General features: G+C 64.1%; 3 protein-coding genes across 9 annotated transcripts; 2 read left to right on the top strand and 1 right to left on the bottom strand.

The window, feature by feature from the left end:
- The first annotated feature begins 34,112 nt into the window (after window positions 1–34,112).
- Window positions 34,113–35,628, top strand: PSMG3 (proteasome assembly chaperone 3). The gene is made up of 2 exons (XM_047089291.1): window positions 34,113–34,564; window positions 35,123–35,628. Exons 1-2 carry the CDS (start codon window positions 34,349–34,351, stop codon window positions 35,273–35,275), a joined length of 369 nt encoding a protein of 122 aa, XP_046945247.1. The 5' UTR covers window positions 34,113–34,348; the 3' UTR covers window positions 35,276–35,628.
- Window positions 35,629–44,022: 8,394 nt separating this feature from the next.
- Window positions 44,023–50,516, top strand: TMEM184A (transmembrane protein 184A). Its single transcript, XM_047089329.1, has 8 exons — window positions 44,023–44,222; window positions 46,311–46,476; window positions 46,863–46,953; window positions 47,072–47,147; window positions 47,228–47,319; window positions 48,117–48,286; window positions 48,824–49,018; window positions 49,662–50,516. Exons 1-8 carry the CDS (start codon window positions 44,106–44,108, stop codon window positions 49,895–49,897), a joined length of 1,143 nt encoding a protein of 380 aa, XP_046945285.1. The 5' UTR covers window positions 44,023–44,105; the 3' UTR covers window positions 49,898–50,516.
- A 2,519-nt stretch (window positions 50,517–53,035) lies between these two features.
- Window positions 53,036–65,518, bottom strand: MAFK (MAF bZIP transcription factor K). 7 transcript variants are annotated; one of them, XM_047089189.1, is made up of 4 exons: window positions 59,580–61,731; window positions 59,036–59,179; window positions 57,364–57,443; window positions 53,036–55,579 (listed from the first exon to the last, which is right to left on the bottom strand). In XM_047089189.1, the coding sequence occupies exons 2-4, from the start codon at window positions 59,157–59,159 to the stop codon at window positions 55,145–55,147; spliced, it is 639 nt and encodes a 212-aa protein (XP_046945145.1). In that variant the 5' UTR covers window positions 59,160–59,179; window positions 59,580–61,731; the 3' UTR covers window positions 53,036–55,144. The 7 variants fall into 7 exon arrangements, with proteins under 7 accessions (XP_046945145.1, XP_046945148.1, XP_046945146.1 ...); XM_047089192.1 differs by lacking the exons at window positions 59,036–59,179; window positions 59,580–61,731 and adding an exon at window positions 65,339–65,518; XM_047089190.1 differs by lacking the exons at window positions 59,036–59,179; window positions 59,580–61,731 and adding an exon at window positions 62,968–65,275.
- Window positions 65,519–67,872: the final 2,354 nt, after the last annotated feature.

The raw sequence follows: 67,872 nt of genomic DNA, 5'->3' as shown, positions 1-67,872 counted from the left end.
GGATGCCTGGGTGGCTCAGTCGGTTAAGCGTCCGACTTTGGCTCAGGTCATGATCTCGCAGTTTGTGGGTTCGAGCCCCATGTCAGGCTCTGTGCTAACAGCTCAGAGCCTGGAGCCTGCTTCGGATTCAGTGCCCCTCCCCAACTGCTCGGTCTCTCTCTCTCTCTCTCTGGGTAAATGGACACATAATAGTGGCATATCCATTCAACGGAATAACACTCAGCAACAAAAAGGAATAAGCTATCAATATGCACGACATCATGAATGAATCTCAAGATTCAAAGATGCTAAGTAGAACTATCTGTGTTCCAAGTGACATGACCTTGTACATAGAAAATCCTAAGGAATCCATATACACAGAATGCACGTTAGAGCCAATAAACAAGTTCAGGAAAGTTGCAGGACACAGGATCAACACACAAAAATCAGCTGTATGTCTATACACTAACCACGAGCAGTCTGAAAAGGAAATTAAGAAAACAATTCCAAATTAAAAAATCAAGAATAAAACACCTAAGAATGAACTGAACCAAGGTGGTACAGACAGGCGCACTGAAATCCACAAAGCATTGCTCCAGGGAAGTAAAGGAGTCCTGAGCAGGTAGAGATACAGCCACGTGCACGGGTCGGAGAACTTGCTAATATTAAGAACTTGCTAATATCAATCAACACTCCAATTGCCTTTTTGCAGAAACGGACGGCAAATCCTCAGATTCGTACGGAATTGTGAAGGGACCCTAAATAGCCAAAACAGTCTTGAAAAAGAACAAAGTTAGGGGGACTCGACTCATACCTGTCAGTCTCAAAACTTACTCCAAAGCTACAGTCATCAAACAGTGTGGCACTGATCTAAAGAGACACAATGATCAGCGAGACTCTGGGAAAAACCCATATGTCTGCGGCCAACCGATCTTCTAGAAGCCAGCCAGGACTACTCCGTGGGGAATAAATAGTCTCTTCTACAAAAGGCACAAGGACAACGGAAGTCAAGTTGGATCCCTACCTCACACCATATAAAAAATTAACTCAAAATAAACTTATAAAAGCTAAATAGAACAGCTAAAACTTTAAAGCTCTCAGAAGAAGAGACAGAGGCAAATTTTTATGACCTCGGGCTTGACAACGCTTTCTTCCATCCGACACCAAAACGGCAAGCAACAAAAGGAAAAATACATACGCTGGCCCTCGTCACACTGTAAAAACTTTTGCGCATCAGAGGACCCCAACCAGGACAGCAAAAAGACAACCCACAGCCTGGGAGAAAATAGTTGCAAAACATGTGTCCGGTAAGGGTCTAGCACCCAGAACATACAGAGAACTCTCCCAGCTCAAGAACAAAAAGACAGCTTGATTTTGACCTTGACAACACGATGCTGAATGTAAGAAGCCACAAGTGGAAGGCTACGTAATGGTAAGAGCCCATTTACATGAAATATAAATTTGCCTAAAATCCTGAAAAGACTTCAAAGGCTACACCGTACAGGATCCCCCTTACACGACGTCTTAGGAAAGGCAGAACTGTTAACACGCGGGACGTGTCCATGACTACAGGGCCTGGAGGGACAGCAGGAGGGACCTTGGCTGCGTTTGTCAAACTCAGAGGAATGGACACTAAAAGGGTGAACTCTACAGTCTTTAAAAAAGCCTTTTGAGGACAAGGTCATGAGGGTGAGGTCTGAATCCCAGGACCCCTGAGGAGCGGGAAAGGGATGACGATTCTCTACACGCTGCACGAGAGCTCAGACACCTGGGGGGTCGCAGGCAGGAGGGGCCCTTGCAGGTGGCCACCCATCTACACTGCGGGGGCTCATTGAGCATCACCGAGGCCCAGACTAGTTTCTAAAAGTGGCCCCAGCATGACTTCTGGTCTCACGTGGTCTTCTAGATGAGTGTCCTTCCCCCCGAGAAGTGTGTCCACGCTGGTCCTGCGGAATCTGCTGGCACAGTGCAGGGACACAGCCCACGGACCCCCACCCCTACCCCGGCTAGGGGCAGGCAAAGACGCGCCCCCGTGGGCAAGCGGTAGAAAGGGACCCCGGCAGGGAAAAGAGACACGGAAAGTGGAGGCCAGCTGTCCAGGGACAGCTCTCAGGGAAGGTGATGGAGGGTGACGGCTTCAGGGGGCGTGAGGCCGGGGACCGGCCACAGCAGGGGCTCCAGGTGCAGGCAGCAGGGGGCAGCCCTGAGCCGGGAGCAGGGCCAGGGGCAGCAGACCCTGAGGGCTGAGCACGAGGCACCTGCAGTGTTTGAGCAGGACCTGAAAGGAGCCAGGGTCCCCAGGGCCTCGTGTTTCTGTTTCCTAAAAAAAACTAGAAATGGGGCGCCTGGGGGCTCAGTCAGTTCAGCGTCCGACTTCGGCTCAGGTCACGGTCTCGAGGTTTGTGGGTTCGAGCCCCACGTCGGGCTCTGTGCTGACGGCTCGGAGCCTGGAGCCTGCTTCGGATTCCGTGTCGCCCTCTCTCCCTGCCCCTCCCCCTCTCACGCTCTGTCTCTCTGTCTCTCTCTCTCAAAAATAAACAGTAAAAAAAAAAAAAGAAAAGAAAAAAATTTTTTTAAAGCTAGAAATGTGATTTTAATGTATAATGTCTCCCATTTTTAATCTTGGCAGTTAATTCTAATTTAAAAACAAAAGCATGCTCTTCAAACAAAGGGCACGTCTGGGCACCGTTTGGGACCTCTGGTGACCTCAGCAGCCTCCCCCCACCCGAGCCCGCATCAAATCCTCTCAAGGTCAGAAGGAGACGCCTAATGCCCAGGGGCTCAGCAGGCTGGCCTCTCACCTAATCTCCGGGGAGGCTGCGAGGGACGCGCCAGGCCCACGCCGAGCCCAGGGCAGGCCACACACGGGGCCCTTCTGTGCTCGGCGCCCTGCTGGCCCCCGGGGAGGGGCTGCTGTTCACCTCTCCCCACCCAGGCTCAACACCCCCAACACACACACACAAGCCTCCCCGGGATCCCATTATCCGTTATCCCCCTGCCCGCCCCACCCCCAGCCCTGGGCCAAGGCTCTCGGGCTTCAGATCCACTCGCAGGCCCAGGAGAGAGCAGGTGGGGAGACAGGCTGGGCAGGGACCCCCCCCTTCCCAGGCGCCACATGCTGGACCGGCCTGAAGCCTATCTACCCTTCCTTCCCGCCTCGGAGGGGACTGGTCTTTCCTGGAGATTTAAGCCCAAGCTCTGGACAAAACGAGAAGACCCAGGAGAAGCAAAAGATGGACGCCGTGCAGAGCCACCTCTGGCCCCCGAGCTGAGGACAATTTCTGATTCCCTGTGACCCTGCTGCCGGGAGGCCCCGAGACACCCCTTCCCCCGGAGGGCGGGAACGCGGCCTCGGTCCGCCCGAGCCCCTCGCTTCTCCTTACAGATTTGGGTCTGAGTTCTCAAATGTGCGCGTGTGAGTGGCTGGCTCTCCGTGCCACCTGCCAGGGGACATCGTGCTGCTGGCCCTTGGGCGTGGTCCCCAGTCCTCAAAGGCCCCCCAAGGCCTCCTCGTGCCTGTGGCCACATGGCCTCCAGTGGCTCTCTCTGCTCCTTCTCCTCCACTTTGCAGGCTGGGGACAGCGGGCCAGCCCCCACTGTGCCGGCAGGAGGGACTCCAGGCGGTGCCCCAACCCCCACTGGCCTGCACCTCCCCCCGCGCCTCCCCCCTCCAGACCCGCATCACCCCGTGCAGTGTGCCACAGCGTGCACGTGCTCCCCCAGCCCCAGAGCCCCCCCGGGGCTCAGAGCAGGTGACGGGGCCCAGCCCTCTCTGCTCCAGACCCACCACCCTTACACTCCACCCCCACATTACTCCTCCCTGCACCCCGCCCCCCAGGGCTGAGCTGTGTCCTCCCCGAGGTCGCATGTTGAGTCCCAGCGCCAGTGTCTCAGCATGGAGAGGCAAGGAGGGTGATCTGAGAGGAGGAGGTCAGGACGCAGACATGCACAGGGCGACGACCGCACGAGGACACGGGGAGAACACGACACGCACAGGGCCACGGAGAGAGGCCCCAGCAGAAGCCAGCCCTGCCCACGCCTGGGTCTCGCGCTTCAGCCTCCAGGGCGTGAGAAAATTAGTTTCTGTGTTTAAGCCGCCCCATCCGTGGTGGTCCGTTACTGCAGTCCCGGGGCTGACACCCCCATCCCAAGGCTCCAGGACCCCTGCCCTAGGCACCTGCTGGGCGGCCCCTGATTGCTGTGAGCCAGGCCAGCGCCCCAGGCCGCTGTGGTGTGAAGCCTGGAACCTGAGCGAAGGGGGGGCCTCGCCAGAGGTCTCCACGTGTCCCCTCCCCACCGGTAGGGCCAGCTGTCCTGCGGGGGGGGGGGGGGGGCGCCCACTGAAAACCCAGGGTCCCGGGGCTGGTCCCCACTCTGACTAGAGCGAGCCCTGGTCCCGTGCCTCAAAGCTTTTCGGGGGGCAAGGAAGCTTATATCAGAGAACATGGACAACGGAACCCAAGTGTTGCCTGTCCCTTCCGAAAGTCAGGCTGCGCTCCCCGCTTAACGCTGTTTAGTGTCCCGCAGGTCCGTCCCCCCTCCCCGGAATCACCCACCTGCCACCTCCCCCCCACTGACCACTGGTGTGGCCTCCTCACAGCTCTCTGCTTGTAGCATCCCGGGCTCCTCCCCTGGGGCCACCAGAAACTCAGATCACCCCATTTATCACGAGGAGGCACCGAGCCGACCAGGCCGAGAGGGAGAAGGAGGGCCGCACGGAGAGGCGCACCCGGGGCCGGCGGGGGCGGCCACGCCATCGGGAAGGGAAAGATGGATGGTGTAATAACTGCGTCGGGGGAACCTGGCGAAGCGGCTGGGGAGGACTAAACGAGATCCCTACCTCGTGCCGTTACAGAACTCGTCCCGGGGGGGGGCAAGAGACCTCAACGTGCAGGCAAACCTGTTTACCACCTCTGAGCAGGGCAAGTTCCTGAAACACACACGGAACACACAAGTCATGCCGGGAAAGATCGATCAATGCAACTATAGCAAAATTAGAAAAGTCTGTGTGACAAAACACGCCACAAAGGAGGCACACGGACAGCGGCGGATACGCAGAAGAGATCACAACACACACCCGCGAACAGAGCGTTAACACGGGCGCGGCTGGAGGGCTCTTCCACGTCAGTAAGAAAGACGAGCCCTCGGCGAGCCCAGGAGGGAGGGGACCCGTCCCGCGCTCACGATCGATGGGAAAATGCCAATTAAAGCCCCCACGAGAGGCCTCTTCACATCCACCAGGGCCCCTTGAAGACACTCGGGGCCCGGGGACAGACCCCCGCTCTATCGGGACCCTCCTGACCCCTGGAGGCTGCGGGGTGGCCGCAACCCCAGTGCGTTCCAGGTCACGAGCCTCGAGTTGGCGGGAGGAGAAGGGAGGCAGTGCGGCACCCACATGCCCGGCATCTGGGGGGTTGGAGCCTGCAGTGGGGGAGGGTCTCGGGCACTGACAGGGGATGGGGGTTGCGGGGGGGGGGGGCAGGGAGGTCTGGGTGGGGCTGTTCGCCACAGCCCGCTGGAGGAGGAGCTGTGCCCCCATCGCCCCAGCGAGGAACCACCGCCTGAGGCCACACTCAGGTGGGGAGGGACCGAGCCTGCCTTCACACCCGCCCAGACCCCACTGCCCCCCAGGCCGGCCGGGGCACCGCCCCTCCTGCAGGCCAGGGCCTCAGATCCGCAGTCCACACTTCAGATCTGCTCACGCTGACTGTGCCCAAAACAGCTGGGTGTTCACTCCCTCTGGGCAAGGGCGCCAGCTTCCCCGGAGGCTCGGGCCCCAGCCCTTGACCTCCCCCCGGTCTGACCTCCCCTCCAACCCAGAAGCAACCCCCAATGGGCTCTGGCTTGAAACCAGCCCCCAATCCCCTTCCGTCCTGCCAGTGGCCGACACCCTGGCTCTCTCCGGGTCACTCTGGTGGCCTCTCGCTGATCCCCCCCCACCCCTATCCCCGCCTTCCGCCCTCCGGGGAGACGTCCGCTCAATCTTTCATAACACAGATCACGTCACTCCCCAGCTCAAACCCCCAGCGGCTTCTCGCCGCGCTCCCTACCCTGCCCCACGTACAAGGCGCTAACGACTTTGGCTTCCTTTTTCCGCCTCCCTGCCCTCGGTTCGCCACGCTCCAGTGACCGCCGCGCAGGCCACCTCTGGGGCCCGCACCACATCTGTTTCCACCCCAGGGCCTTTGCACCGGCTGTGTCTTCTGCCCGGAATGCTCTTCTTCCGGATGTGCCGTTCTTGTGAGGGCGCGGCCCTGACCATCCCGTTAAGTCACCTCCTATCGCGGGCGCCGCGTTGGGCCGTCATCGGAGCACGTCCCGCTGCCCGGAACGATCTCTGTTGTTGGTTTCCTCGTTGCCCGCCTGTCTCTCCCGGCAGATAGTGCCGGGCCCGCAGCACAGACCCAGAGCACAGCCGGTGAATGAAACAACTGTCTCCAGCCGCTCCACCCACCGGAAGCTGCCACCGCCCTACAAACCTCACTCCTCGGGTTTCGGCAGGGCCAGAGACGAATGGCCTCCGGAACGAAGGTTCGGGTGACCCCACCAGCTGCATGGGACAAGGCCGCCCTAACAGCCTCATTTCAGCCCAAGGGCCATGCCTCCAGACTCGGTCACTTGTGAGGGACTGGGCATTAGGACTTTGACACACGGATTGGGGAGGGGACGCGATTCAGCCCCTCACAGCGGGCCCGTGTCCGCTGGCTCAGAGCAAGCACCTGGCCAAGCTGGACGAGTCCTTGTCCCTCCAGCGGGAGCCGCAGGGTGTAAGCAGACCTGGTCTGGGGGCAGACGGCGTGGTGCGTCGGGCTCTGGGCACCGCGGGGCCGGGACCGTGTCCCCTCCTGTCCCCCAGGCCAACGAGAGACTACCTGCTAACGGAGCCCACCTCGAGGACCTGTGTCTCTCCTGCCGTAGAGCCCAGGGCAGACCAGATGGCCCCTGGGGACCAAGGCTGGTGCGCATGTAGCCTCTGGGACCGTCTCCTAGCCCAGACCACCGCCCCTCACCCTGCTTCCCGGCAGAAAGGACCCTCGTGCCGAGATCCACACTGATCCGCCAAGCCCCCCTTCCCCAGCTGGCCGTGCTCCACACCCACCCCTGCGGTGCCCGTGTAACCCAGCCCCTGCCTGGCGAAGCCCCGTTACAGCTCGTCAGCGCATGGCAGGTGCCCGGCACAGCCCAGCTCCCGCGGCTCGGACAACGGACAGAGCCGCCTGACGGATCTGAGACACCCCTAATTGGGTTCCTGACGCCTGGGAAGCTGACGACGCACTCGGCTCCGTGGTAATTGGCACGGCGCCCCTGACGGGGCTATGTGAGGCAACTCTGGTGTTTGGCCATCATCAGCCGCACTGTGAGGCCCCAGTGGCCGGTCCCAACCCCCCGGGACCACCGCCCCAGACCCTGCTCCACACACCTCCCGGTCTTCCTCCGGCCGGCTGGGCCCGAGGCGGCTCTGGGGGCTGACCCGTCCCCTCTCAGGCCCCCACCCTCAGGGCTCATCAAGCTTCCTGGCGCAGAGGGGCCTCTCCCCTCCCTGGTCACCAGCGTCTGCTCCGTGGGGCGTCCGAGGGGTCTCATCAAGTGTCAGGGAAAGCCACCCAGAGCATTAGGCTGCCTCCATCTGAGATGAGCGGCCGCCTCCTCTAAGCCGACCACTCTCGGCCTCTCTCTCCTTGTGTGCAAAACGGGCTACACCACTGGCTCAGCCCTCCTCCCAGAGGCTCTCTGGTGCAGGCCCTCCCCGTGCAGGCCAGGCCGCCGGAAAGACAGGGGAGAGTGGGAGGGGGCTAGGCCCTGCCACCTGCCTCCTTTGGGGGGTCCAGGCTGGCCACGCGACCACAGCAGGTACTGGGGGCCACCAGGAAAGCCCAACAGCAGGGGTCTGCGAGGAAGCCCGGGGCTGTCTGTGTCAAGATCAGGGGCCCCAGAAAGGGGGTACAAGCCATGCTGCGAGCCCCCAGAAGGCACCAGCACCATCCGCCACACTCCAGCCCTGGGGGCCCCGAGCCTGCCCGGTGACCCTGCCCTGAACCCACAAAGCTGGCTTTGTGGGCCTGATGCCCCGCTCCCTCCAGACCCTTCCCTTCTCCCAGGGGCCCACGAGCCCCCCCCAAGATGTCCCGAGACAGAGGTGTGAGCGGGTACAGGGTCGCCAGCCCGGGAAGCCACTGCCGTGGCAATGAGACAGCTAGCTGATCACCTGCTCTGTCTGGAAACTCTTTCCTTGGCTCTGGGACATCGGCGTCCACCCCCTCCCCCCCACACTTCTCCTCTTGACCCCCTGGCCCTCTGCGCCCGCCCTCTCCACCCCCCACAGACACGACCAGCGGATGCCGGGCCCCTCAGGACCAGGACCCACCCACGACCTTGGCTCCAACAGCCACCGCCCCCGAGCGATGATCCCCACGTGGCTCTCCGGCCTGGACTTCTCTTTGGACACCAGGCCCCTAGGTGTCCTGCCGGCACCTCAAGTAAGACATACCTGAAGTCCCCCCCTTCCCCCCCACGTCAGCAGACAGCACGAGCACCTCATCAGGTGATCAAACCAGGACCCTAGAAATCACTTCCAGATCCCGCCCTCTCCCCACATCTGCCAATGCCACCGAATCCGCCAAGCTGACCTCCTAAGCGTCCCCGGAAGCCAGTGCTTGCCCTGCTCCCCAGGGTTGGCGCAAGGCTCTCCCCGCTGCCCCCCTGCCCACAGTGAGCCAGGCACGGGTGTCTCCTGGGGAATCCAGTCCTCCCGGGCCCTGTGGAGTCTGGGTGGTGCTCTCAGCCACGGGCTCAACCCCCCCAAGCAGGTGACCAAGTTGACCACTCGAAGAATCCACTCTCCCCAGGCTAAAGTGACCGGCTCAGGGACAGCACATGACCCCACCTTTTCCAAGATCTCTCTTCCAGAGGTAGTGATTCCCAGGAGGATAGAAGGTGGGGACTTCTGGCGGCCACTGTCCCCAGCTACAGCGGCATAAAGGACACTCATCCTCAGAGGCACTCAGAGGGGAGAGGCGGGGGAGGGAGGCGGGGAGAGAAAGACAGGAAATGACTGTGCGCTCAGATCCAGCCATGCCTGAAGCCCCGGGTTTCCCGGTAGGCTGAGCCACTAGAGTCCCCTTGTCACTCACACCTACTGGAGGCCAGCTCCCCTGGCTTACGAGCCCTGAGGGACATCTTCTACGACAGCCTGGCCCATCTCTCCACCTCGGGAACAAACCCCTCGATCCAGTTTTGAGATCTTTCTGAAGCACAGACCTGATCTCCTGCCCTGCCTGTTAAACACCACCCCCAAAGTGCCCCAGCGTCCAAGACACCATCCGCACTCTCTCCGTGGCGTACTGTCCCCGGCTGTCCCCTCCACGCCAGAGGCCCAGTTGGGAAGCAGTCACTTGCACCTCTCCGAGGACGCCCGGCCTTTGAACTGGCTGTCTCGTCCGCTTGGAGCATTGCTGCCCTAACGCGTGCCCGTGACTTGGCCGACTCCTGGCTCAGCTTCTCATCGGCCTGCCCCGACCACCGGGCCACAGTGGGTTACAGTGGCCTCCACGCACCGCCCCCCTCCGCACGGCCCGTGGGTTCGCCTCCTCACAGGACTCCGCCGCCCCCCACTCGTGTGCGCTGCGTGCCCTCGGCACAGTCGTTGAACACTCCCAAGAATTACGGGCTCCGGAACCCAGCAACTCCGTGCCCACACCTTGGTCCCGCCCCTTCCTGGCCGTGTGACCTTGGGCAAGTCGCCCAACTTCTCGGAGCCCGGCCGCTCACCCATAAATTAGGAGTGAGCGCCCCTGCAAACAGAACCATTTGCAGCTCTGGTTGAGATGCCGCTGGGAAGGCCCGGCCCCTAATTCGCGCTCCACAACGTATTCTCAAGTGCTCCAGCCGTGTGCCCGGCACGTAGCAGGTACACAGTTCACACAAAGATGCTGCATGCAACTATGCCCCGAGTGCCTGCTTCTCTGCTGGGCCTCTGCTCTCTTGGGACTTGGGGCCCGCGGCCCGTGAGCCCAGGCAGGATGACCAGTGGGAGCCGGAAGGAACGCTGCACGGCCCCCGGGGACCCAGAGCGCTCGCTACGGGGATGAACGCGGAATCGCTCGTCAGAGTCTGCTGCCCCGTCCTTCCCTGTGTTTCCACCATTCCAAACGTCTTCTTTTCTACTTCCGATTCTTCCTCTTGGGTGGGATTGCTCTGGCTTTGCCCATAGTAAATCTCATTTTATTCCTGTAATTTACTCAAAGCTGGACAGTTTCGACATCATCTAAATTATCAGCCGTTCTGCCTGTTTGACGATATCTGCAAACGTTCACCCGTGGATCCCCCAGCCTGTCCTTCAGGTCAGAAATGGACACGCTGCATGGAGGCAGCCCCCAGACGGGGGCCGGGGGCAGGACCCAGGCTCGAGGGTGCCTGTCCACCCGGGTGTGACTGGCGGCCGGCCTCCCCTGGATTGGAAGGGCAGGGGAGCGGGGCTCAGAGACAAGTGAGGGCGGGGAGGGCGCACTGAGGGGGGAGGAGGGGCCCCTCAAAGGTGACTGCTAGGGGGCGCCTGGGTGGCTCGTCGGTCGAGCGTCCGACTTCGGCCCAGGTCACGAACTCGCGGCTCGTGGGTTCGAGCCCCGCGTCGGGCTCTGTGCTGACAGCTCGGAGCCTGGAGCCTGCTTCGGATTCTGTGTCTCCCTCTCTCTCTCTGCCCCTCCCCCACTCTCACTCTGTCTCTGTCAAAAATTGTCTGAAACTCAGATGGGAAAGGAAATCAAACGGGTGACTGGCCATGGACGGGAGGCAAGGAGGAGGGCCCGGCTGTCCAGGCCTGGCAGGCTCCTTGGAGGAGGCAGGGAGGGCTTCGGGTGCATGAAAGGAATGTATTATTTTTAACGACTAACGTTTATCAAGCATTTAGCAAGTGCCAGGCACTATTCTAAATACTCTATGGGAAATAACGACTACCTTTAACAGCCCTCTGAAGGTGAGCGCTGTTGTGTTTTAGCAGCCTTACTGAGACACAGCTCGCGTGCCCTGCCTCTCACCCGCTCAGCGCACAATTCAGCGGCTCTCGGTACGTCTCTGGGGCCGCACGCCCAGCACCAACAGTCCGCTCTGGAGTGTTTTCCTCACCCCGAACAGACACCCCGCACTCCTGAGCCGTCACCCCCGCGCCCCCGTCCCTTCCAGGCCCGCGAACCGGCGACGCGCTGCTTGTGGACCGGCCTGTTCTGGACACGCCGCACCCGTGGAGGGGGATGCCACGTGCTCTGTTGTGACGGGCTTCCTTCACGGAGCACGTTTCCGGGACCCACCCCCGCTGAAGCGAGTGTCAGACGTCCTCCTTCCTCCTTCCCAGGTAACACTCCGTCGTGTGGGCAGACCGCGTGGCATCGTCCATTCATCTGTGCGGGGCACTCAGGCGACCCACGTTTTGGCGGCTGTGCGCGTGCTGTGGTGAGCATGGGCGTCAGCGCGTTTCCATCGCTCCTGGGCGCGTCGAGCGCTGGAACTGCCAGGTCACGTGGCAACTCTGTCCGGCCATCCGAGCCCCGGACTGTTTTGAAAGGAATCTATTTTGGAGATCCAAGCCACGTCTGTGGGTCCCGGGAGACTGGGATGCCTTTCTCGTTCACATCCTCGTCCCGTGGCACCGAAGGGTCTGTCGTGCAAGTGTGAGTGAGTGAATGAGTGAGTGAATCAGTGCGTGAATGAATGAGTGAACAAGTCAGTGCAAGAACGAATGAGTCAGTGCATGAATGAATGAGTCAGTGCATGAATGAATGAGAGCATAAATGAGTGCATGAATGAGGGCGTGAATGAATCAGTGCATGAATGAATGAGTGAGTGAACAAGTCAGTGCAATGAGTCAGTGCATGAATGAGTGAGTGAATGAATGAATGAGTCAGTGCATGAATGAGTGCAGGAGTTAGCAAATCAGTGAAGGCATAAATGAGTGAGTGAATGAGTGAATGAGTTAGTGCACCAATGACTGAGTGAATGAGTGTGTGAATGAGTGAGCAAATGAGTGAAGGCATGAATGAGAGGTAAAAGACTGAGTCAGTGCATGATGAATGAATGAATGTATGAATGAGTGAATGAGTCCATGCATGAATGGACGAGAGTGAAGGAGTGAGTGCATGAATGAGTCGGAGTATGAATGAATGAGCATATGAATGAGTGAGTGAGTCAGTGCATGAATGAATGAGTATGTGCATGAATGAGTACGTGCATGAATGAATGAGAGTGACCGAGTGAGTGCATGAGTCAGTGTATGAATGAGTCAGTGCACGAGTGCATGAGTGAATGAGTGAGCGAATCAGTGAAGGCATGAATGAGTGAGGGAGTGAATGAGTGAATGAGTTCGTGCACGAATAAGTGAGTGAATGAGTGAGCAAATGAGTAAAGGCAGGAATGAGTGTGGGGTGAATGACTGAGTCAGTGCATGAATGAATGAATGAGTGTATGAATGAGTGGATGAGTCAGTGCATGAATGAATGAGGGAGTGAATGAGTGAGTGAACGAGTGCGTGAACGAGTGCGTGAACGAGTGCGTGAACGAGTGCGTGAGTGAGGAACCCAAGGCACCAGGAAGAGGAAAAACGGAAGAAGGAAGGAGTTCTTCTGTTGGGGTGGTGAACCTGGCTCCCGTGCGCCGAGCCCAGGTGAGACCCGGAGGGAGATCCGGGACCCCCGGCTCCCACTGGCCCCTGGACGCTCCCCTCCTCTCCCACATCGGGGCCTCACTCTGCTCTGGGGACTCGAGCCCAGAACCCCTGCCTTCACCTCCAGGTCGTTCTCTGCCTGTGTCTCCAGTGAGGGCTCCCGGGAAGCACTACCTGTGCTAAGGACTGTGGTCATGGGCCTGGTGCCCGGAGGGCCTTCCTGGGGGACCCCAGTGCCACGGGGAGGTGTCTGAGCTGGGCAAGCGGTGTCTGCCTCTCTGCCTTTGGGGGACCCCAGCGCACTGTGACCGGGGGAGGGGGGCGTCTTCCAGCTGCAGGAGGGTGGGTGGCCTCTCGGCTCTCCCAGGACTCACATTCCGAAGTCAGAGGGCTCGGAATTGTGCTCTGAAGGGTCCCCAGCTACGGCCCCAAGGCCCACATCACAAGCGTTGACAACTGTCGCAGCAGGCCGCGCTCTGTCGACACCCTGGCCTGGCCCAGTGGGCTCAGGGCTCCCGTCCGGCCTCACTCCTGTTCTCCAGGTGTCTGGGCCGCCGACCTGCCCCTGACACCACCCCGGGCCCACCCCTCCCACGCCACCTGCCTGAACCCCACGCGGGTTCCCCTCAGAGTTGTGGGGAGCTGCTATGTGACAGATGTCTTCAAACGGACGATAGTCCCCGCGCCACATTCTCCTCCAGAGTCTCTCCCGCCAGGAGGTGGGGATCTCCGTGTCCCCTCCTTCAACCCGGACAGGCCTTTGTCGTCACCCGGATGGACACAGTATGTCTGAAGAGACACCGTCAGCCGGCTGGGGGGCCCTAACAAAGACGACACGCGGGCGGCTCGGCCCACAGAAATGTACGTCCCCCAGGTCTGGAGGCCAGAGCGAGGCCTCCCTCCTCGGCGTGTGGACGGCATCCTCTCCCCGTGACCCCACACGGTCGACCCCCCGCGCAGGTCTGTGCCCTGATCGCCTCTTCTCTAGAGGGCACCGGTCACATCAGCTGAGGGCCACCCTGACGATCTCCTCTGAACTCAGCCACCTCTTTGACGACCCTGCCTCTGAATACAGTCACGTTCTGGGCATCCGGGACTAGGGTCTGCAACGTACGGATTTGGAGGTGACACAGTCCACCCAGTAACAGATGCTCTGAAGACGTCGGAGGCTGGGGCCATAAAGGGCGAACCGCTTGGCCCTGGGGCCCAGGCCACGCCCACCCGGAGAGGACACGAGGCCTCCGGCTTGGCCCACATCTTCACACAAGTTGAGGCAGGCCCCAAGGACATCGGGGATCCCAGGACCAGCTCCCCAGCACCCCTGCTTCCCCCCATGGGACGTCCCGGTTCTACACGGCTGGGAGGGTGGGTGACACAGTGGGCTCTCGGTGCGCGGCCACCCCCGCTTCTGTCTCCTTTTCTTCACGGGCTACCCTTCTCTCCCCACTCCCTGCCCGCCCCACCTCTCTCCTTTCTTTGCAGACGACCGTCAGGTTTCGCAGACCCCGCGGGGAAGAGGGCAACCTCACATCTACCTGCAGGCGGGGACCCGTCATCCGCAACCCCCGATCTGAACGGTCTCGCCTGAGTCAGGGGACCGGCTCTGTGCCCCGAGGAACACACGTCAGCTGGGCCAGCACGGGCTGGCGGGTTCGTCCGAAAACCAACAGCCATTAGCATCCACTCCACCCGATTGGACGGTGGACCCGATTCACGCCCCCTGCAGGCTGCCTCCCCTGCCCTGACCCCCGTGACTGGCACAGGACCGGGCACATGGAAGTTTCTCCACAGACACCCCCCCACCCCGACCGGGCGCCCCGGCAGTACTCTCGGAAGGCTCGCCGTGCATGTGACCTTTGGCCGTCTGGCCGGTGGTATGCTGCCCGGAAGTAGCAATGTGATAGGAATCTTGGCCAATCGGCCGGAAAAAGGAACGTTGTGTCTGGTCTAAGTGCCTCACTTTAGGAACATTGGCACACCAGGACATCCCCAGGGACGGGACGGTAAGCCCTGGACATCAGCTTCGGGACGCTTGGGTGAGGAACCAGAGGGGCTCAGCAGAAAAGCTAGGCGTGTCGCTCACTCAAACACTGGAAAGGCCGGCATGAGGAGGGCGAGGGGGTGATTTTGTGCATCTTCAGACGACAGAACACAGCTGACAAAAGCAGATCGTACCTGACATTGAAAAGACCTTCTCGGGGCGCCTGGGTGGCTCGGTCGGTTACACCTCTGACTCCTGGTTTCGGCTCGTGTCCTGATCGCACGTTTCGTGGGACCGGGCCCCACACCGGGCTCTGTGTTGACGGCGTGCAGTCTGCTTGGTGCTCCGTCTCCCTGTCTCCCTGCCCCTCCCCTGCTTGCGTTCTAGCAAAATAAATGAAAATAAACTTAAGAAAAGAAAAGACCTTCTAACAGCCAAACCTGACCAGCGTTAGATGCGGCTGCTCCGGAGGTAGTGAGCTCTCCATCGCTGGGGGTATTCAAACAGAACTAGGACAGCTGTGGGTCAGGGACATCGCACAAGGTGAGCGGTTGGCCCTCTTGCTCCCTCGGGTTCTTCCCGTCTGATTGCTGCCGGCCTGGGCGGGCCCCAGGGAGAGACCGTGTGCTTCTTTTCTGTCTAAAAATGAATCCTTGCTTCTCATCATTTCTGTCGTGTTGCGTCCTACAGTAACAGCTGGTAGGAAATCACATTCGTACCTTCTCAGGAGCTCTCTTGAACTGCAGTGCAAATTAACTTCATGTGATCTGAAATATAAAAGGTCGCTTCTCCCACAAATTAAAAGCCGGGAGAGAGACTCTTGCCAAGCTCATGAGCACATCAAGTTCTGTAGGGACGTCGGGGGGGGAGGGCGAGGGCCTGCCGTCCGCCCCCTGCCACGTCCACGAGGAGGGCCCCGCATCGCCCTCTCTCAAGGCCATCTGCCCGGTCACGACGTCCTCCCGGGCCGTGGCCTCCTCACCCTCGCGGCCTGCTTCTGCCGATCTGCCGGGCACTGAGCACTCAGACAGGGCACACGGAGCCAGGACCCCGTGCGGCCCATCTTCCCGGCTTCTTCCCACAGACCCTCTGTCCCGTGTCGTGTGGGAAGGGGGCAGGGCCCCCCGAGGGGCCCTGCGTCTCCCCGCACCGCACCAGGGCAGAGGCCCCGCCCACCTTCCCACATATGAGACTCGAGAATGTGTCCCCACACCCAGACGGGTGCTTCTAAGGGTTGGACCCCAGCTCTGCAGGCGGGGGGAGCTCCCGGCTTCTCCGCTCCGTGCCCTCCGCCTCTCCTCCCCACCTGCCCGTCACCAGGACAGAGCCGAGGTCTGTGCTGCACCGCGTCGGCCTTGGCTTGGCCCCACACGTCCAACAGGGCTCCGGGACGGGGGCTCCTCCCTCCGTCCCCACCCTGGGGCCTTGAGGCTCGGGGCTCAGCCCGAGAGACGGAGATGTCGAGGGGACGTGAGAACACGACCGTCTTGTCAGTGCCAGAACGTACAGCATCACACGTGGGTGCGAACAAGGTGAGGAAGAACATCGGCGGAGCACGGCGAAGCATCCGGGTCAGAGGCGTGAGAGCCGTGCCTCAGTTTTCTCCTCCGTGGGGACGTGATCGCGTGCGCCCAGCCCGAGAGGCGTCTCGTAAACCATACACGGAGCCCGGTGCCCGCCGAATGGCGGGCCCAGCGTGTGAGAGACACAGGGGCAGGCCGGGACACGAACAGCCCACAGAGGGTCCCACGGAAACTAGGAACGGTGCGGGGATGGCCACGGTGCACCTCCTGGGCAGGGCCTCGTGCCCTGCATCCGCAGCCGGCTCGTGTCACCACCTCCCCAGCCCCTGCCCGCATGGGCAAACAGGGCCCGTCAGGGCCAGAAGCTCCAAGGCTGGTTCATTTCCTACAGAAACCGTGCCGCGGCCACACGGGACCACACGGGACAACCATAGGATTCCTGGCGCCTGTGAGCGGATCTTGTTCTGAAATCCTAATTACTTGCTCCTCCGGAAGAAGTTAGGGAGATGTGGTCAGGCCAGGAAGATGGGCTTGGGGACAGTCAGTGGAGTCAGCTCTGCCCGATGAGGCCCCTGTCGACGCCAGCGGGACTGGAGAGAGGTGGCCAGACCCTCCACGATGGAAACGCACCTCCCTCAACTGACAAGTCCGGGAGGGGCCGTCGCGGAGGACTCTCTCTCACCTCTAGGCCTATGCACGTTATGTCTCCCTTTCCGGAACTCTCTGCACATCTTCACCTGAAGACCTACCCAATCATCAGGTCTAAGCTGGGAGAGCGCTCTCTGGACCCTTCCCCCGGGAACCTCTGCTCCCTGCCCCGGGAGCCCGCAGCCCCCATCACGGCACTAGACCCAAGCTGCTTGTTGGGGCGTCTGTCCCCCCAACGAGGAGGTGAGCTCCTGGAAGGTGACTTCACCCTCCCTCGTGGTCCCCGGGACAGCAGAGGGCCCGCGCCACGGTCCCTGTGCAAGTAAACACAGGTCAACCCTGGGACGCCACCTGCCCTGAGGGGCTGCACTCCTGCTCGGGCCGGTGGTGTAGCCACGGGATCTGTAACCCTCAGCGCCCCCTCAGTGCCCGGCCTTGCCGACAAGGACACTGCTGTGCAAAGGCAGCGAGGGACCCGCCCGGGGCTGGACGGCTCCTTCGAGGCCGCACCGAGACCGACGGCCAAGCCTCCCTCACCCCAGACTCAGCACTGACGCCTCCCTGCCTCCGAGTCCCGGCTCCCGGAATGCCTCCCGACTGGGGGCTGGTTCTCCATGGCTGTGCCAGCGTCACCCCAGGGCCTCCCTCCCTCGGTCGCTACTCCCCGGGAGCCCAGCACACCCACAGACTTGCACGCCAGCCGCCACGGCTCACTGCCAGAGCGATGGCCCCGTCATCAGAGCCTCTCTCTGGGGTTCGGAGTCACCCTGGCCTCACCCTGGGCTCCCAGGGGACACCTTGGCCTTGGACTTCCGATCCCCGGAAGGGCACCCCAGCCTCACCACCAGCCCGGCAGCCTGGTCGAACGCTCCCTGACCCAGCCAGCCGCCCCACCCCCGGCAGCCTGCTTAGTCAGGCTTAGCCAGGGGGCTTCTCTCCATCCTGGTCCACGCAAAACGGTGCTTCGCGAACATTCTGCCAGCAGCCCCGTGCAGCAGGCACTGTTCCTTCTCCTCGTACGTTAGCGAGGATCCCCCCCGTGTATCCCCTGTGTTTAGGGGAGTGGTCAGGGTACGCCAGGCCCTGGAGGCCTGGACAACATCGGCTTTCTGAATCCCGGGGTCGGGGCCCACGCACACCCCGCGTGCACGGAGGCCCCCAGCTGCCCCCACACACCTCCTCCCCTCTGCCCCTGACACCCACTGAGCCCCCGCCTGGCCAGCCGCGGCCCGCAGCCCGCCACCCCACCTCCCAAAGGCTGCGTTTCTGACATTGCTGGTCCCGCCGGGGAGAGGCACTCAGACTCGGAGAGCATAACGAATCCAAAGAATCCCCATTGCTCGTTCAACCTTCTGGCTGAAGCAGTTTACACCAGAGAGCAAGCCTGGTGAGGCAGAGGGCTGGCAGAAGCTTCTCTCGAACATGGGGAGAACCTCAGGGTCTGAGGGTGCAAAGCAGTCGTAGGGACCATGACATGGGGGAGAAAGGAGGGCTGGGGGGAGCGGGTGCTCACTGGGGTCACGAAGCGACCCCCCCCACCTCTGCTTCTCAAACACCCCCCAGAACACAGGAGAAGTAGAGTGACACAGTCCGCAGGGTCAGCGAGCGGTGCTCTTTTCTCCTTTCGTTTCCAATGTTTATCTTTGAGAGAGACAGGGAGACAGGGAGACACAGAACGCGAAGCAGGCTCCAGGCTCCGAGCTGTCAGCACACAGCCCGACGCGGGGCTTGAACTCCGGGCCGAGAGATCATGACCCGAGCCGAAGTCGGACGCTCGACCGACAAAGCCCCCCCCCCACCGGCGCCCCTAAAAGAGGTGCTATTTTCTAACGAACGTATGAAGGAGGCATCGCACCCCATCCAGACCCGGGCCTCGGGACCGCACGCGCTCCTTCGGGCCTGCCGGCCGCCACATCCGGGTCCCCCTGGCAAACCAGAGACTCGGGTCTGCCCTCCCCACGGGCCTTGCCGCTTGTCACCACGCGGTTCTCCCCAAAGCCACGGGGAGAGGCCCTGGCCGCCGGCGGTCCCCGCGGAAGCCTTGGAGGCCGACGCCTCTCTCTCCCGGGCCACACGCTGCCTGCGGGAGTCTAGGGGTAACCCCTAAAAACACATGTCCGGCCACAGAATTCCAGAAACTGTGAAGGGACCTTATTTGGAGAAAGGGTCTTTGCAGCTGTAATTAAGTGCAGGATCTCGAGATGGGCTCATCCTGGCTTGAGGACGGGCCCTAAATCCAACGACGGGTGTCCTTACGAGAGAAAGGCAGAGGGAGGCCCGAGACCCAGAGACACGGGGAGAAGGCAGCCACGTGACTCCAGAAGCGGAGGCCAGGACAACCCAGGACGGTCAGCCGCAGGGGACGCTGGGAGAGGGGCCCGGAGCAGACCTTCCCAGCGAAGTCTCCAGGGGAACCACCCAGGCCCCACATCCCGATCGGACTTCTGGCCTCCCGAACCGGGAGCGAGCAAGTTCCCGTTGTGCTAAGCTGCCCGTTTGTGCTCGTCTCCTACAGCGGCCCCAGGAAACTAACACGCGGCTGCACGCTTCCTGCCTCAGACCCTTTGCACGTGCTGGGCCCTCTGCCCAGAAGGCGTTTGCAGCCTGCACCCGGCTGACTTCTGCTCGGCCTTCAGGTCTCAGCTGAAATGTCACCTCCTCCTCCGACCATCCCCAACACCATCGCCCGCCTTCGCCTTGGCCCCTTCGTGGCGGGATCCCCACGTGTAACGGGCTCGCTTACCGCTCGGCCTCCCCGTCCCTCTGCCCCGTGGAAGACGAAGTCCGTGAAGGCTGTGCATTGTCTCTTTGTCCCCAGGAGGCGCGGAGCCTGCACGTTCCTGGCAGAGCATGTGCTCGGCAACAGTGGGAATCAGGCAGACCGATCAGAAGTCCCCTCGCTCGGGACGAACGGTCTTCGGACTTCAGGCATCCACGCGTGGGAGCCACCCGTTCACCCCGTGTGCATTCCTGCCTCTCTCAGCGCCCCCTCCCCTGAGAGATGCGTCCGGCCCCAGCCCTTCCGGCCAGACGCGCCCCCTCTCTTGGCCGAATGAGCCCTGGGGACAGAGCACCAGCCTGGAGCACAGGGGCCCCATCGCCCCTCCCCAAATACCTGTCGTCTGCCGCGCTGCATTGTGAACGGTCCCCAAGCGTGAAGAGCAAGAGATCAGATCCCAGGCTCGGCGCCCCGCGTCTCCGGGAGCTTTCCCGCCAACAGGGCTGTTTTTCTCTCGGCTGACTCGGAAAGGGAATATTGCAGCCTGAAGGCATTCGGAGATTAAAATGCTTTCATTAACTTTGAGTGACCGACGTTCGCAAGGCCTCTGTAGACGAGAGCCCCGCGGACCCCACTGTGCGACTTCACAAGCGAAATAACAATCCGTGGAATGGGCTGAAAACACGCAGGGAGAGCCAGACCCCCCGCGGTCCTCCTGGGAAACCAGAGACGCTTCCTGCCCACGGAGGGGGTGAAGTTGTGGGGGGGACATCATCTTGGGAGGGGGTCTGTCTTTATGTTCACCCCGTCCTCCCTGACTCCCTCTTCCCTTCCTGATCTACCCGCCAGGCCGGGACACGCGAGCACCGGACGTGCTCATTACGTAGCGGCTCAACGCGGGGCCTGGTCTCCACCCTGTGCAGTCATCCCCCCCCCCCGCCCCAAGCTGCTTCGGCACCCCCTCCATCCCGTATCGTGGCCTGCGTCCCTCCCACTACAGCGCCCGGAGACTTCCCCCGGGCCCCGAGTCCAAAGCAGCCCCCCTGACTCCCCCTCATCAGGCTCAGCAGCCGTTGTGCGCGGGTGTGGACGCATGGCTTCCTTGTCTGTTCTCTCTCGAACTCGACAGCCGCTCTGCCCAGGCGGGGCCTCTGTGGCCTCTCGGCGCCCGGCACAGCGCCCCCAACTCCCCGTCCTAATGGACGAGGATGGACAGGAGGGGGCGGGCCGGCACAGGGAGGGCAGCATCCCGCCCCCCGTGGCCACGTGGCCCGGTGCCACCGCACACGGGACAGCCAGGACTCCAGGTGGCAAAGTGCCTTCCAAGGCGGGCACGGTGGTTGTCCCCACCATAGGTAGGATCCACATCCCCTCCCCTTTGGTCTGCGCCATCCCATGTCTCCCTGTGGCCGGTGGGATGCGGGGGGGGGGGTCACACCCACTCCGCACTTGGGCCTAGAGAGGCCCCACAGCTTCTGCCTGTGTCCCCTGGAAGGCTGCCCCCAGGCGACCCTGCAAGGGAGCCCGTCTGGCCTTCCACAGGCAGAGGCCCCGTGTGCAGGAGAGCGGGCCCAGCGCCAGGGCCAGCCCCTAGGACAGGCACCAGACGCAGCTGCTGAGCGCGTGGGCCTGGCCACGCCGGTGGGGACCCGGCCCACAACCACGGGAGCACGTGCAGAGCCCGGGCCCCGACTCGCGCCCCAGTCGGTTCTCAGCCCGGCCAACCCCCAAGGGCTCCCCAGGGCCCTTCTCCGGCAGCACCCTCCCAAGCTCTCCCGACTTTGACCCTGGTGGGCACGACCTCGAGCTGCCTTGGGACCAGGAGCAAGGCTGGCCGGCCCCCTCACCACCTCCTCCTCGACCGTGAGCCTAACAGGAGGTGTCTCTCGGGTTCCTCTCAGCGTCCTGGAGGGCGGCCCTGTTCTGCCGTCTTACGACAGTGGCACACCCAGCCTGTAGCGCCTTTGCTCTGAAATTCGCCCCCGGGGAGTTTCCCAGAAGCCACAGCGCTGTTCCTCCAGGACGCAGGCCCCAGCCCTCTCCAGAAGGCTCTGGGCCCTCCTCTCCCTTCTCGGCAGCCCTACGGCCAGGCGCTGGCCTCGACCCACCCCCAGATCTGGCCTGGTCTCTGCCACTCCCCAGCCGCTGGGGCCCGCACCCCGACCGTCCCCCACCACCCGCCGTCTCCACCGCCGCCGCCTGATGGCTCCGTGGCCAAAGTGTCCCGGCGGCCTCTCTCTCCGCACAGCGTGCTGTTGTGGATTAAAGGCACCTGCAGATTCCTGGCGCCCTCCGGCTGACAGGCAGCCTACGCCCGCTCCTCTGTGCTCCTGTGAGCACAGGGGACTCGGGCTCGTGACCTGTGGCCACAGCACCCAAAAGGTGGAGGCGACCCCAGCGTCCGTAGGACACTGCAGACCGCGGGACCCCACTTGCGTGGGGCCCCTGGAGTCGTCAGCTCTCAGACGCAGAGAGCGGACGGTGGGGAAGCGGCCGGGGCGTGTGTGATGGGGACAGACACTGTCGCGGGTGAAGGAGAGCTTTCAGGTGCAGACGGTGGTGACGCGTGAGTGTATTTAACGCGACGAGACTGTACGTGTAAAAATGGTTAAACCGATAAGTATTACATTCTGTGTGTTTCACCGCAATGAAAACACCGAGAGAGGGTCACCTGGGTGGCTCGGTCGGTCGAGCGTCCGACTTCGGCTCAGGTCATGATGTCGCAGTCCGTGAGTTCGAGCCCCGCGTCGGGCTCTGTGCTGACAGCTCGGAGCCTGGAGCCTGCTTCCGATTCTGTGTCTCCCTCGCTCTCTGCCCCTCCCCCACCCACGTTCTGCCTCTCTCTCTCTAAAAAATAAATAAACATTAAAAGCATATAAAAAAAAAAAACAGAGAAAGAGTAGGGAGCAGGATGTCCACGGGCAGCCTCTGCCCCTTGCCTCTCAGGACACGGGCTCAGGGAGCCCTGAGCTGCCACGTAGGAGGTCCAGCCACCCCCAGAGGCCGGGAACCCCAGTGGACAGTCCCGGCCGAGCCCAGCCCGAATCCCGACCCACGACACCATGAGCTTCAGCAGAGCGGCTGGTGGGATGGCCTGTCATGCAGCGTGGATGCCGGGAACACAGGGTGGGACAGACGGTCAAGGCGCTGACCCAGGACAAGGCAGGACCCTCCCCCTGTACCCACAGCATGCTGGGAGCTGGGGACGTTCAGGTGAGTCAGCAACACAGCCTGCCCTGCGGGGCTCACGGACGGAGGGGACACATACAGGTCACCAGGCAGCGATCACATAATGTCCTTGGGGGAGCGATGATGGAAATGCGGGACAGCACGGGAGCCCAGAGGGGGGACCGCCCCCCCCCAGTTGGAGGGAACTGCATGAAGGCAAACCTCGATGGCGCCCACCCCTCCCCTGTCTCGCTCCTCCTCGATGGGGTTCCCCGAAGTCCCCTCCCAGGACAGCACTGCTGCTCAGAGACTGCTCTTGGGGCCTGTGTCTTGGGGGGGACCTCCCGCCACCATGTCTTCCCCAGAATGGTCCTGACACTTGCCCAGCACAGGCAGGTGCAGGGCTCCCAGGTATGGGCTTCAGCCGGGCCCATAGCTCCACAGCAGGGCAGCTGTGTGACCTCAGACACGTCACCCAACCTCTCTGAGCCTCTATGTCCTCCCCGGGCACAGGGGTCCTAGTTCCCACCCCTCCCCGGGCGGCTGCAAGGTGTTTACAAGTGATGCCTGCACACAGAGCCCTTGGCTCCTGGGTCATCACCAGTGTCTTCCTGTCTGGCCCGCGCTCTGCCCCGGTGCACTGTGCCGTGTCCCCTCCCTGGGCCTCAGTTTCCTCCACCGTTCAGCTAAGGGACCGGCCTGTCCCCGAGACCCCCTGAGCTCTTAGAACACAGCATGCTGGTTCTTGTTCAGGAAATGAGGCCGCAAGGAACGCCTCCACTCTGGGTCAGGTTTCTCTTCTGGAAGGGATAGACCTCCCCCACCTCGCCTGCTCCGGGCCCCGACGTCAGAGACAGTGCACGTCCTGGCTGTCAGCGCCCGGCCCGGCTGGCAGCCTCTGGGGGGGAGGGGGGCTCGCCTGTCCCCCCTCTACCTCAGTCACTACCTTTGTGGCCTGGGCCCTCCAGCTGCACCCGGAACTCTCCCTTCCTTCCACAGCACATCTGCCTGCCTGCTACAGAGGACCTCGGACCATTGCCCACCCCCTCACCGCCCCAGGTACCAGCCCTGGGGCCTGCAGAGCCCAGGCGGCTGGGTCACAGCACCGAGAGGAGGAACCTGCCAGTACGTCCGATCCCAGCACAGGAAACAACAAACCGCCAGGCCCCGCTCAGCCTGGGTGGGCATCCCTCACAGCTGCCCAGAGAGAGAGAGAGATCCCGGCTCTGGGCGGTGACCCGGCCTACCCTTCCTGTGACCACGGTGTCCCTGTGCACAAGTCACGGGTGGGGCGGGGGCACTCCCGGAGCTCGCGAAGCCCACCCCCAGTCTGTGGCTCAGGGAGGTGGGTGCCTCCGGGGTTCTCCCGAGGTGACGAGTCCAGGAAAGCAGGTCACCCCAACTCACGCGGGACTGGTTACTTGACCACAGGCGGCCACCATCGGAGCCGAGACCAGAGCCAGGTCTCCAGACCCGCGGCTCAGGGCCCCTCCCCCCAGCCCCCCAGGCTGCCACCCCCTCCCCGGGCAGGAAGGAGCCTGGATGTTCGGAGAAGCGCAAGGGGGCCCCCGGGCAGGAGTGGCCGACCCCTAATGAAGCCATCTCACCGCCGTAACAAAGACCTCGTGTGCCTCCAACGACACTTAGCAAATCCAGGCACAAATAAATAACCCAAGTCAAATTGAATTAACCTTCAACTGATCAGCACAGCTAAACAAATTATCCCGAGGCCGAACGAGATTAAAAGGCCTGGCACAGACTGGGGTCGTGCGGCGGGAGGGTTCATTGGGTTTAACGAGTTTAAGCCCAACCCCTGTGTTCTTTTCTCTGGTTCCAGGGCACCGTGCTCCCAGAGTGCAGCCTTTCCGGGGGGGGGGGGCCGCAGAGGGAAACCAGAGTGGGGGACGTCCCCTAGTGTGCAAGAGGCTGCTGCCAGCCCTGCCTCCCTCCGCTCACTAGAGGGCAGGAGAGGTTCTTCTGACCCTCCACGGGGAGGCAGGAGCCAGGAAGGTGAGCGGCCCGCCTTCGAATGCCCCAGGCACCGCTGCGCCCCCAGAGCCCCGGGAGTGGGTACACATGCGGTCCGTCCACACCTGGGCACGCGATTCAGCCTTAAAAACGAAGGAAGTTCCGGCACCTGCTCCACCATGGGCGGACCCTGCAGACACCGTGGGGAGGGACACAAGCCGACACGGGAGGACACCCACTGGGACCCATTCCCTCAAGGTCCCGGGGTCGTCAGACTCACGGACACGGGAGGACACGCACTGGGACCCACTCCCACGAGGTCCCGGGGTCGTCAGACTCAGGACACGGGAGGACACGCACTGGACACACTCCCACGAGGTCCCGGGCTCGTCAGACTCATACACAGGAGGAGATGGTGGGTCAGGGCTGGCAGAGCAGGTGTGGGTCTGTGCGTAACGGGACAGAGTCTCAGTGTAGGGAGATGGAACGTTCTGGAGCCGGACGGTGGGGCAGCTGCACAGCAGCGTGAATGTGCTCGGTGCCCCTGAGCTGCTCACTTAGAAGCAGTTGAAATGCTAAGTTTTAGATTTATTTTACCACAATTAAAAATTACCAAAAAAAAAGTGTGTGGTCCGTGAGCCAAGAAAGACAGGTGGGTGAGAGCGAAGGCAGCAGGAGGCGAGGGGCCGCGGGGGCTTGTCCTCTGGGGACGGAGGGCATGGTGGGGCCGTGGGGAGGGGGACCGTGGGGGAGACGCCGCAGGCAGGGGCTCTGGCGAGGCGGGGGCGGCCGTGACCGATGTGCACGGAGAAGGGGAACGGGAGCAGGGCTGACCCCGTAGGGCGCTGGGTCCCCCGACCCTCCACCTACACACCTGGGTCCCTGATCCCTTTTCCCTGTGGTTACCAGGAAGGTCAAGGCTAATCTTGAGGCCCAATAATCGTGACCGTGGGGAAGGCAGAGGCCAGCGTGCACCCACTTTGCTTTCATCATGGCCGTGACTGTCCAGTGCGGCTTACGATTCCTGCTCCTGATTTCAGATGCTCACGGTTCGGCCTGAATTTTAACCCTACTAACTGTGCGCACCTGACGCCCCCTGGAGGATCACAGCGGGCCTGCGCCCTCTCGCTACCCTTACCGCACGGTGGCACCGGGTCTGGCCCTCAGGACGGGCTCCGTGGGTGCCCGTGACATAAATTACACCTGCAAGACCTTTGTTATTAGGTGACTGTACCGCTGGGGAAGAGAGACATCCAGATGAGACAGAGACAGAGGCAGACAGAGACAGAGAGAAGGGGAGCAAGAGGTCCAGACGGGAACAGAGACAGAGTGACAGAGAGGGAGCTGGCTCCCGGCAGGATCAAGGGCGCGTGGGCGGGAAGCGCCTGAGGAAGCAGGGGCCCCTCATCCCCCGTGGGGAGCGAGGACGAGGACGACAGGACAGGACGACCTCACATCCTCTACTCACACAGGCTCCGCGGGCCAGAGCGTTCTGTGGCCTCTGCTGCCCCCTAGAGGTGCTAACCGGTAGCACAGGCTCCCCCCACGGCCTTCCCGGGGTCTAGGGCGGCAGCCCTCCCTCCCGCCCTTTCCCTGCCAACAAGCGACCCAAACCCCCTGCTGGATTCAACTCGGGGGCTGCGGGTGCGTCTACAGGACGCAGGTTTCCCGGCTACGAGGGCCGGAAGTACACATCCTTCCCCGCCTTCTTTCCCGGCTATAAGAACAAAAATGTTGGCGATAAGAGTACAAAGAGCACATCCGTATGTGAACGTGGGAAGTCCCACCCAATCTACACCCGCTGCCATCCCAGAATGACCTCCAGGACAGTGTCACGCTGGGCCCTGCGTGTCCGGGGCCTCTGGGGCCGCCGCACCCTGTCCTCCCCCACGGCTGCGTTCCTAGGGACCCCTTCCTCCTCGCAGCCCCCTTCGAAATGACTACCTGCCCTGTCCTTGGGGGTGGCGGCGTGCCTGTGTCACCTGACGCTCCTGCCCTGCAGCTATGGGCCCCTTTTCTGTCCCGTCTCTGCATCCAGAGAGCCCGCCGACCAGCCCCGAGCAGGAGGTGCTCATCAGGACCACAACACCTGTCTCTCCTGTCTCTCCTAGATGGACGGGCGGACAGACGCATGGATGGGTGGACAGGTGGTCAGATGGACAGACGGGTGGGCAGATGGACAGACAGGTGGGCAGAGGGACAGATGGATGAACAGGTGGATGGATGGGTGGGCAGATGGACAAATGGACAGGTGGGCAGGTGGACAGATGGGCGAACAAACAGACGGGTGGACAGGTGGACAGACACACGGATGGGTGCACAGGCAGACGAATGGATGGATGGACGGGCAGACCGATGGACAGATGGGTGGACAGACGCACGGACAGGTGGACACGGAGACACATGGATGGACAGGTGGTCAGATGGACCGATGAGCGGACAGATGGACAGATGGACAGGTGAACAACTGGGAAGATGGATGGACGAGTGGACAGATGGACAGGTGGACAGATGGACGGGTGAGGAGATGGACAGACGGGTGGGCACATGGGTGGACAGATGGACAGACGGGTGGGTGACGACAGTACTTTCGGAGCACGAGGAGGCGGACACCAGAGCTGTGTGGGTGGCACTACCTGGGCGGGACACAGCAGTGCGGGCGTGGGCGGGAGCCCAGTGCACCAGAGCTCTAAGTTCTCCAAACGGGAGCCTGCCCTGGGCCCGAGGTGGGATTCCCCATCAGCGCCGCCGGCCGGGGGTGGCGTCTGTCTGCCCCGATTATTTACTCACTCTTTTTTACGTGCAGCCCCCGAAGTCCCCTCTCGAGGCACGGTTTCACGCGCGCAAGTGCAGTCACGGAAGCGCGGCCGCGGTCAAGACACAGAAGTCCCGCCGTCCTCCCCGGAGCCAGAGCTGCCCCTGACCCCCAGCTCCGCGACCGCTGATCTGCTCCCTGTGCCTGGAACCCGGCCTTTCCCGGAACACCGGATGCGTGCAGTCACCTGCCGCGTAGACTTTGTGCTTGGCTTCTCTCACTCGGCGCCCAGCCTCTGAGATCCCTCGGCACTCTGCACGTACCGCTAAGCAGTTTGCTCCTTCTGAACACAGGGGAGCGTCCCATCGCCAGCCGGCACCACTTTGTGGGTTCGGGGAAACATTCGGGTTGCTTCCACTCTACAGAAAGCCTCTGTCAACGGTCCTGTGCCGGTTGTGTGAACCAAGCCTCATTTCTCCTGGCTGAGCTCCTAGGGACGACACTGCGCGGTCACGTGGTAGGTGTAAGTTTGTGTGTTTGTAAGCCTCCGCGAACCTGCCTCCCAGGGGCCCCGAACCGTCCTGCGTTCCCGCCAGCCGGGCAGGACTGTTCCAGGGTGTTGCGGGTCCTTGTCCACCGAGCCTTCGGGGCTCGTCTGGTCTCGAACGGTCTAGTAGGACTTAGTAATATCTCGCTGCGGTGATCGGTTCCGCTTGGACACACAAAACCACAGACACCTGGATGCAAACATCCTCAGAACGCCGAGTCCAGCCTCCCAAAGGAACGCACACGGCGCTGGCACAAGTCCCGGCCCCAGTGACCGCCTGGTCTCAATTCCTCCAAAGGAAGCACACCGAGCACCGCCCACGGGAGGCCCCGGCGTTCCTGGAAAGCTCCAGTGGTCAGAAAGTCCTCGAGCCGTGACCCATGTGCCTTCTTGGAGCCTCCACGTGGTACAGCCCCCAGACACAGGACAGCTGGGCAGAGCGAGGCCGCCTCCCGCCTTCCCAGCCCGTCCTGCCCCGTCCCTGCCGGGACAGAATCTGCTCAGGCCCCCCCTGCCAGTGCTCCTCTGGGCTGCCTCTGCCCCTGCGGACCCTCCCCGCTCCCCGTGCTGCGTGAGCTGAGAGTGGGTGGGAGGCACCTGGGGGCCACCTGGCCAATTTGCCCATTTAACAGATGAGGGTTTCTAGGTGGAGGCCCAGGGAGGGGAAGGGAGTTGTCTAAGGCCACAGGGTAGTGCCAGAGCCCCGGCGCCCCTCTGCCCCCTCCCGCTCCGCGCCCACCCGGGCCCCTCAATCCAAAGCTTCGCACGCCAACTTGAATTTGATCCGATTCGACAAGCACGTTTTCAGGCCCCCCGACGCGCAGCACTGGCGGGAGCAAGGACGAGCCTCCGTGCACGCTGGCAAGATTGGCCGCGGGTTCAATGCGGGGCGACGAGACCGCGTCTTCGCCAGGGGAAATAACTTCTTAAAATATTGAAAGAAAGGCTTTCAGAAATTGTACACGGATTAAGGTTTCATTTATTAAAGAACTAAACAAACATGTAAGTGCGAGGCAGTTTTCCGGATTTCTAATGAGGGCGGAAAGGCTTGCTCCTCGAACGAAAACGTTGCGATATCTGAGCTCGACCCAGTTCGTCAGAAAACAAAGCGACGTGCTGAACTCTCGGTTCTGTGCCGTGACGGCATCGGGTCCGAAAACAAGGGATTTTCTTTGTGTTTACTGTGCGGTGTTAAATAAAGACACTCCCTTCGACACGAGACTCCAAAGCTGGGGACTTCCTTAGGCCAGACAGCCCCTGCCGGCCCTGGCTGAGCCGAGGCTACACCCAACAGGGAACACCACCGGCCTCTGCAGGAAAATAACGATTTTACTTCTTACCCCGTGCTGCAGGCATTTCAGAAATGGTCTTTAACTGCTCCCTGGGAAGAAGATTTATTCCCTTTCCAAAGGAACCGCTCCCTGGATGCTTATAAACTGGACTCAGTTTTAATGGTATTCATTAATTTCCCTTGGGAAAAATTTGAATTTCACACAGACCCGGGGCTTTGTTTTTGTAATAAAATATATGCGATTTTCAATTGGTTGCCTTTAATCTTTTTTTCTCCAAAGGCCTCAGCGGCATGTTTCTTATATCCTGCCTCCACTTGGATAATCCTGGTTTGGAAAAAATTAATTGTTCATTGTTTTTCTAGATAACCGGGTGCCGCTAAAGGTAATTTCCGTCTTATAGAGAGCCCTAATTAGAATCGCTTCTATTTCTGTGCTGTTTGTTCAAGGGTGTCTGTGACCGTCGTGCTAGGGACACTCTGCCGTACCGGCAACGGCCCCGGGTCGCCGTCGGGCCTCCCAGCTGGGGCACCGAGAGGGCAGCGATAAGCTGGGGTTGAACGCCAGGGCCCACGGGGCAGAGCGCCCCCAGCCGTGGCTGCAAGGCCGCCAAACGGAGAAAGGGCAGCAGACAGCCTCGAAGGTGGCCGTGCCCACGTGCCTGTACGTTCGTGTCTTGACAAGCCACGGCCAGCTTCTCCACCACCTCGGCCTTTCTCCGGGGACGGGATCGTGGCACGAGGGCCTCACGGCCCCGGCGTCAACAAAGCTCGCGTAGATATCCCCAGACCTGTCTCAGGAGGCGTCAGGGGACCGGGGAGATGGGCTAACGCTGTCCCACCCTTCCCCGTCAGCGACCCCCAAGCACCAGCAGTGCGGAGAGCTCGGAGCCACCGACCACGTGAGGTGCCGTGGATGTGGTGTCGCCAGCTGATTCCAGCGATCCGTGAAGGGAAGGAAACCTTGCACACCTGTGCGTGTCAGGCCCTGCCCCGGGCCCTCCTGCCATGGGGCCTCGTTTCGCCCTCCCAATGACTGGCACGTCTGGAAGGAACGAAACCCTGCCACGCGTGGACGAGCCTTCACAGCACGACGCTGGGCAAAAGGAGCCGGCTGTGAAAGGCCACGTGGAGTACGAGTCCCCTTGCGGGAAATGTCCCACCCGGCCAACCTGCGGGAACACAAAGTAGGTGAGTGGTTTCCAGGGGCGGGTTCTAGGTGTTTCACGATCTCCAAGATGATTTCTTCTTTGATGCGCATCGCTGGGAAGTATTTTCTAACTCTCGAGCACACGAGGAGCTGTTTTTACATTAACTGCTTTTCAAACAGTGACTGGTGCAAGGACGGGCACGTGAGCCAGGCTGGTGATTTCACTGGCACGCAGGGACGGCAGCCTCGGAGCCGTCCACGGAGCCCATCTGTTCCCCTTGGGGGCAAGAGACGGTTTCACATGGCGTCTGCCACCTGCCTGAAGGAATCCTAACGCACCCATCCGCCCTCTGCGTCCCCGGGCCCTCGTGGGAGACTGGCCGAGACCGTGAGAGGAACAGTCATCTATACCGATAACACAGCTCCACCTATGACCACGTCTCCCCAGAACCCGGAGGCTCTGCGGGACCCTTGCTCGGGCAGACCCTGGGGGCAGCAGGTTGGAGAGCCTCCCGCAGGTTCAAGGGTGGCCAGAAGCGCCTCACCTCCAACCAGAGGCCCTCTGAGTCCCAAAGACTGGTGCGCACTGAGGCTGTTCCTCGCCCAGCATGTAGCAGCGGGATGGTGCTTACTTAAGGATGGGAGAACAGGTGGTTAATAATAAACGAGAGGGGCGCCTCGATGGCTTGGTTGGTGGCTTGAGCGTCCGACTTCGGCCCAGGTCATGATCTCGCGGTCCGTGAGTTCGAGCCCCGCGTCTGGCTCTGGGCTGATGGCTCGGAGCCTGGAGCCTGTTTCCGATTCTGTGTCTCCCTCTCTCTCTGCCCCTCCCCTGTTCATGCTCTGTCTCTCTCTGTCTCAAAAATAAATAAACGTTAAAAAAAATTAAAAAAAATAATAAACGAGATAAATAATACGTAAATATATAAATAAAGTCATAGCTAACTTCATAAAGCTCCAGGGGATCCGTGCACACGAACCTCGCTCAATCCTAGGAGGCAGGCGCAAGTGTCAGCTCCGTTTTTAAGCTGAGAAACTGAGGCGGACAGGGAAAGTTGCTCAAAAGCACAAAGTGAGTAAGGGTCAAGGAGGCAGACTCTGCGGCCCGAGGTCTTGCCCATTCCGGGGTCCTGAGCGTGGACAGTTCAGGACCTCGTGCCGGCAGACTGCGGAGGGAGCAGAACCATCCTAACGCAGAAAGTCTCACTAATGAATTGACCCTTTACAAAACTGGGCTCCACTTAAATACCCCTCCCAGTGTGGTTCCCGAACCCCTCTGTCTCCCCCAACTCTCTCTCACGCACACGCGTGACGTTGAAAGTCCTGGGAACCCGGCTGTGGAGCTGTGGACGGACGGCGCAAGTCAACTGCACAGTCAGTTGCAAATCTCAGGAACAACGCGAGATTCCAGAAAGCCCGTGAATGGGATACTAGGGGAGGTTCTGATGGCTCCCGGAGCTGCCAGTAAGTGCGGGAGGGCCTGGCGGTGCCCTGGAGGCTGCGACAGGACAGGACGGCACTCCAACAAGGAGTGACTTATGGAAGGATCAGGAGAGGCTCTTGGGGAAATTGAATGGGCCCCTGCACAGCACGGCAAACCAATCCTCTGCATAACAGAGCTGGGAACATCGCTACCAAGCAATTAGTTGGAAAAATCAGGGCCCCGCCAAATCAACACCGATTCTTTGCTCGTTCTCCACATTAATGTACAATCGCGTTCACAACCTAAAACTCCTTGAAGACAAATTCAAGATATTTCCCACTTTCCCCATTTTTCAAGATAAAGTCTCTTTTGCCCCATTATGGACCCTATTACTACTTGCTTCTCGTTTTAAGTGAACTCCCCTAAGGGACCTTTCTTTCCAGTTCAATTATCGCCTTAAACTGGAGAACAGTCAGCGGCAGGCAATGAGGCCATCCCCCATTATCGTAGGTGCAGAAGTTCTGCCCACACGGCCACTTGGGCCACGAGGAAGCCCCTCCGTTTATTTCATATGCAGTTCGTATCCAAGACCCAGACCAAAAAACAGCCAACTGACCAGCACTTAAGCATTTGCTTGACAGTGTTAACACTTTGTTCTTTGACATCTTTTATAAAAGTGAGAACTTGGGAGTTGGGTTTTTCCCTGCGGGGCAGGGGGGCGGGGGAGGATGTCAAACTTGTGTCCATTTGCCAAACTTGTCCAGAGAGAGGCTGCATGAACAGGTGAATAACAGTGAATGGACCTTTCGAAGGCTTCCCATGGCAAAGCAATGCCCCTGCGATTTGCTTTTGGGGTGTGCGTGGGTGAACGTGCATTTAAATGTAGACCCAACAAAAACACTCTCCTGAGAAACTGATATCCTTCCCCCTTTCGGAATATGCGAACCTTGAAAGTCAAAATCTTTCCCTCTGTGACCCGGCTGCAAGAAAGCTCAAACACAGATTTCCTTTTGATGTTTATTTCTATTTTGATAACGTTTTGTAGACATGCTTTTTATTTTAAGCCACCAGAAGTTGTTTTCAAGGTGCCTGCTTCATTTGACTTGACCTGGATTGGACAGGAGTCAACAAATCAGGAGAAAAGGGAAAGATTGGGGATGCTGACATTTCCTAGGGGACTCAGTGACGTGGGCCCACTGGACAGTGAGTATGGGGTTCTGAAGACACGTTAGTCCCCTGAGAAAAAGTCTCGAGGCTCTAATCGAATCACTGCAGTACCCATCAGTGCGCGACCCCCCCACCCTGCCAAGAAAACTTCCAGCTTGGGGAAAAAGAGGAGTGGCGGGGGGGCTCTCAGAGATCCTGGGGAGGGGCCAGAATTCATCGGGCCACAGGGGCCACATTGGTCCCTCCTCTTCCCCTATACCCGGGCATTCGAGCCCTGAGACCAGTACTCAAGGGTGATCCAGGCCTTACAGGCTCTCCGACCGCGGCCTCGGGTAAGTTCCCCGAACCAGAACAGGCGGCTTACGCGACAGGGATGAGAGCGCTCTACCTCGTGGCGCTAAGACTCCGGAGTTACTGCACAGGCAGCACTTAGCACAATGCCCGGCACCCACTGCGGCCTCATGGAGGCTGGCCTAGGGGAGTGGGGGGCAGATGGGCCTCTGACAGGCCGCCAGCATCCCCGGAGGGCTGGGGACCCCCTGAGAGTGGGGTGGAGGGTCCGCTCCATCCCCGGAGACCGCCCCCGCTGAACGCCGCCCCCCCCCCCCACCGTCGACCCCCCCCCCCGCCCCCACAGACCGCCCCGAACCCCGCCGACCGCCTCCGCGGCGCCCCCACCCTGACCCGGGCCTCGCCGAGGGGCCTCCGCGCCGCCCCGCCCGGCCAGGGTCAGCAGGACGCCCCGGCTCGGGACCGGGACGCCCGCGGGCCACACTCGGGGCCCTGACGGCCCGCTCTCGGCGTCGGCTCCTCTCCCACAGCCCCCTCCCCCCCCCCCCCGCCCCCGGCCGCCACGCGGGTCCCGCAGCCCGCAGCCAGGCGAGCCCCGACCGCCGAGCCGCAGGGCTCCCCCGGGACGGCCGAGGACGCGCAGCCGGAGCCCCCTGCCTCGAACACGCGGCCCCGCTCGGGAGCGCGGAACCCGGCGGCTCCGGGACCCGCAGGGAGGCCCGCGCGGGACCGGAAGCCCGCAGCCGCACTTCCGGCGGGGGCGCGGGGGCGAGCGGGTGGCCGCCGCCCCCCCCCTCCGTCGTCCGCGGGCGTCACTTCCGGGCGCGGCGCGGTGAGCGCGGGCGGCACGGCGGGTGGGACGGGTCGGCGGGAGCGCGGTCCCCTGCTCGAGCCCGGGAGCGGCGCCGGTCCTCGCCCGCCGCCTGCCCGTGTGCGTCTGCGGGCGGCGCCCCGGCTCCAGGGGAAGCCGGTGGCCGCGCGGACCTTCACCTGCCAGGGCGCGTGCGCGCGGCCGTCGGCGCGCCGCGGGGACGCGGTCTGATTCACTTATCCGTTCGAACGTAGAAGTGCCCCGGAGGAGACCCCGCCATGGAAGGCCAGCCTCTGCTGATGTCCCGACAGAGGACGGAAGTGGTGTGCGGGGTCCCCACCCAGGTGGTGTGCACGGCCTTCAGCAGTCACATCCTGGTGCTGGTGACCCAGTTCGGGAAGATGGGCACCCTGGTCTCCCTGGAACCCAGCGACGTGGCCGGTGACATCGGCAAGCCGGTGCTCACCACTAGAGTCCTTCTGGGGCAGGACGAGGTATAGTGGCGGGGGAGCGGGAACCGCGTCTGTGGCTCCGTTTTGTCAGTAGGCAGGTCCCCATTTGCCCCCCTTCCCCCCAGCAGCGACAGCCTTTCCTGGTGCCCGTGCTTGGTGGCTGCCTTTCCCAGCCCGTCGGGACTTTATCCAGCAGACAAGCAGAGACACTGATTTTGTAGTGGGGGTGCCTCGCCTTCATCTTGACCCTGTCACCGCGGCCTGGAGGAGCGAGTGGCTGTCCCTGTTCGGTCTGAAAGATGGCCTGGCAGATTGGACAGACCCCTGCCCCCTAGCCCGGCAGACTCGTCTTTTGGGAGTCCTAGATTAGAGGAGACAGCCAGCAGGGACCCGGGCATCAGAAGGCACCGAGAAAATAAGTATAATGGTGCGTGTTTCGCATTTTGTGTAGGACCGGAATGTTCTGGAGCCTCCTTGAACCCTGAACTGCTGCCGCATCACACTTACCGGGTGGGGGTCCGAGGCTGGTGCAGAAGCCAGGTGGGTTCCTACAGGAAAAGAGACTCGCGGCTCAGATGGTTTCTCTCGTTCCCTCACCAGCCCCTCATCCACGTCTTTGCGAAGAACCTGGTGACGTTTGTGTCTCAAGAAGCGGGAAACAGAGCGGTGCTCCTGGCCATGGCCATGAAGGACAGGAGTGTGGAGGGGCTGAAGGCCCTGAAGGAGGTGATCCAGGCCTGCCAGGTGTGGTGACCACGCCTGCTCCTCGGCGCGGCCAAAGGGGGACCCCGACGCGCTCTCGATTCGGAGGCCCTCCCCTGGCCGGTCCGCAGGAGGAACTGTCTGGCCTGGGTCCCCGGAGCCGGAAGAAATACGCACACCTCAGGCGGACTCTTGGTTGGGTCGCTGAGTTACCCGCGGTCCGGTGGGAGCACAGCCGTGCAATGTGTCTTGGGGGGCTTGCGAATGGTTCTCAGCAGGGTCCGGGTAGTGGCATTTATTTGAGAGGCCAAAGAGGAGTCATCAGGTAAGAGTCCTGGTCCTCCACACGCGGGGGCAACTGTTGGAGGACGGCTGTTTCTAATAAAAATAAACGCGTACCCTAAGCGACTTCACCATCCTTGGCAGGACTGAGAAGTTTCAGTCACATGGCGTGAGTTCGGTTCCGGGTGCGTCCGGCGGGAGGAAGCCTCGTTCGGCAGGAAACACAGTGTACTTCACGCTCTGCACACGCTCACCCCACTCCTCTTCCTCTGACTTCGCCGAGCGCGTTCGCGTTGCTGGGCAGCCGTTAACTTCCCTGCCGCGAACACTCCCCACGGTCCTGCTGGGCGGCAGTCGCTGCGAGGGTGTGGGGCGCAGACCCCAGCCTCAGGAGCCGGGGAGCTCTTCGTGTCGCCCCGCGGGCCTGGGGCCAGCCACGGTAGGGCCGCGGGCCCGCTGAGTGCCCCGGGAGGGAATCCTGAATGCTGGGGGCAGGGCGCGCACAGGCCAGGAAACAGAAGTCCAGCGTGGGACGGCACGGCTGAGCCCGGGCCCCAGGGCGTTGGGGCTGGCAGAGCCCGAGGGTGGGGAGGGGGCCGATGGCAGGGGCCTCTGGTGCTGAATGCTGAGGCCTCTGAGGGCTCTGGGCTTGAGTCGGGCGGGTTTGCCTTTCGGAAATCATCCCAGGAAACACCTCCACGGGCGGGCGGAGCTACGGGGTGGGGCCTTTGTGCGGCTGGGCCTCTGGGAGGGCAGCCTGGGACCCGCGGGGCTCCCCTCTCCCCCTCCGGCCACAAGGGCACGTCACTGGCCACACCAGAAGCTGGCAGGCTAGATGTTCTGCCACGTGAGTCTGTCCCACAAGCTAGAAGCCCGCGGGAGAGCGACCGGGGGCTCAGCATCTGCAGGCAGAAACCAGCGGGGATTCCCGTGCGCCCAGGATGGCCTTCTGGGGTGGGGGGGGCGGTTCTGAAACAGAGAGTCTTAACCTGAGAAACCCTCCAGGGCGGGCAGTGGAAAGACGGGGCCGAAGCCTCCGGACCAGCGTGAGTTTGCCGAGGGTGGGGCAGAGGGAAACCTCGAGGGCTCTTTCCCTCGGCAGACGCTGCCCGTGCAGGGCACAGACTGGCCGAGGGAACCGACCAGACTTCCTGGAGGCGGCACCGACTCCTAAGCGGGGAAGGCGCTTCACTCACCTGCTGCTACGGGGAGCCTGAGTGACCAAGGTCCCGCCGCCCCCTCCTGGTGCCTGCACCTGTCAGGGACACGGTGGGGGGGGGGGGCAACTGAGGCAGGCCCATCCCGGGAGACACGGGACTCCTTTGTGGCCGGCTTCGCCCCCCATCCTGGTCTCGGGCAGCCGTGTCCCCAGCCTGACCGCTCCCACCCCTCCTGCTTTCACACTGGCCTTCCCCGGTAAGATCCTGCACGCCAAACCGCACTTGGTGGGCCGCTTGGGGGACCGGGACCGGCACAGGTTCTAAGGACACAGGAGCCGACCGGAGAAGGGAAGGGATCTCCACACATACGAGGACCCCCAAGGTGACTCGTGTGTCCTGACGGGTGGGCAGTAATGTCATGGCCAGAGCGAGGAAGCCCGGGGGGCGGGCACGGGAGACCTTAAGTGGGAGGGGAGGAGCTGGCCCCCGGAGAGGCAGCCCCCCCAGAGCAGGAGCAGAGGCCTGGTGTCCTCAGGTCAACACTTCGGACCAGCGTCTGCCCTGTGCAGTCATGACTTCTCCCGTGTAACAAGCAGGGGACCTGAGGCTTAGGGTCCCGTCTGAGCCTGGGTTTCGGATCCGCAGCCTCTGGCTTTCTGTTTGGTCCCTAAATGTACAGCAACAGGACTCACGCCCGTGCTGCTTGGCACCGTGGCCAGGCTCTGGGGCCCACCCTTCTCGGCCCTCACTCAGACTGCAGGGAGGTCGCCACCCTGGTCACCCACGTGTGCCAGAGGGGGGAACGAGGCGGAGTCACGTGGCCGCCCTGAGAAGTGGCAGGGGCGTGCTGGCGGACGCGGGCTGGGGACACGGGGCGGCGCCGGCCCTCGGCCGCCCACCTGGACGGTGGACGTGTAATGGAAACCAGGCCCCCAGCACCTTCAAGTCATCGACAGCGGCCCGAAGCTCGTAAAACACAGACCGACACTCGAGGCTCCTGGCCCGGAAGCCGCCCTGCCGTGCAAATGCGGGCACGTGACTCTGCCCTTTGCCGCGGCCGCGCCCTCCCGGCTGCGACGATTCTGGGGGAGAGGGACGCACTCGACAGAGACCGCGAAGCCTCGGTTTCCGCAGGCGGGGCTGTGTGCTCCGCGGACGTGGACGCGGGTGGCGCTTACCCAGCGGTCAGACTGCAGTTCGGCCTTGCAGTGATTCGTGGCCCAGCGTGAATCATGATCTTCGTTTCGGGCCAGTTTGCCGGCCCCTGCAGCCCAGACTGCCAGACGAGGCTCCTTTGTCAAGGCCGTGCCCTTGGTCGACAGGGCGCGATCTGGCCGGCCCAGCGCCACTGAGCTGCGCGTGGAGACCCCCGGGCCCCTCCCTCGCACGCCCCCCCTGTTCCTTAGAGGACGTGGGGGCGTGGTTCCAGCTCCGAGCCGAGGGCCGGCAGGTGCCCTTGGGGGTCAAGAGAAGCCAGGGGGGGCGGCCGCTGTCTGCTGTCACCCCGAGCTGCTTATCCAGGGCTTTGACAGAGCCCCGGTCCCCCCTAAACCAGGTAGGACAACTAACCGGGGGCATCAGACGCTGCTCGCGGGACCGGCTCTTCCGTTAACGCCCTGCAGTGAAGTTGGAAACCAGGAGGGGGGCACGAGGGTAAGTGGCCAAGACGATGCCCGTGGATGAGTGAAATCCGAGGGCCCTGAGTGCCCAGGGGACGACGGCGGGGAGGCGCTCTGCGCCGCGGTCTGCTAGTGCACGTCCCAACAGGAAGCACGCAGACGCGGTCGCGGGGGGTGAGGACTGGCTCGTGGGAAGCGAGGACGCATCAATCCCTGAGGTCTGTGACAGGATGGGAGGCCCCGAAGCCCCCGGGACGGGGTGCGGGGGGGGCTTTTGGGAGGAAGCCCACGTCTGGGGACACTTTGATGGGGACCGTGTCTCCGTGGGCCCCAGGAAGCCCAGGCCAGAGGCCAGAGAGCCGGAGGCCAATAGTCTTAGGGGTCCACGTCTCTGGAGGAGGCGCACTGGGACCCCTGCGCTGGGCTGCTCAGGGACAGGAGCCCATCCGTTGTGAAGGCAGGTGGGGACCCCGCGGGGCACCTCGATTCCTGGGCCTTGCGATCTGGCGGGCCAAAGTAGGGAGGCAGCTGGAAGGAGGGGAGGGGGACAGACGCTGTGAGAAACAGAGGTCTCTGAGAAACCACAGGAAGTCCCAGGCCGCGCCGGCTCCCGGGCTGTGCAGGCCCCACGCTCAACCCGCACACGACCTGGGAGCACACGGACCCCTGAGCCCCCTTCGCAGCCGGGAAGACCAAGGCTCAGGGCTGTGCAGGTGAAGCCAGTGGGACTGGGGCCACAGCGTCGCCCCATTTAACCCCCGCTGCACCAGAGAAGGTGGGCGTCAGACTCCCGCCCACACAGACTAGCGATGCAGCCACGGGGGTCAGTGGTCCCGACGAGATCCACACCCAGATGGCAGGGACCCTGAGGCCAGCTTGTGGCCCCCGCTGGACGGTGGCAGGGCAGGGCAGAGGGTGTGGCCCCGGGCGGCATCCCAGCAGGCAGGGCCGGTCCGGCAAGGTGGGCAGGCAGCAAGGAGGAGTTTTCTGGGTCCAGGGAAAGGCCAGGACTTCCCCAGAAGCAACAGCGTCTCAGACCGACCCTGGCTGCCGTGAGGAGGAACCGCGGAGGTCCGGAGGCCTCACCGTGGGGCTGGACATCCCGACCACCCCTCCCCGGCCTGGGGCCCCGCCGCCGAGCTGCTCGAGGGGGCCGGCCGGACAGCCGAAGGAGCCGCCATGGAGGTGAGCTGTGGGCCCCAGTTCACGGGAGGGGTGAGGGGTCCAGGCCGGGGTCCCATTCACTCCAGTGGGGCAGGGGCTCTCAGAGAAAAACGCCCACACCTTGAAATTCTGGGAGTCCCGGCGTCTGTGCCCCACCCCTTCTCCCCTCAAGAGGACAGGGCCAGGGCAGGCCCCAGGATGCCACCTCGTAGCCAGAAAGGGTCCTCAGGCCAGCACCCCACCCCAGCCCCGCATAGAGACGGAGGAGGGCCTCCAGGTACACACCCAGGACAGCCAGCTACCTCTGGGGCAACAGGCAGGTACAGGCAGGCCCTGGGCACACACAGCTTCTCTCTGGGGACGGAGGCGGCACAGAGGAGGGGGCCGCCCGGGAATGCGCAGGAAGGACGGGGGAGCCCCAGAGGAAGGGGGGGAGGCCCCCAGATCCCACGCTGGGGTCCCCCGGGGCTGATTGGCCCAGATGACGAGAGAAGCCTATGGCAGGCGACCTGGCTGGCAGGACAGCAGGACTGAGACGGCCGTCCTGGGCTGTCTTGGGCTCCAGCGGCCTGTGGCCGCCTCCAAGAGAAACAGGTGACAGGGAGCCCGGGGCACGCGGGGGCTCCAAACACAGAGGGAACCGAGGTTCAGAGAGAACCAGGGTCTGCCCAAGGTCACAGACAGAGAGCGGCGCATCAGGGTCCCACCCCGGAGCGTCTGACCCAGGGCCCTGGCCCAGGTCAGGAACGAGTGTCCTGGAGCCTCTCTGCTCACCCAAGCGTGTAAGGGGGCCCGGAATGAGAGCTGGAAGGACCCGCCGCCCCCATCCCCCGGGGCCCAGAGGGAGGGAGAAGCGGCTCGGGGCCCCGGCTAGTAGGTCCCTTCCGCAGCCGAAGTGATAGGGCCACAGAGGCCCCGCCGCTGCCCCACTTCTCCCAGCTCCCACACGAGTGGCATAAAGGCCCGAGCCCCCAGGACCCTTGGCTGCCAGTGGCCCCAGTCCAGTCACCCCAGGCCCCAGGCCACGGTGGGTATTAGTTGAGTCAACGGCCGCGTGGGCTGTAAGAAAAGCTCGTGGCAAACCCTGGCTGCCACTCCCTGGGCGCCAGCAGGGGAGGGCCCCCGGGAGAGTCAGAGGACTCCGATGGGGCCGGCCTGGGGGGAGCGAGGTGTCTCGATGCCCCCACCGCCGTGCCCCAGCCCTGCCTCTGCCTGCCCAGGGGTGGGGGTGGGGGGCAGGGAAGGGGCCGCGAGCCTTCAGTGATGTCCCCAGGTGGCGGCCCGTCTGAGAAGGGGGCTGGCCTGGCAGGGCAGGTGAGGAAGGAGGTCCAGGGCCAGCAGGAAGGCCAAGGAGACAGGGACCGTGGGTCATCAGCGGTGAAGCGCAGGTGTGGGGATGAGGGCTCCCAGGTCTCAGCCGCCCCACGGCCCAGCCAGGACCTGCCGGGAGTCCAGGCACCTGGTGGTCACTGGAGACAGGGGTCAGAGGCCCCGGCTGCCCAGATCTGGGCAGGCAGGTCCGTCCTGTGACGGGCTCGGTCAGCGTCCAGCCCCAGGCAGGGAAACCAGGCCGGGCCGGCCCGCCACCTCTCCTGAGTGTGCGTGGCCCGTGACACCCGCGGCCGGGGTGGGGCCACATTCAAACAGCCCCACGGGCAGCCAGGTGCTGAGGAATCAGCCGTCCTGGCCCCCTCGCCCCCAGGGCCGAACCCCAGCCCCCACCCGGCTCCTTCCCCTGCCGCCCTCCCATGCCCCACCCACCCAGGCTCCTTCTCTCCAGGGAGAGCCCTGGGGCCGGACCCTTTCCCCGAACTGAGAGCAGGCCGAGGGGGGTTGTCCCAGGCCCCCAGTGACGGCAGGTGTACGACAGGCCGTAGCCCAAGGAGCGGCGGGAGAACTCAGACTCGTCCGCACAGATGAGAAAGCAAAGGCCCAGGGGGGCGAAGGTCTCTGCTAAGGTGACCGCCCAGGGCATGGGCAGAACAAGGCCCTAAGGGCCGGGGCTGCCCCCTGAGCGACAGGTCAGGACCCAGAGAAGGAGGGGAGGGGATGGCCCCCACCTCGAAGGGTCCCAGGCTTCTAAAGTGCACGCATGGCTGGCGCTGGTAGGAAGGCCCCTGAGCACAGCCATTTCCCAGAGTGTGCAGGAGGCGCTGGAGTGGGGACCCCTGGAGGCCTTCCTGGAGGCAGTGGCTGAACAAGGAAACTTGGGGGCAGACCTGGCCTCCGCTGTCAGAGCAGGGGTGGCCTTGGGCAGAAGAGGGTCCCGGATGCCTTGCCCCCACCTACCGCTGTGCCCCACAGCGTTTCTGCCTTTGAGAAGGCGGCGCTTGGAAAGTCCCTCCGTCTGGGTCCAGGGTCCGGGCCTTGAGCCGCCCCAAAGCCAGGCCCTTCAGTGCCCTCCCAGAGGCCTGGGCCTGCTGACTCCGGCTAGGAAGTCCTTCTGACACCTAACCACAGTGCCCCTGCTGCATTCCCAGTCACTCCAGCAGCAGCCTGGGAAGGATGTAGGCCTGTTTCCCCGCCTGTAGCACGAGTGGGTTCCCCAGGCCCCTGCCCGCCCCGTCCATGTCCCAGAAGCTGAGTCTTCTCCCTCGAGGGTCCCCAAGCTATTGTCACCAGGGGCGATGATGGGTGCTACCTCCAGGATTGCCCCATCAAGATGACAGCCACGTCCACGGCCGGCAGCACCACCCTGCACACACTGACGGACGCTCCTGCGGGTCCCGGGGCACCGGCTGGGAGCTGGCATCGAGGGATCAGGGCACACCAGACTGCCTACCCCCCACGTCCGGGGATGGGCACGGCAGCCCCCGTGCAGGGGGCGGGGGGCAGCAGAAAGCCAACAGGCGGACAGAAGTGGGATTTGAAGAGGGGACAGGACCGAGTGGGTGACATGCGAGCCTGCGGGACGAGGGGACGGCTGGGAGAAAGGTCGGTGTGGAAGGTTCCAGGCAGTGCTCAGAGGAGGCCCGCTGGGGGTGATGCGGAGTGGGGGGCAGACTCAGGCAAGGCCTGTCCTCGGGGGGCTCCCCCGGGGCTGGTGTGTGCAGGGGTGGGGCCGCAGACACGCGGATGAACCTCTCTGAGCCCCCCACCCCCACATCTAAAAGGGAACGGTAGTTCCAACAATTCAGCCCTTGACCCCGTCGCCCAGGTCTGCGGGGAGCGTTAGGTGGCACAGAGGACACGGACGGGGTGTCCCCATCACGGGCACAGAGCAGGCACTTGGTCCTGGTACCCACGGCCGCAGCATGAACGCGTCTGCGACCGGAGCATGGCCCTGACCCCGACGCCCCCTCCAGAGACACAGCAGAGACAGCCGTTCCCCAGAGGGCCTCTGGGCTCAGGGTTGAGCCCAGGGCAGCAGAAGCCAGGCCCCCCAGCGAGCCCAGTGACCTGTCTGTCCCCCTCCACCCCTCCACCCTGGAGTGTTTCCAGAGTACCTGTGGGGGACAGGGTGAGATTCTCACAACGCAAATTCACCCATCCTTGAAGCAAACCGTTTCACCGCATTGAGTGCAGCGGCCTGCCTACCTCGGTCCACGACTTTGTCATCGCCCCACACGGAAACCCGTGGCCCCACGCAGCCCACGCCCACCCCACCCACCGAGACCCCTCCTGGCCGCCTGGGGCCCAGGCAGGAGCCACCTGACCGGCTGGCACAGGCAGGTGAGGGCACCTGGCGGCCCGTAGGATCCTGGGAGCCAGCTGCCAGCGGCCAAGATAGAATGTCAACCGCGGGGGGAGGGGACAGGCCTCAGCTCCTCCCACTCCTGCCGGGCCCCTCCCTGCAGGCGGCAGCTCAGGTGGGCTACCCTGGAGAGGAGGCTGTGGCCGCCCCTCCCCAAGCCCGATAGGGCCTCCAGATAGCAGCCCTTCCCCACCCCCGTGGGGCTGCCACCAGGGCCACGTGGCCACACAAATGACCAGCCAGGCTTCCCTGGAGGCCGGGCCTCCCAGGGCCGGGCCCGAGCTTCCGGCCTGAGAGGTAGGCGCTGGGTCGCGACGGTGGGGCCGGAGGGAGGGGGAGAGGCCAGGGAAGGCCTGGGTGGGAGAAGGGGAGGTGCCCGGTGCCCCCGGTGGCCGGCAAGCAGCTGGAGAACTGGCATCCGGGGCCGGCGAGCGGGCTCGGGGCGGAGAACGGCCCCGCAGCAAAGCCGGCACCCCGACAGTCCGGCAGGTTCCGGGGAGCCGGTGGCTGCCGCGGGCAGTGCTGTCCGACTCCACCCGGGCAGCCAGGGCAACGGGGGCTCCCCCGTTTTCCCAGACGCCTCCGGCCCCTAACGTGCGGGGTCCCCGCAAACCCGAGCAGTGGAGGCGGGCACCACCCCAGGGAAGGAGGGCGTCCCGGGCCCAGGCCTTGGAGCCGAGCTCCTGTGCACGGAGCTGCCCAGGGCTGCCCGGGGTCAGGGGAGCGGGCCAGCCGGTCAGACTCCGGCTCCGCCAGCAGCGACGGCTGCCCCCTCCCTGCCCCCGCTCCCTCCTCCCCGGGCTGCTCCGGGGGTGCTCCCAGCCGCCTGGGCGCACCTTTGCCCTCGCTCCTCCCCGCATCCTCTCTCGCCTCTGCAGATGACTAACGCCTCGGGGCTCCCGGGAACATGGCCACGGCCCAGCCCCGGGCCGGCTGTGCCCACCGTGCCCGCCGGGCCGCAGATGGACCGCGTGGGGAACAGCTCCCAGGGCGCCTCCCGGCTCTTCCTCACCACCGCGCTGGCCCGCGGCATCTCGGGGGTCTTTGTGTGGACCGCCCTGGTGCTCACCTGCCACCAGGTAAGCCCTCCCCTCTGCGTCTCCGGGTCCCCGCTCTCCGTGGGACGTGGGACATCGGAGGCGGCAGCAGGCCAGGGCACAGGGGCAGGGGAGGGGGCCTTGTCCAGAACGTGGCGTGTGGGAGCCGGGGACGGGAGGTCTGTGCCAGGGACAGAGCTGGGCCGGGAGGACAGGGCGTCGGGGGGGCCGCCCCCTCAGATTCAGGGAAGCGCAGGAGCCCCCGGCCCCAGGCGGTGACAACCCCCGGCAGACGGGGCAGCCCCCCAGAGGGGGGATGGCCGCGCCCAGCAGCGAGGAAGAACGGGCGCGGGCAGCAGGTCTTGGGTCTGAGCGCAGGGGCCGGGCAGTGGAGAACGGACATTCGGGGAGGCACCGGGGCGACAGCGAGGTGGGAGGCCAGGGAGCCGGCCGTCTGGGCAGAGGGCACTCAGGACGCAGAAGAGCGGAGTTTGGCTTTCAGCCTGGGGGGTGTGGGAGCCAGAGAAGGCGGCGGGGGGGGGGGGTGGTGTGGGGGGGGGCAGTGCCGAGAGCAGAGCTGGCCTGCAGGGTAGCGCAGCCGGCACTGGGGGAGGAAACAACCGGCGGGGGCTCCGGGCCAGCAGGCAGGGGGGTGGGTGGCCCAGAGGCCTCCGAGGCACGGAGGGGTGAGCAGACTCCCCTCTCGATGAGAGCTGCCTGCTGTGTGGCCTCAAATCACAATACATGGCAGACACAAGGGTGTGATGGGGGCCAGTGGAGCACAGTGCAGCTGAGAGCGGCAGGGGCCATCAGGGAGGACAGCCTGGAGGAGGCAGTGTTTGCACCGCCCCTGGACAGGTAGACCGCACAGGCGGGTGGTGCCTACTCCTCGGTGGAGGAACGGTGTTGGGTCTTGGGGAGGCTGTGATTTATAGAGCAGAGAGCAGCAGAGTCCTGGGTCCGGGTGTCCGGGTCTCGGCTTCCCCGTCTGTGTAACCCTAGCCTTCTGCAGCGCTGGCGACTGTGTGTGTGTGTGTGTGTGTGTGTGTGTGTGCGCGCGCGCGCGCGCTTCCTGGGTCCCCACCGCCTAGACAGGGCAGTCAGGGACCCCCCCTCCCCACCATGGAACGCAGCTCCCGTCCCCGCCCACACTGCCAGGCCCCTGTAGCTCAAGGGCAGCTAGACTCTGCCCTTCCAGAGCCCAGAAGGACAGAGGGAGACTCAGCCTCTCGCTTTAAAGACGGGAAGGCAAGGCCGGAGAACACAGGGAGTACTTGCCAAGGCCACCCAGCCGGGCAGCGCCAGCACCGGGCAGAATCCACGTCTCCTACTGGCTGGTCATGCCGGGCCCCTCCCACTGCGCCAGCTGGGACTGAGGGACTGATAAGGAGCCTGTCCCCCGCCCCGCCACTCCCTGCGGGGTCCGCATGGGGCTCCACACACAGCCTCCCCGTCAACTGCCCTCTCTCCGCCTGGCACTGAACGGCACCTCCTCCGGGAAGCCTTCCAGAGGTGCTGTGGGACCACAGCCAGCCCTGTATACCCAGCTCCCTGGTGCATCTTCCTCGTGAAGACCCTGTCACTGGTTTTTCACGTCCTCACAGGCGACGTGGAAAATCAGGAAAGGTTTATCGATAAACAGTGGTCACCTGTATCTTCCTACCGTCGTGGAAAGACAGGGATCTTTCCTTTCGGGTCTGCCCTGCGTTTCCAAGGCGTGCGGGGCCGTCCTTGGTTTGTCTTCTGGTGTTTACTCGGCACCTGCTGGAGCACGTCCCCGCGTGGGCATCTCGGGACGCCCCCTCCGCGGGCTGTGTGGGGGTCCTCTGGGCAGCCCGGCCCCTCGGCCGCGTATCCGCTCCGAGGGACAAATCCCGGAAACGGGTCAGGGCCCCGGCCCCGGCGACGGCCCGCCACGCTGAAATGCCAAACTGCCCGCCCAGGGGCCACGGACGGCCCCTCCCGCAGGGAAATTCTCCTTGGACGAGTGAACACACGAGTGCGTGCGTGCGTGCGTGCGTGCGCGTGTCCGCTAAGGAGGGGCTGCCGCGCCCGGCGAAGTCCTCGCTGCTGCCTCCCACCGCCCCTCTGGCCCGTCGCGCCCACGCCTCCCTGGCTCTGTCCGCCCAGATCTACCTGCACCTGCGCTCCTACACGGTCCCCAACGAGCAGCGCTACATCATTCGCCTGCTCTTCATCGTGCCCATCTACGCCTTCGACTCCTGGCTCAGCCTCCTCCTCCTGGGGGGCCACCAGCACTACGTCTACTTCGCCTCGGTGCGTGACTGCTATGAAGGTGAGCGCCCCCTGGCTCCGGGGAGGGCCCGAGGGACGCACAGCCGGCTCCGGAACCCCACCCTCCGGGGCCCGGAACCCCACCCTAGGGGGCGGGGAACGGCTCGGTCCAGCCCGGTCCAGCCCTGCGGGAACCGGCCGCCCGACGACGCCTGACGGTCGGGATTCGGGATGCGAGGGCGGGGTCCAGGCCCTGGGTGGGGCCTCGCTGCCTCAGTGACCGCTGAGGGCTCCGCCCGCCCCGGGGTCACCGGGGATGGCGTGGGCTCCCAAAGCTGAGTGAGGGTCCTGGGCGTGGGCACACAGGGGTCAGAAAGCCCTCCTGCAGCCGGGCGTCCCAGGGGAGCCCAGGCTCACTGCCGCCCGCCCTGCCCTGCCTCTCTGCAGCCTTTGTCATTTACAGCTTCTTGAGCCTCTGTTTCCAGTACCTGGGGGGCGAGAGCGCCATCATGGCCGAGATTCGGGGGAAGCCCATCCGGTAAGCCTCACCCCCCCCCGGAGCCCACCGGGGTCCCTCCACGCCCAGGGCAGCAGGGCGGGTCTGGGGACGCGTCCCCCCCCCCCCGGAGCCCTGCTTCAGGGACTGGTCACCCCAGGTCAAGCTGCATCTACGGCACCTGCTGCCTCCAGGGCATGTCCTACTCCATCGGCTTCCTTCGCTTCTGCAAGCAGGTGAGTGGGGGTCTTGCCTGCCTCTGCCCTCCCCTCCCAGCCACCGCCCTGAGCGCCCCCACGCTCCCTCCCCCACCCAGGCCACACTGCAGTTCTGCATCGTGAAGCCCATCATGGCCGTGGTCACCATCGTCCTGCAGGCGTTCGGCAAATACCACGACGGGGACTTCAAGTAAGGCCAGGCCGATGTGCCTGCGGGGAGGGGGCGGGCCCGGCCTGGTGGGGGCACCGTGCTGGGCGGAGGCCGGCAGGGCCTGGGGGAGGGCTCAGCCCAGGGCCAAGTCCCCATACGAACGGACAGGCCTCGCCCTCCTCTCGGGAACCCGCCAGGGCAAAGCCGTGGCAGGCAGACCCACGTGTGCCAAGGACCCCAGGACCTCGCAGCCTGCAGCCGGCCCACCCGGAGGAGAACGAGGCGGGGGTGGGGGGTTAAGGCACTCAGGCGCGGGGCGCCGCGGGGGACCTCCCTGGTACCAGGAGCCCTGTGCCAGGTCCATGCCCACGCCAGCCCGTGCACACGCACAGGCACACACAGACCCAGCTCGCACGCACGTGTCCACACCCACGCCAGCCCGTGCACACGCACGGACCCAGCTCACATGCTTATGCGCACACAACGCTGACATGTGCACGTGAACACACACCCAACATGCACACACATGTTCACATACACCCGCCCGTGTGTCCACGAGGTAGAGGCCCGCTCCCGCCGGCCGTGCCCAGGTGGACAGAGGAAGAGGGACACAGGGTTTCACAGGGAGAAAGGCTACCTCCTCACCGCTGTGGGGGGCACCCCAGCTCCCTCGCTGTTGCCCTTGGGTACCGTCTGCCCGCCACGCAGGGAAGGTCCGGGTCTGGGTCACTGTCGGTGCCCGGGCTGGAGCGCACGGGCCAGTGATACGGCCGAGAAAGTGGGGAGGGCACGGGGCAGGGTCCTGCCCTGACCCCCGACCCCTGCTCTGGCCCCAGCATCCACAGTGGCTACCTCTACATCACCCTGGTCTACAACGTCTCTGTCAGCTTGGCCCTCTACGCCCTGTTCCTTTTCTACTTGGCCACCAGGGAGCTCCTGCAGCCCTTCGAGCCTGTCCTCAAGTTCTTCACCATCAAGGCCGTCATCTTCCTCTCTTTCTGGCAGGGTGGGTGGGCTGCTGGGGCAGGGGCTGGAGCCCAGAGCCTGTCCCAACCCCATCTCCGCCCCGGTTCCCCGGGTGCCCTTAGGCCTGGCCTCAGTCTCTCTGGTTGTAGCACAGGTCAGTACTACCCCTCCCTCAGCCAGAAGCCACACAGCCCCTGGCGCAGGGGAAATATCGAGTCCCTGTCCAGTAGGTCTGGCCTGTGGTGGATGGAACGGACAGGCAGAGGCCCTGGGCCAGGCTGGGGACACCCCCAGACCTCACCCTGCAGAGGCGTGTCAGGGTGTCAGGCAGGCCCCAACTCTGGGACCAGGGAGGTCGGGGCAGACGCTTGGGGAGCGCCCAGATGGCCACCGTGCTGAGAACTTGGCTTTGGAGGCACCCCTCCCCGTGAATGTCAGCCACCCCCAACCCCCACCGTGGGACAGGACCACACGGATGGGACGTCCCAGGGCCTGACCCTCGTCCCCTCTGCAGATCCCGCTGAGCTCACAAGGCCCGTGTAGGGCAGGTGCCTGAGCGGCTGTCACCACCCCCCAGGGATGCTGCTGGCCATCCTGGAGAAGTGTGGGGTCATCCCTGAGGCCCAGGTCATCGACGGGAGCAAGGTAGGGGCCGGCACGCTGGCCGCGGGCTACCAGAACTTCATCATCTGCATCGAGATGCTGTTTGCCTCCATCGCCCTGCGCTACGCCTTCACCGTCCAGGTCTACGCGGAGAAGGAGAGCTCGCCAGGTATGCGGGCCCCACGGGGGGTGGGGGTGTGCCGAGGGCCTGCGGACGGGCCCAGACAGCCCCGCCTGCCTCTGGCCGCACCACATCTCTGTCCCGCCCTCCTGCACGGGCCCAGGGGATGTCAGCAACACGGACAGGGAGACAGCCCCATCGGAGGCTAGACGGGTGCGGCGTCTGCTTCTGGCCCAGGGGCAGCGAGGCGCACGGCTCCGAGCTTGGGGTGAAATGGCTGGACTGGACGTCTGGGCCCCAGGGCCCCGGGCATCCCTAGCGAACGACGCTCAGCGGCAGAGATGGCCTGCGGCCGCTCCGGCAGCCTAAAGTGACAAGTGTGAAGGGCTCAGTGTAGGCTGGAGAGAAGACAGGAGCCAGCCTGGGCGGCTTCCCCCTGTGGCCCCTGGGGAGTCCCGGCTGGGACAGTCCCAGGGTAGAGGAGCCAGGCTGGGATTCAGAGGTCCTGAAGTGCCCCCTACCGGCCGAGCCGGGGGCCTGGGGATGCCAGACCCCAGCCCTGGGAAGCCCCGAGGCCGGTGGGGGCAGGGCCGTGTCCCCAGGGCCCAGGCCCCCGATGGGGGGCGGCGGGGGGGTGGGGGGGAACAGGTCCAGGGCGCCCTGGCCCCACCCACGTGCTGTCTGCCCCCAGCCCCCGAGGCACCCATGCACAGCATCTCCAGCGGCCTCAAGGAGACCATGAGCCCACAGGACATCGTGCAGGACGCCGTCCACAACTTCTCACCCGCCTATCAGCACTACACCCAGCAGGCCACTCACGAGGCCCCGAGCCCTGGTGCCCATCCCAGTGTGGCCGGAGGCTCTGGCGGCCTCAGGAAGAGTCGCAACGTGGAGAAGAGAATGCTGATCCCCGCAGAGGACCTGTAGGAGGGCCACGGGGGTCCCCGGCCGCCTGCCTGGGCCAGGCTGCCCAGGCCTCTGGGAAAGCACAGGGCCCCTCACCCTCTTGCCAAAGGTGAAGCCCCTCCTGGGAGCCCTGGTGCCGGGCCGGTGGCACCACTTCCCAGCCTTCCTCCCGCCAGCAGGCCCGTGGCCCCAGGAGAGGGCGCCTGAGTTTATCTGACGAACCGGGAACCCACCGGGCTCACCTGGCCGTCACGGGGCTGTCGTGAGGCAGGCACCGGCAGGGCAGGGGCGGACGGACGGACCTCACTCTGGGCCCTGGGAGAGCGAGGCAGCCCCGGCCTGAGGACACCGGAGCTGTAGGCGCTACGGGCCGGTGGGGGCAGGGGACTGGGCTGGGCAGAGCTGCTTTGCACCCCCTCCAGCCCTGGGGACTCCTGAAAAGCCCCCACCCGGGGAAGGCGTGCCTGATGAGGCTCTGGGAGGTGCCCAGGGCCACCTGCACAGAACCTTCACCCTGGGCAGCCCGCGCAGCGTGTGGGGCTCCTGGGGGCATCACCTATTTATACATAAACAGCCTGCGTTTTCTAGTGACTCCCGTGGTCTCTGTTCCTGCAGGGTCGGCGCCTGGTGGGTGGTCACGGGAGCCCCACTGTGCTAAGTCTGGGTGTCGGGGCAAGTGTCCCGGGCGACGCTCAGAGCAGGGCAAAGAGCTCACGCGTGGACAGAGCGCCCTGCCCTGTGGCCCCGAGAGACCCAGGGTCGTGCTCACCTTCCTCCACAAGATGGGCCTCCTGCCAGCCCGCCCTCGGCGGGTGGATGAAGGCCACGGACGCAAGCCCGGAGGGGGCACGGGACACGGACGGGTCACACCTGGAGCCTGCCTTCCCTCGTCCTTCTCTCTTCCTGTGCGCCAGGCCGGCCCCCCGAGAGACACAGGCCCTGCCACCCAGAAGCTGTGACATGCCCGAGCGGCCTGGGCAACATGAGAGAGGGGCCAGAAGCAGCCAGTGGGGTGGGGAGGCCTCCGGGAAGGCCTGTGTCTGGGAGGGGGCGTGGGCAGGGGCCCGCGGGTGTGGGGAGCCAGGGCCGCGGGCCGGGCAAGAGCGGCCTGGTGGGCGCCACCCAGTGACAACCTCCCAACCCATCACTGGGGAAAGAGGGCAAGGCGCTGAGGGTCCAGAGACCCCGCAGGGCAGGAGTCAACTACCAGCATGGGCTCACCCCGCGGCCTCCTTGCTCCCTAGGCCTGGAGACACGGGACTCAAGGCCACAGCCTCTCCAAGGGCCCGGATGGGCTGCCCGACAAGATAGGCCAGGCTGCCTCCCCGAGCGAGGCCCCCACCCGCCTTATCATGCCCTCTGCAGTTGGCGGACCAGAGTCCGCCCAGCTCGGGCCCCACAGGCCGCAGTCAGCAGGTTTGGGGACAGGCGTGGCGCCTCCTGCAGAGACCTGGGGACCACGGCTGGAGGCTGTCTGGAGGAGGTGAGACACGGTGCCAGCCCCACCATGAGTGAAGGAGGGGGCTGCCCTAGAGGCCCGTGCCCGGGAAGGGCCACCCCTTTAGGGCCCAAGGTGCCTAAGGCTACGTGCACAGGGTAAGTGGGCCAAGACCCCCTTCAAAAGACCAGACGCACTGCGGGCTCCTGGCTGCAGGGGCGCCCTCAGGCCAGGCCTGTGCACCGGGGGCAGCCTGGTCAGCCTGGCACTTTGGGGTGAGGGGAGTCCACGCTTACCGAGCACCCACCCACCGTAGGACCCGGCCTACGCTTAGTCCTCATGACAGCCACAGGGAAGGTGACGAAGGCCCAGAGAGGTTAAGCCACTTGCCTGAGGTCACAGAGCCGGCAGGAGGCAGAGCAGCCTCCGAAGGGCCAGCTCTCCCACCTGCCCAGCCCCTACAGACACCTCTGCCCAGACCAGACCCCGCGTCTCCTGGACACCCACAGGGGAGCACGGAGCCTCAAGGTCAAAGCCGCTGCACCCCCCTCACCGGCCTCGCCCGCCAGGGGGCAGCTTGGGTGCTCTGGAGGAGGAGCGGAAGGAGGCACGTCTCACCACCTAGGACAGCAGGGCCGGCTTCCGGTTCTGGGCCCCACCGCACAGGGCCAGGAGCGGCCGGCTTATCTAACTCATCCTGGCCTCCGTGCTCTCATGTGGGAAATGGCCCCAACAATCCAACACCAAGGAGGCAGCCTGGAGAGGTGGGTGGCCGGGGCGGGGCAGAGGGGTACCTCTTACTCCCCAGGGGCCCGGAACAGGGCTGGGGTCCGTGCCTCCCCAGCTCATACCCACAAGCTTGCTGTCAGCTGCGGTCACCTGGCCGCCCCAGGGCTCTCGCAGGAGGCACAGGCCGGGCTTCGGGGGCGTCTGGCTTAGCCGTGGGCCACGGTGACCCCGTCGTGCTGGCACACTCGGCCCCCTGCCGAGTTCACAGAAGGGAGCGCTCGGCTGAAAGGGGAGGGAACGGGCCCTCCGTCACTCAGAGGTTAGAGCCAAGGCGCTGGCGCTGAAGCACCCTGCCCACAAGCGATCGCAGGAGCCACCCTGTCAGCTCAGGCAGAGGTGTGGCGGGAGGGCTGGCGGGGCTTGGAGACCCTAAGGCCGCACCCACCAGCCCGCCCTCCTTCGGCGGCTAAGGCTGAGCTCGGACACGTCTACCCCTTGGAGGAACAGTGGGAAGGGAAGACCGGTGAGGAGGGGACAGCGTCCCCAGAGGATGGGCCCTCCACTCCACTTCCTTTAGGCTACCGGGCAGGGCCCCTCGCTGCCCACCCCGGGGAAGGACGTCTCTCTCCCCACCTCCCGTAAGACCTGGCCTGAGACGGGGGCACAGGCCGCCGGGGGGGTGGGAGGGAGCAGCCCCAGCTGGAGAGGGAGGGCTGCCCAAGGGCTGGGGGGCTCCTGGTCTCGGTGGATGGGACCCTCAGGAACGGTGCCCACCATTCAGAAGGCCAGCTGGCCAGCTCTGCCAGCCTGACCCCCTGCACGCACCGTGGCTGACCGGACGGACCCCGGAGCCAAGGAGACCCATCGCAGGGGAGGGCGACCGGGTCGGGGGCTGGGATGTGGGGGGGGGGGGGGGTGCAGCGGCCCAGCACATTCACGGCCCCTGCACTCGAGGACTCGACCCAAAGCACCAATCACAGACCAGGCGGGTCTGAAACCAGAAAACTCTTTATTGCAAAGGTACAAAAGCGTCACAGCAGAGATGTACAGCAATAAATTAGGTGGTGGCCGTGAGGGGACAGGGCAGGCGCAGGGCACATGTCATACGGACAAGGACCACGACGTGGGGTCTCTTCTCAATAATTTATACCATGATAAAAGCAGCACAAAAATAAATATTGAAATGGAACAGCTGAGTGACCAAGGCCAGGAAATGGGAGGCCTTGCCCCCTGGGAGGACAGAGTCTGCCTCCCTCGGGAAGGACCCCGAGTCTGAAGCACAAGAATCAGGAAAACAAACCCAAGGGACAGAGATCCTTGCCTTTTAAATAAAACAAATCCATATATTAAAACGGGGACATGAAATCTCAACGAGCTGAAAGGAAAGGCATGAGAGAATGCTCCGGTCTTCCTTCCCTGGCCCCTGGTCCCCAGGAGCGGGCAGGCGTGGCGAGGTGCCCCGGGCGGTGACAGAAGCCCCCTCTGGGCAGGGGCGGGGTGGGGGGAGGGGGCATGCAGGGCGCCAGCACTCCCGAGGGCAGCGGGCAGCGGCGACAGCCCCCGGCCCCCACCCCCCCTACTCCAACCGCAGCTCTGCTCGATTAGGGATTTACAGTAAAAACAGGAAAAAAGTTACGAAAAATCTGTACGATAAAATGTGTATATAATTTTATATATATATATACTTTTCTCTCTTTTAAATATTTCCCCGTGGTCCTTATTGATATCCAATGTGGATTACCTACCATGGCTATGGTATCGACAGCTTTTTTTTTTTTTTAATTTTTTTTTTACACACCCGGCCTTTTGCTCCGTAAGGATCCGGCACGCCCCAGACCCCTCACCTTCCCCCAGGACAAGGCCAAGGCCGCGGCCGCTCGGCAGTGCTGCCGGAGAGACCCAGACGTCTTCCGTAGGGAGCTCTCCGGGCGTCTGTCCCGCCCAGTCTGCCTCTTCCTGCACAGGGGCCTTGCAGCTCGCTGGGGGTCTCCCTAGGTGGCGGGGGACAGGCCAAGAGGAAGCCGGGAGCCCCAGCGAAGGTCACCGAGGTCATCAGGGGCTCCAAGTGTCAGAAAGAAAGAACAGGTAAAAGTTTCAGGCGAGGAATAAGCACCAAGGTGGCCGCGTCCCCTTGTCCTCTGCACCAACAGACCACCCGGGCGCCCCCAGAAGGCCGGTCCTGGCCCGGTGCCTAGCGTCACCTCCTTGGCCATCACACCCTCCTCACCCTCGGACTCCACCGGTCGCTCTGGCAGCGGGACCACAACCCACTCCCGAGGCCGCCGCCGACTTCCCACCTGCTCGGCGGGGGTAGCTCTGCTTCCGCCCCAGACCCTGCCGGCCCTCCCCGCGCAGGGCTCCCGGCCAGCTCCCCGCTGCGGACCTCCCCGGGGTCGGTCCAACAGAGGGGAGATCCCCGAGTCCTCGTGCAAGTCTGCACGCGTACCCCGGAGGCCCCCAAGGGACCACCCGGACCAACCCGCTCCTCCGAGGCCCCGCGCCGCCGGCCCGCGGGTGTCACGGCAGGCGCGCCCCCAGGCGCGCGCAGTCCTAGAGCAGCCCCCCCTCCCTCCGCCTCGCGGGGCGCGGGCCTCTGGCAGGGCTGAAGCAGGGTCGGGGTGCTGTTCGTCACCGGGGACAAACGGCTCCTCCCCAGGCACCCAGAGCTCAGTCAGGGCAGGGAGGGGGTGCCCGCACCGGCCGCTGGACCACGACAGGCCACTCTCGGGAGGGGTGGCAGACAGAGCCCCTGCCATCCGGGCCACAGGGCCGGCGACCTTCTGAGGACCTTCCCTCCATACGCCCCGACGCCCCCCGGCGCAAGACACGCGCCCCCGGAGACCTTCTGGGGAGCGCCGGCGGGGCCCGGGGGAGGGCCGGCTGTGTGCGTGCGCGTGCGTGCGCGTGCGTGCGGGAAGGCGTGCGGCCCGCGGGCTCGCCAGACCCCATCTGCGGCCGCACCCTCGGCCTCGTCCCCGCCGGGAGTCTGCGCTTCGACTGGGGCGTTAAGGGGTCCGCGCCACGCGGACCCTCCGGCGGGCACCCGGGGGGGCGCCCCCCGCCCGCCCCCCTCCCCCCTCCCCCCTCCCGGCGGCGGGCCACTAGGAGGCGGCCGAGAAGGGCACGGAGGCGGAGGAGACGTCGGCGGACTTGACGATGGTGATGACGCTGGTGGTGGCCACCTTGGTGGGGGCGACGGGCCCGCGGGCCACGGTGCGGGCGAAGGTCTGCAGGGCCTCGTACTTGGAGCGCAGCGCGTCGAGCTCCAGCCTCATGCTGCTGTTCTCCCGCGCCAGCTTCTCCACCTCCTGCTGCAGCTCCACCCGCTGCCGCTCCAGCTCCTCCTTCTGCGTCACGCGCTTGATGCGGCAGCTGGCCGCGTAGCCGCGGTTCTTGAGCGTGCGCCGGCGCTGCTTCAGGCGGGCCACCTCCTCCTTGGTGAGGCCCCGCAGGTGCTGGTTCAGCTCCCGCACCGACATGGACACCAGCTCGTCATCGCTGAGCACCGGGGCGTTCTCGCCCGCCTCCTTCTTGACCTGCGGGGGCCGCGCGGCACGGCGGTCAGCGCGGAGGAGGGGGGTGGCGGGAAGGGCCCCGGAGGGTGGCCCGGCGTCTGCCCCGGGAACGGAGGCCGCGTGGACGAGAGCCTGGTCCCGGGCAGCAGGTACACCCGGAGGCACCCTCTCTGCCCCCCAAGCCGGCCCTCACGCCTCCGTGGGGGCAGGGGGCCTCCCGACGTCACGCACGCTGCAGAACGCGCGTGGCTCCCTGACGGGGATCCCCGCTACGCCTGCCCGTCACCTGGTTACCACCTGCCGTCCAGAACCTGCGAGGCTGTGGCCCACCCGTGCGCAGCCCTCGGTGAGTCTCCAGTGCCTGGTGCGGGGGCCGACGCAGGCAGGTGGGGGGGGGGGGAACCCAGGCAGGTGTGCGGGGGGGACCCAGGCAGGTGAGTGAGGTGGGGGGGGGGGACCCAGGAAGGTGAAAGGGGGAACCCAGGCAGGTGTCCAGGACCGATGCAGGCAGGTGAGCGGGGGGACCCGGGCAGGTGAGTTAGGTGGGGGGGGGGGGGCCAGGAAGGTGAGCGGGGTTGACCCAGGCAGGTGAGCAGGGGTGACCCAGGCAGGTGTGCGGGGCCGACACAGGCAGGTGAGCGGGGAACCCAGGCAGGTGTGCGGGGCCGATGCAGGCAGGTGAGCGGGGGGACCCAGGCAGGTGAGTGAGGTGGGGGGGGAACCCAGGTAGGTGTGCGGGGGGGGACCCAGGAAGGTGAAAGGGGGAACCCAGGCAGGTGTCCAGGACCGATGCAGGCAGGTGAGTGGGGGGACCCGGGCAGGTGAGTTGGGGGGGGGGGGCCAGGAAGGTGAGCGGGGTTGACCCAGGCAGGTGAGCGGGGGGACCCAGGCAGGTGAGTGAGGTGGGGGGGGGACCCAGGAAGGTGAAAGGGGGAACCCAGGCAGGTGTCCAGGACCGATGCAGGCAGGTGAGTGGGGGGACCCGGGCAGGTGAGTTGGGGGGGGGGGCCAGGAAGGTGAGCGGGGTTGACCCAGGCAGGTGAGCAGGGGTGACCCAGGCAGGTGTGCGGGGCCGACACAGTCAGGTGAGCGGGGAATCCAGGCAGGTGAGCGGGGGGACCCAGGCAGGTGAGTGAGGTGGGGGGGGGACCCAGGAAGGTGAATGGGGGCGACCCAGGCAGGTGAGCGGGGTCCACCCAGGCAGGTGAGCCGCAGGGAGGCACAGCGGCCTGTCCTTCCGCACCCCTCGGACAAAGTGGGGCCTCGGAAGGGGCTTCGACGTGCATGGCCCACGAATGCACGGAGGTCCCCTGTCCCGCCAGACCCAGTTCTGTTCCCAAGACGAGATAGCTGACCCGGGAGCCCACGCCAGCCTCAGAAGCTGGGAGGGCCCGGGGAGGCAGCACGCTGGGCCTGGTCGGAGCCGGGCCCGCGAGCAGGAGTGCCGAGGTTGACACGCGCCCTGCCGGTGGCACTGCGGGACGGAGGCCACGCTGCCCACCCCTGGGGGCCGGGGATGAGCGTGTCCTAGCAGGCAGGGACCCACACCTGCCACTCCCTCCCAAGGAGGCCATCCCCGTGGACGCCAGGGCCCACGTCTCCTGAGGCCACAACCCCCAATCCTGTCCCCAGCTCCCTGGCACGGCTCTGCTGGCCAACAGCCCCCACCCGACTGCAGGGGACAGGGCCTCCCTCTTCACACTCAGGGCAGTCCTGGGAAAGAGGGGCTGCTGGGGCCGGAACGGACCTTTCCCAAGCCTGAGCCCGAGGCAGAAACGGGGTCTGCCCACCCCCACCCCACTTACCTTTAATGCCTTGTTTGGTTTGGGATTAGTCGTCATAACCTGGGCACAGTCACCCGAACAGAAGGGCTTGGAAACTGGATCTAGAAAATCAGACAAGAAACAGAAATGAGCGAGGTGAGGTTCTGGCCAGGCTGGGGACGGGGCCGGCTGCCGTCGCACGTGACCTGAAGCGGGGACGTCCCCACCACAGAGACGCTCCAAGGAGGCTCGGCTCCTCGGTCCACGTCCCCCCGAAAACAAGACAGGAGGCAGCCGGGGCATCAGCCCACGAAGCAACCCAGACCCACCCCGGCCCCCACGCTGGCAGCCACCCGCCTGGGGGGCACCAGGCCCGGGCGGCCACTGCCTCCCGTCCGACTCCCCCTCTGAGCTGAGCCGCTCGCACCCTCGAGGCACGGGACGCCACGTTGAAGGGCCAGAGCGCACGGACCCAGAGCCCCCTCCCGAGAACGGCCTCACCCGGCACACGAGGAGCACCGCCGGCCCCCAGGACGGCACCCTGCCCGGGCAAGAGCCCCCGTGACTCCTGACCTCGCCTGGCTCCAGAGAGGAAGGGCCCCTTTGGGGAGCCCCTGCGTTTGCCCAGCACGCCCCCAGGGACGGGTGCAGCCCCACCCTCCCTAGCACACCTACCTCCGCAAAGGGCACTGCAGCTGTGACATCACCACCCCCGCCTAGGCTGCCCCACAGCCCTGACCTGAGGCCCGCAGGATCCGGGAGGTAGGGGCCGCCACTGCGCGAGCTCACCGGCTGTCTGGCGGGAGCCGTCCCCGCCGCCCGCCAGCACCCCCCCTCCCCGCCGCTGCCCGCCCTTCTGGTTTTGGCGTCTGCATTGTGTCACACATTCTAATCATTCATGAAAAAGCCAGCCAAAGCATCCCAAGCATGATTCCCCTCTGATAGTTGCCATGGCGACCTTGGGAAGTAGCCAGCCCCTGATGGTCGTCATGGAAACAGAGAAGCCCACAGCAACAATGGCTTTGGGCAGGCCGGTGCAGACATCACAGGTTGTGGGACAGTAAACAAACCAGTGTGCCCCGGCGGCTGGGGTGGGGGGCGGGAGGGCCCGGGCTCTAGACGTGCTGGCACATTCTGTAGCTGGCTTAGGAACCGGGGTCCACGTTCCAAACGCCAGGCAAGGTGAACTGAGCAGAGAGAACATCAGAAAACGCACGGGGGAAGGGGGGGGACCCGGGCCCCAGAGACGGAGCCGCACCAAAGCCTTCACCCTGGGGGTGAGTGGGGCTCGGGTGGACGGTCTCCACCCCTCCTTCGCCCACAGCCCCAGGACCCTTGCTACGGCACAGCCTAGACGCCACCCGCCCGCAACAGCCCACCTGCCTCCCAGGTCTCAGCACCCGGGCCACCGAACCCCCTGGTTCACCGTGGCCTCTGGCAACACGGCCGCTGTCCCAGGCACTGACGACGGATGATGGAGAGCAGGACAGCAGCAGGGCCGGGGCCAGGTGCACCCTCAGGAGGCTTCTGGCTCCTCCGCGCCACCCACGCACGCGCGGGAGGCAGACGCACTACAGCGTGGGGTGACCCCAGCGGGAAGACAGGAGCTGCTTCCTGACAGCGGCCTGACCCCCAGCATCTGCAGGGGCACGGCGGGCCCGCTGAGTGCCCCTCCCTCCAGGTCCCGGGGTCAAAGCCATGGTAGAGAAGCCACCTGGAGGGCCAGCAGGAGCCAGGCGGCGGGGAGAGCCATGAGAAACTTTTCCACGGGAGCAGGGGGGTGGCCGGGTGTCATTCCAGCACACGTCAGCGCACAAGGGCCTGGGCCGCCAGGGCATAGCTGTGTGGTGAGTCACGCCTGTTTACAGAGCGAGGAGCTCACATTCCCACAGACCCAAGGCCCTCCCACCCTGCACGGACCGCCCAGCCCGCCCGGCCCCAGCGGAGGAGGGACCTCCGCTCAGACCCCTACCAGACAGGGGTTTCTGTGCCTCACCACCCCCCCCCACCCCGCCCATGACGGGCCAGCTCAGCCAGGACCCCGGGCCACAGCGCTGCGTTCAGGGCAGGGACGCCCCGCCCCCTCTGGGGACCTGCCCTCCGTGACAGCGCCGGGCGGGGAGGCCCAGGTAAGCAGGAGGTACACAGGACTGGGCTCCGCGTCCTCCCCTCCACACAGACCTACGAGGGTCGGCTGGCAGGTCTGCAAGGTCAAGGTCACCTGGGGAAAGCCCTAAGTCCACCAGCTCTGAACCCACCTTGCCCAGCTGCCTGGCCTTCTGCGGGCAGGACACAGACAAGAGCCCGGGCAGAGACGGGAGAAGCGGGACCCCCGGGCCGGCCTGGGCTCCAAGCGAGGAGGGATGCCTCTCTGCGGGAGGGCGCCACGAGGGGGTCTGACCTCCGGGGACTTCCTGCAGTTCTCAGACCTTCTGTCCAACAAGAACAACGTGAGGCCTGAGAGAACAGGAGTAAACGTAGACACGAACCTGGAGAAAAAGCCAGCAAAGCTCTTCTCTCTGTCGGCCTTACGCTCTTCCTCTGGAAATGAGAGCATCAGAACCAGGGGCCCCAGGTTCTGTCCACCTCGCAAAGGCCTCGGCGGAGCCGAGCAGGTGACTCAAGGAGACGCCCTGACTGGGGGGGGGGCTTCCCTCTCAACCCCCAGGGCTCCGGGGGCCTGGACCGGCACCCTCCAGAAGCCAGAGACCCTGGGCCAGGTGAGCAAGCCCCAGGCAGGAGCAGACACTGCCCCACGGCCCCGCGCTCGAAGACACGACCCCCACAGCCTCGGGCGGACCAGGTCTTGGCTCCTGCCCCATGTTCAGGCACCCGCCCCGCAGGAAGTCTCCGCCGGCTGACGAGAAACAGGAGTGTCCTCCCGCCTCGAGAGGCGGTGCGCAGACCTGGGCTGCAGGTTCAGGGGCCGGGCTCCAGGAGCGCAGGGTTGGCCCCGGCTGCCCTTCCTGCGAGATCTCAGTACCCGGACAGTAAGGGCATGAGGGCTCACCTCTACCCAAGCCACACGAGGTACACGCAGTAGTGACCCGAGGTCGCTTCCTGCACGAAAGGCAAAAACCCGGCAGCTTCTGGAAACAGGCTCAGAGAGAAGTTTGGCGCTTGTGACGGTGTGTAAAACAAAGGATTTTAAAACAACTGCCCTAAAACGCGTATTTATAAACCGCTGCACCTCAGGCCACCTCCACGGCCACCAGAGTGCACACAGGAAGAACTGTGTCCTGAGACTCGGGGGGAACCCAGCCGGGGTGAGAGGCCACAGCCTGAGAGGCAGGTGCACCAGCCACTCGGCCTCCCTCCCCTCCCGCCGCAGGCCGGACGCCGCGTCGCCGTGTAAGAAATCACCCACCCTGCCCCCGGCAGCTTCACGAGGGGTCGCTCCGGGGATCGGGCCCCACAACCATCGGTCACGGCAACGCCAGCCGGGCCGTGCACGCAGCCCGCGCTCTCCGCCGGCTCTTCTGAACTCTGGTCAAGTCGCGGGAGCGGCTCAGTGGCCGGAGCCGGTGGGGGGGTGGGCCTCCTCCGTGCCCGCCTGCCTGTCCGTCCACCCAGTGAGAGCACGGACAGTCTCCCACAGCCCTCCAGAACCTTCTGGTCAAGAAAGTCTGCGCGGTCAGCACTTCTAACTTGGAACACCTTTCAGGCGACCACTTCCCCAACTAAAGAGATCGGTTTTCAACCCAACGCCAGAAATTCGCTCTGACGCGCCCCTACGTGAGGTTAAGGCAGAGACCGCTCTAAAAGACATGTGCCAGCAGCCCGGACCGGGCCCGGCTCTGGGGACAGCACCGTTGAGAGTAAGTGAGGGAGCCGGTGCCGGCCCACGAACAACGGGACCGCCCTTCCAGAGGCCAGGATCTCACCCCCTCTACCCCCCCAGCAAACGTGTACCGCTCGCCCGTCGTCTGACGCAGCTCATCTGGGGCGACTCACGGCCCCGGATCATCCCCGCTGTGCTCCGGCCTTCGCGGGGCTGGACCCAGGCTCGGGGCCCGGGGGGGACGCTTTCCCCACCGGTAAAGCCAGGTGGCTGACGGCAGCAATGGCCGCAGCCAAACGGCCCTGGGTCTAGACGGTGTGGCGGAAAAGGGGGTTTAGAGTGTCACGGGGCTCTTAGGTCGGTTAGACTAGACGGGGAGCTTCACGTGCACAGGAAGCCACAGCTCCGGCACCTAGCAGGGGGGGTCTCAGAAAACACCTGTTCCCGCTCGGTGTGGAGTGAGGGCGCCCACCGCTCCACGGCCGGCTGCACCCGGCCCTCCCAGACGACTGTTCCACGCCGGCTCTCCCAGGCCTCCCAGGGCGGCGGGTCCAGGGAGAGGGAGGGGGCAGGGGGCAAACAGGCAGGGAGGAAAGGGGCTCCGTCCTGGAGCACGTCTGCGCTCCCCCGATGGGTGCAAACCCCAAAGGCGCAAGCCACGCTGACGTGACCGCCTCTGTCCCGGGGGTGCCGAGCGCCCCTCCTGCCAGCGCCACAGGACGCACCTGCCCCGCGAGCAAAGGTCAGCACGGCCAGCGCGCCCCATTCGCTGACGCCTCACCCGACCGAAGACGGGCCCCAGGAGGACCGGGAGGGCTTCCACGCCCCGCCCACCCCAGACACTGGGTGTCCGTGTCCCATCCGGCTCCCTCGACGTGGGGGTGCGTCCTGCCGCTCCTCGCCGGGCCCCCCACCAGCCCGGCCCACACCCAGCCTGCAGGCCGGCCCTGGCCGGCCGCCCTCCGGCAAGACACGACTGTCTGCCTGGCTCGGAGGACGTCTGGTCACCTTGTGTTTGCGGTTCGAGGAAGCTGTGTCATCCTGGCTCTGTCCAGAGGTGACTCAGGCGGCTGCCAGGCTGACAGCGGGCCGAGCGCCTCACCTCCCCGGCCACGCCCTGGCCCCCCACTCCTCTGGCCCCCCTCTGGGTGGTCCTTCTGTCTCTAAGCTCCCTCTGGGGGTCTGTTCGCTCCACAGCTGCCCAGGGGTCCCACCAGCCCCCCACCTCCACGTGCAGCCAGGCCGAGACAGCTTGCGTGTTGACAGACCCCAGAGACGTGTCCTGCCCTCACACCCGCCCTCCTCCTGTGTCTCCAGCTCAAGTGATGACCCATCACGCCGTTCACGCAGCAGTCGCCCCCAAGACCTTGTCCCTCCTTCCGTGGCCACCTGCTGAGCCGGGCCTGCTGGACTTGGCCCTCCAGGACTCCCCGGCTCAGGCCCCAGCCTCTTCCGTCTGGACCTCGGTCCCTCAAACGCAGCGCCTCAAGGTGGTAGAAAAACCCCCTGCCTGAACCCCCTCCCGAGCCCCTCACTGCCTGGACCACCTGTTGCGTCCCAAGCCTCCCCCTCCGTCTGTGCTGGGCTCCCACCCTCCTTCCCCAGCCCTTGCTTCACCGAAGCCCCCTCCTGCTCTCCCCGTGGTAGGCGGACACCCTCTCCTGAGCCTCCATCGAGGGCCGTGCCCAAAACTTGGTCCTGATCTTTCCGTCCAAGGCTCGCTTCCCTTGCTGGATGGAGGGCGGGGGACATTCTCACCTACACCTGCTCCCCGGACCCCCTGGCGAGTGAAAGGCACGCTGCCTGGGGACGTGCGTCAGCACCGCACCCGAGGGCAGCGGGGTCTGGGCGCCCCACCTCAATACCTCTCCAGCTTCCCCTCATCCAGGGCAGCCGACAGGCAGCGCAGAAAAGCAGGCAGGGTGCCACCCCAGACCCCGGATGTCAGACTCCGCGGCCGCAGGCCAGGTACCGAGGCCTCGGGCTTGGTGTCCTTGGGTAAAATGGGGTGGGGGTGGGGGGTACGTGTATGACATGATCCCTACATTCGTTTCTACCCGTTCTGAAGTTCTATGATTTGAAGACAACACTTTCAATTTCCTGAAACTGCAAGAAAGAGGAAACATGACTGACAAAAAGCAAAAGTAAACACGGGAGCAGCGCATCTTCCATGAGCAGGGAGCAGGGAGGCGGGGAGCAGAGGGGAGGGTGAGTCACTGTTTACTGCTCCGAGGAACAGCCACACAGAGAACGCTCGCAGCTGCCCGGGTTCCATTTCCCGTGTGGACTGGACCCTAAGCCAGAAAGTCCACTCCAGAAACCTTTAGACTCGGGAACAGCCAGGACGCGGGCAGGACTCGTCCGCCGCCTGAGATGGTAAACAGACTCTCAGCTACCGGAGCCCCGAGAGGGACAGCGCGGTGGACAGGGGCGCGGAGAACGTCCGGAAAGCGGCCTCGCTCAGCACAGCCCGGGCGCTGGAGATGGGGCTGGAACGCAGCGAGCCCCAGAACCAACTTCCCCGAGGAGCCCCGATTCAACTCCCATTTTTAGCAACCACCTTGAAAGTGAGTGAAGCTGAACTTGGAACGCGTCCCTTAAAGTCCAGCTCCGTTCAAGCGCGGAAGGCAAGTGCGCTCCGGAGAGAAGACTTGCTTTGTGTTTTCGAGTTAGTAAACTTCATTTTGGAACCAGGAGAGATCCCCTCGTTAAGTTCTCAAAGCAGACCCCCTCTAAGGAGCTCAAACTCAAGCATTCCCACTGGTTTGCCCTGGGGAGGGAAGTCCTCCGGAGGTGTCAGCTACCCGCAAAGCGCAAAGCAAAGCGAGAGAGGCTGGCAAGTGAGTCTCACCTACCTGCACAGCCCACCGTCAGCTTCCGGACCCCTCCCACCTGCTTAGACGGACGCTCTTTAAAGAGCCCAGCCCCAGAAGGCGGCAGATCGGAGACGGCCCGGCACGCGGCTGCGCTTTATCAAGATACCTGTGCGGTGAGGGCTGTAAGGGCAAATCCTCACCGAGGCCAATAAGGGAGAAGGGGCAGGGAGAAGGGACACCCAAGCCACACTTGCGGGAACCCACTGACTCTATCTCTGTGTGGGGCGTGGGTGTTCGAGACCAGGGAGCTTCCCGGGCCGGCACCTGGTGAGGGAAGGTGGCGGGATCTTCCACACTGACAATTCATTTGGCAGGGGAGCACTTCTGCCCCCGCCACGAGAGCGGCGCGACAGGTAAACAGCAGCATAATCATTAACACAGCTCGGAGAGCAGGAACTTCCAGCGGCCCCAAACACCAACTCCACCAATGTGGAGTCTTTGTCAAGAGACGCCACAACACGTGGCGAGGAGCAGTACGATCAGAGACAGCAGGCAGAGCGGTTTCTTTTACCTAAGGGAGACCTAGGTGGAGAGAGACACGTTTCCTGTACCCTCCCCAGGCTCCCGGAAAGGTGTGCGGAAGCCGGCACCCTGGCACACTGTGTCCCGAACGCGGCAGGATCACAGAGGAAGCCGCGGCCCGACTTAGAGGAGATGGAGCCCCCCACTCACCGATGAGAAAACTGAGAACCACGGGGCTCGGGAGAAGGGACACGTTCGCCCTGGCCCCCTCCCCACCCAAAGCTTCCACATCAGGGCCTCCCTCCGGGGAACCCCTGGCAGGTCAGCTGCTCGGAACGTGACATCGGTCATGAGTCCCCTTCTCCTTGCCCTCCCGCCCCCTCCCCCGGAGCGCGGGTGGAAGCCACCGCCGGGCAGGGCAGCACCGGCCGAGCCGGCGGAAGCACCCAGGTGGACGCGGCCGGGTGGGCCCTGCGCGACCACGCGCTCCCCTGCACGTGGCCGTGTATTTTCGCCCCCGCCTTCCCGCCTCGCAGCGGACCTCCGCGGGCTAGAGGCGAAGCAGGTGGGGAGGGCAGGGCAGGGGCGCCGGGCCCGCGGGAACGTCCGGGCTCCCTAGGCCGCCCCCCCGGGGTGGAGGGGGGGGGCACCGCCTCCGGCTCGGACAAGCGGCGGGCGGGGGGCGGGGGCGCGCTCCCGGGCCCGAGAAAGAAAAGCCCCGGCCCGCGCGGCGCGCTCGCGGTTGGGCACCTGACGGCAGGTGCGCGGGCCGGGGTCTCGGGGTCCCGCCCAACTTCGCCGCGGGTCCGAGGCGCCGGTGACTCAGCGGCGCGCGGCCCCGACCCGCCCCCGCCCCGGCCCCCGGCCCCCGGCCCGGCCCGACGCGGCCGCTCCTCACCTGGCGTCGCGCGGGGGGGCGCGGGCGCGCGGCGGCTCCTCGCGGGCACGCGCTCTCCTCGCGCTCGCGCTCACTCTCGCGCTTCCTCTCGGCCGCCGCCTCGGCCGCGCGCTGGGGCTCCGACTTCGCGAAGAACAACAAGTCCCCCCCGCCGCCCGCCGCCAGCCCGCCCGCCCGGCTCCCCAGCATCTGACACCGCTTCCGGGATCGGCGTCGGCGCGCGTCACGCCGCCCCGCCCACCGCGCGCCGCCGCCCGGCCCGCCCGCCCGCGGCCCCGCCCACCGCGCGCCGCCGCCGCCGCCGCCGCCGCCGCCCGGCCCGACCCCCGGCCCCGCCCATGGTTAGGCCCCGCCCCTAGGCCCCGCCCCTCGTCCGCCGCTGCCCCGCGCGCCACCCGAGTCGCTGTTCCGGATCCCGCAGTGTTGTGGCTGCGGGAGCCGCCGGCTCGCCGCCCCCGCGCCTGCACCTGTGCCCGCAGGTGTCGTGCGCCCCGCGTAGTGACAGTCCTCCGGCTGAGGAAGCCTGCCCGGGAGCGCCCCTGTTGCCCACAACGGCGCTCCCTGGCCTCGTTGCCCTTCTCCCTGAGCACCTACTTCCCAGGTGGCCGGGCGCGCGGGCCCTCTGCCCCATCAGAGCCCTCGGGAGACAAAGGGAGTCGAGCTGGAGTAGGCTCGCTCTCCGAGGACGGGGCGCTCGACGCTAGGGCCAGCCTCAGGGTCGCGGTGTCTATCACAGGAGATGAGTGAATGCATCACAGTGCCCACCACCCTGTCCGAGGGCAAGCAGGCCCTGCAAATGAGGGAAGGGCACCTGGCATTGCCTCCACCCCGGGCCTTAGACATCCCCAGGAATTTCTCTTTGGATAAGGAGGATTCTTCTCCATTATAGGAAAGACAGCAAGGTGAAATGGTGATAAATGGCTTTGACCTACGTCCCCTGTGAAAGTCTCAGAAACTCAGGAGCCTGGGGAACGGTGCCCAGCTGAAGCCCCAGCTCATGGTTGCAGTGGGGAAACAGGCCCAGCAAAGGCAGGCACGGAAGGATGTTCTGGCCTCAGATCAGGGCCCGGCTCCTCCAGGAGAGAGCAGCCTGGTCCTGTCCCAGGTGGAGGACAGAGCTGGAGAGAGGACCCCACTGTCAAAATCCAAAACAAACAGAGACCAACCTTGCAAACTCCCTGAACAGACACCACCAGTTTGGTCATACCAACGAAGCTGAAGGTAGCGGATTTTGCAAGGCTAAGTTGACCCAAGTCATTTCTTGCTGTGCCTCTGAAAATCAGAAGCAAAGCTTACTCTCTTTTCCGAGGTTGATGTGAAACGGCCACTAGCCAATTCCATCGCTTAGGAAAATTCTGATATGAAAACCAATCCCTGTGGAGAATGAACACTGTGCTTTCTCACCATAGAAGCTGCTCTTTAAGGACACCCCCCTGAGCCCCATTCCGTGTTTTGGTTTGAGTGTTCCCGGCTTTGCCAACCATCTTTTTGGCGTATACACAACAAACTCAATCATGACGGCTTTGGCCATTCGTTGGTTTTATTTACTTCTGTTACATAGGGACTTTTGACGTTTCATGGTGTCAGAAGTGGGATTCAAACAAAAGACAGCCCCCCCACCCCACACACAGACCCCGAGGCTGCTGAGCAAACAGACCCTGGCACCCACAGAGCCCACTGAGCTCACCACTTTCTTGTTGACCCTGAAGAGTGAAGGTGAGTCTCTCGAATCTGAGCTCTCTCTCTTAGGTTCTAAGCTGCCCAACTTTATTGTGCATGCCTGCTCAGATGGCCAGTGTTTGTGTGCAAGACTCTCTATTTGCATCCTGTAAGGACCCTTTTGGAGCTGTGTTTTGGAGTCATTTTGTCCTTTAGCAGCTTCTGTTTGCCAATCAAAGAATGCATTCCATTTTCTCTCTCTTGTTTTTGAATAAGGTATGAAGGAGATGGGTTTTTGTTGTTATTGTTTTGTTTTTTTTTTTTTGGTTTTGGTTTTTCTTTTTTTTGGGGGGGGGGGGTAAGGGAGAAAGGAAGTGATTTTGTCTTGAATTAAAATGATTGTTCCAGACTAAGAAGGGAAAAAGATAGGACAAGATCTAAATGGTTAAAGAATGTTGCAGGTTTGTGGAAAGAGATCTTGAAAAAGGAATTTAATGTGAAGTCAAGCTAAGATTGGAATGGATTTATTTAACTTAAAAAAAAAAAAAGGATTTTAGGAGAGCCTGGCTGGCTCAATCAATGGAGCATGCCACTCTTGATCTCGGGGTTGTGAGTTCAAGCCCTGTGTTGAGCGTGGAACCTACTTAAAATTAAAAAAAAGGGGGGGGGCGCCTGGGTGGCTCAGTTGGTTAAGCGTCTGACTTCAGCTCAGGTCACGATCTCGCGGTCTATGAGTTCGGGCTCTGGGCTGATGGCTCAGAGCCTGGAGCCTGCTTCCAATTCTGTGTCTCCCTCTCTCTCTGCCCCTCCCCCGTTCATGCTCTGTCTCTCTCTGTCTCAAAAATAAATAAACGTTTTAAAAAAAATTTTTTTTT

This window comes from Lynx rufus, unplaced genomic scaffold, assembly GCF_022079265.1.
Source record: "Lynx rufus isolate CCGP_SWC_20201006 ecotype Redwood Valley unplaced genomic scaffold, mLynRuf1.p SCAF_27, whole genome shotgun sequence".
Classification (NCBI taxonomy): Eukaryota; Metazoa; Chordata; class Mammalia; order Carnivora; family Felidae; genus Lynx; species Lynx rufus.
The sequence above is the reverse complement of the archived record's forward strand: the minus strand, read 5'-3'. Positions and strand labels throughout refer to the sequence as shown.

Bases quoted from the DNA above. Each gene is read 5' to 3' on its own strand.
- PSMG3 (XM_047089291.1), top strand. From the start codon at position 34,349: ATGGAAGGCCAGCCTCTGCTGATGTCCCGACAGAGGACGGAAGTGGTG. The intron at 34,565-35,122 runs GTATAGTGGCGG...TTCCCTCACCAG, and splicing joins TCCTTCTGGGGCAGGACGAG to CCCCTCATCCACGTCTTTGC.
- TMEM184A (XM_047089329.1), top strand. From the start codon at position 44,106: ATGGACCGCGTGGGGAACAGCTCCCAGGGCGCCTCCCGGCTCTTCCTC. The intron at 44,223-46,310 runs GTAAGCCCTCCC...CTGTCCGCCCAG, and splicing joins TGGTGCTCACCTGCCACCAG to ATCTACCTGCACCTGCGCTC. The intron at 46,954-47,071 runs GTAAGCCTCACC...TGGTCACCCCAG, and splicing joins ATTCGGGGGAAGCCCATCCG to GTCAAGCTGCATCTACGGCA.
- MAFK (XM_047089189.1), bottom strand. From the start codon at position 59,159: ATGCCCTGGCGGCCCAGGCCCTTGTGCGCTGACGTGTGCTGGAATGAC. The intron at 57,444-59,035 runs GTGGCTTCTCTA...CTGATTTTCTAG, and splicing joins GGCTCCTGCTGGCCCTCCAG to ATCCAGTTTCCAAGCCCTTC. The intron at 55,580-57,363 runs GTAAGTGGGGTG...CGGCCCCCGCAG, and splicing joins AACCAAACAAGGCATTAAAG to GTCAAGAAGGAGGCGGGCGA.